At 42.7% G+C, this 72,089-nt stretch overlaps 1 protein-coding gene across 2 annotated transcripts; it reads right to left on the reverse strand.

The window, feature by feature from the left end:
* Nucleotides 1-7,019: 7,019 nt before the first annotated feature.
* Nucleotides 7,020-50,334, reverse strand: MACC1 (MET transcriptional regulator MACC1). 2 transcript variants are annotated; one of them, XM_072153813.1, is made up of 5 exons: nt 49,970-50,063; nt 24,287-24,396; nt 13,446-15,478; nt 13,044-13,232; nt 7,020-11,238 (listed from the first exon to the last, which is right to left on the reverse strand). In XM_072153813.1, the coding sequence occupies exons 1-5, from the start codon at nt 50,032-50,034 to the stop codon at nt 11,029-11,031; spliced, it is 2,607 nt and encodes an 868-aa protein (XP_072009914.1). In that variant the 5' UTR covers nt 50,035-50,063; the 3' UTR covers nt 7,020-11,028. The 2 variants fall into 2 exon arrangements, with proteins under 2 accessions (XP_072009914.1, XP_072009916.1); XM_072153815.1 differs by lacking the exon at nt 49,970-50,063 and adding an exon at nt 50,182-50,334 and having other exon boundaries at nt 7,021-11,238.
* Nucleotides 50,335-72,089: the final 21,755 nt, after the last annotated feature.

A 72,089-nucleotide genomic window follows, 5' to 3' on the forward strand; every position in this document is an offset into this window, starting at 1 on the left:
GGAGGAGGAGGTGGGGTGGGAGGATTTGGAGGTATAGTAGGCCTTTGAGACCTGGACCGAGGTAGGCCCCGCAATCCTCTGCGTCGGCAGTATATGACCAGCCCCAGGGTCAGACTCGGTCCCAGCCTGCACCAAGTTAAGTGTAGTAGCGTTCTTATAAGTTTGGGATATGGCGGGTGAGGGGAATGTAAACAGATGCGCAAGAAGCGCATGATGCGCATGGAGCTGGCGCTCCGCTGCCAGGCGAGCTTTCGCCAATCCAAGCCCCTGTCTCTAGGCTACTCCCCAAACAGCACTTCTAAGAACCTTTTGTATAAGATCAAGTGTAGTAGCGTTCTTATAAGTTTAGGATATGGCGGGTGAGGGGAATGTAAACAGATGCGCAAGAAGCGCTGAAATAATATCCGTAAATGGTAAAAGTTTGCCAGTGTATTTTGTGGATAACACAGCAGGGTGGCGACAAAGTTAACAACTTTGATGTGGAATCCATGAAAACAACCCAAATTTCGGCCTGACAAACCTCGTTTGATAAAGGGACGATGTATGGAGGCAGCTATATGGACGACTTTTGGAGGTAGCAATGGAGACAACGTGTGGAGGCTGCTATGGAGACAATTCAATTTGGATAGTGCCTGTATGTGGCAGTCCAAAAAATTTTTCAAACCAGAGGAGCAGGTAGGTGGCCCTCCAGAAAAATGGAATAGATTGAGTGCCTGTATGTGGCAGTCCAAAAAATTTTTCAAACCAGAGGAGCAGGTAGGTGGCCCTCCAGAAAAATGGAATAGATTGAGTGCCTGTATGTGGCAGTCCAAAAAATTTTTCAAACCAGAGGAGCAGGTAGGTGGCCCTCCAGAAAAATGGAATAGATTGAGTGCCTGTATGTGGCAGTCCAAAAAAGTTTTTAAACCAGAGGAGCAGGTAGGTGGCCCTCCAGAAAAATGGAATAGATTGAGTGCCTGTATGTGGCAGTCCAAAAAAGTTTTTAAACCAGAGGAGCAGGTAGGTGGCCCTCCAGAAAAATGGAATAGATTGAGTGCCTGTATGTGGCAGTCCCAAAAAATTGTTTAAAACAGAGGACCGGAAAGGTGGCCCTCCAGAAAAATTGAATAGATTGAGTGCCTGTATGTGGCACTCCCAAAAATGGTTTAAAACAGAGGACCGTGTCGGTGGCCCTCCAGAAAAATTAAATGCATAAAGTACTATACCTAGAGCCAGTGGGCCCTGTCAAAAAACAGCCAGTTTCCTCTGCTTTACTGTAGAAAGAGGAGGAGAAGGAGGAAAATGAGGAGGAGGAGGAGTGGATAAATTATTCAGGTTGAGCTTCCTTCACCTGCTGGAGATTTGAAATTAGGAGAAATCCATGCTTTATTCATCTTGATAAGCGTCAGCCTGTCAGCGCTGTCAGTCGACAGGCGTGTACGCTTATCGGTGATGATGCCACCAGCTGCACTGAAAACCCGCTCTGACAAGACGCTAGCGGCAGGGCAGGCAAGAACCTCCAAGGCGTAGAGCGCCAGTTCGTGCCACATGTCCAGCTTTGAAACCCAGTAGTTGTAGGGAGCTGTGTGATCATTTAGGACGATGGTATGGTCAGCTACGTACTCCCTCACCATCTTTCTGTAAAGATCAGCCCTACTCTGCCGAGACTGGGGACAGGTGACAGTGTCTTGCTGGGGTGACATAAAGCTGGCAAAAGCCTTGTAAAGCGTACCCTTGCCAGTGCTGGACAAGCTGCCTGCTCGCCTACTCTCCCTCGCTACTTGTCCCGCAGAACTACGCACTCTGCCGCTAGCGCTGTCAGAAGGGAAATACTGTTTCAGCTTGTGCACCAGGGCCTGCTGGTATTCATGCATTCTCACACTCCTTTCCTCTCCAGGGATGAGAGTGGAAAGATTTTGCTTGTACCGTGGGTCCAGGAGAGTGAACACCCAGTAATCGGTGCTGGAATAAATTCTTTGAACGCGAGGGTCACGGGATAGGCAGCCTAGCATGAAATCTGCCATATGCGCCAGAGTACCAACGCGTAAGAATTCACTCCCCTCACTGGCCTGACTGTCCATTTCCTCCTCCTCCAACTCCTCCAACTCCTCTTCTTCTGCCCATACACGCTCAACAGTGTAGGACTCAACAATGGTCCCCTCTTGTGTCTCGCCAACATTCTCCTCCTCTTCCTCCTCATCCTCCTCCACCTCCACCTCCTCCGATATGCGCTGAGAAACAGACCTAAGGGTGCTTTGGCTATCAACAAGGGAATCTTCTTCCCCTGTCTCTTGTGAGGAGCGCAAAGCTTCCGACTTCATGCTGACCAGAGAGTTTTTCAACAGGCCAAGCAGCGGGATGGTGAGGCTGATGATGGCGGCATCGCCACTGACCATCTGTGTTGACTCCTCAAAGTTACTCAGCACCTGACAGATATCAGACATCCACGTCCACTCCTCATTGTAGACTTGAGGAAGCTGACTGACCTGACTACCAGTTCTGGTGGAAGTTGACATCTGGCAGTCTACAATCGCTCGGCGCTGCTGGTAAACTCTGGATAACATGGTCAGTGTTGAATTCCACCTCGTGGGCACGTCACACAACAGTCGGTGAGCGGGCAGTTGGAGGCGGCGCTGCGCTGCCCTGAGAGTGGCAGCATCTGTGCTGGACTTCCTGAAATGCGCACAGATGCGGCGCACCTTCGTGAGCAAATCAGACAGATTGGGGTATGTCTTGAGGAAACGCTGAACTATCAGATTTAACACATGGGCCAGGCATGGCACATGTGTCAGTCTGCCGAGTTGCAGAGCCGCCACCAGGTTACGGCCGTTGTCACACACAACCATGCCTGGCTTCAGGTTCAGCGGTGCCAGCCACAGATCAGTCTGCGCCGTGATGCCCTGTAATAGTTCTTGGGCGGTGTGCCTTTTATCGCCTAGGCTCAGCAGTTTGAGCACCGCCTGCTGTCGCTTAGCGACGGCACTGCTGCTGTGCCTAGAGCTACCGACTGATGGCGCCATGCCCACGGATGGTCGTTCGGAGGAGGAGGTGGAGGAGGGGTGGGAGGAGGAGGAGGCATAGTAGGCCTCAAACACCTGGACCGAGGTAGGCCCCGCAATCCTCGGCGTCGGCAGTATATGACCAGCCGCAGGGTCACACTCGGTCCCAGCCTCCACCAAGTTAACCCAATGTGCCGTCAGAGATATATAGTGGCCCTGCCCGGCAGCACTCGTCCACGTGTCCGTGGTCAGGTGGACCTTGTCAGAAACGGCGTTGGTCAGGGCACGGATTATGTTGTCTGACACGTGCTGGTGCAGGGCTGGGACGGCACATCGGGAAAAGTAGTGGCGGCTGGGGACCGAATACCGAGGGGCGGCCGCCGCCATGAGGCTGCGAAAGGCCTCGGTCTCTACTAGCCTATAGGGCAGCATCTCCAGGCTTAGCAATCTGGAAATGTGCACATTAAGGGCTTGGGCGTGCGGGTGGGTTGCACTATATTTGCGTTTCCGCTCCAGCGTCTGGGGTATGGAGAGCTGAACGCTGGTGGATGCTGTGGAGGATCGTGGAGGTGACGATGGGGTTTTTGTGGCAGGGTCCTGGGCAGGGGGCTGACTATCAGCTGACACAGGGGAAGGAGCAGTGGTGTGCACGGCCGGAGGTGAACGCGCTTGTTGCCACTGAGTGGGGTGTTTAGCATTCATATGCCTGCGCATACTGGTGGTAGTTAAGCTAGTAGTGGTGGAACCCCTGCTGATCCTGGTTTGGCAAATGTGGCACACCACAGTCCGTCGGTCATCCGGTGTTTCCTTAAAGAACCTCCAGACTTCTGAAAATCTAGCCCTCGCCGCAGGAGCCCTCGCCACGGGAGCTTCACTAGTTGACACATTTGGCGCTGATGCACCAGCTCTGGCCCTGCCTCTCCGTCTGGCCCCACCACTGCCTCTTCCAACCTGTTCTGGTCGAGGACTCTCCTCCGTCTCAGAAGCACTGTGTTCACCCGGCCTCTCAACCCAGCTTGGGTCTGTCACCTCATCATCCTCCGATCCCTCAGTCTGCTCCCCCCTCGGACTTCCTGCCCTGACAACAACTTCCCCACTGTCTGACAACCGTGTCTCCTCATCGTCGGACACCTCTTTACACACTTCTTCCACTACGTCAACAAGGTCATCATCACCCACAGACTGCGACTGGTGGAAAACCTGGGCATCGGAAAATTGCTCATCAGCAACCGGACAAGTGGTTTGTGACTGTGGGAAGGGTCCAGAAAACAGTTCCTCAGAGTATGCCGGTTCAAATGGCAAATTTTGCTGGGAGGGGGCAGACTGGGGGGGAGGAGGCTGAGGTGCAGGAGCTGGAGGAGTGCCGATTTCGGTGACATGGGTGGACTGCGTGGAAGACTGACTGGTGGACAAATTGCTCGAAGCATTGTCGGCAATCCACGACATCACCTGTTCGCACTGTTCTGGCCTCAACAGTGCTCTACCACGAGTCCCAGTAACTTCAGACATGAACCTAGGGAGTGTAGCTCTGCGGCGTTCCCCTGCTCCCTCATAAGCAGGTGGTGTCTCACCCCGCCCAGGACCACGGCCTCTGACCCCTGCAGTAGTTGGACGCCCACGTCCCCGCCCTCGTCCTCTACCCCTAGCCCTCGGGTTAAACATTTTGAAAATGAGAGTTATAACTTGTATTTTTTTTTTAACTTTTTTTTTTTTTTTTTGTGTTTTTTAGTTTTTAAAACCAAACGATGCTATCCTATTGCTATGGCTATTTTCTAGCCAAGTATTACAGCACACTACTATGCCAGATGAGATGACGCTGAGTTATGAAAAAAATAAACGTAAAATAAAAAAGGAAATGGCAGACTCTGCCTAGTTGAAATACAACCCCGGGCCCTAATAAATTTTCCCACTTCGGTCTTTGCGATGGATATGTGCGTCACTAAAACACAGTGGTCGCAAGTCTGACTCCAAATTGCTCCCAATTTGATAGTAGATGCACTGCAGCAAGTACAGCCACCAGCAGATCAACCAGAAATCAAATATATATAACGCTACTGTAGGCGTAATTAAGACGTTTGTATTCTCCTATGGCTATTTTCTAGCCAAGTATAACAGCACACTACTATGCCAGATGAGATGACGCTGAGTTATGAAAAAAATAAACGTAAAATAAAAAGAAACTGGCAGACTGTGCCTAATTGAAATACAACCCCGGGCCCTAATAAATTTTCCCACTTCGGTCTTTGCGATGGATATGTGCGTCACTAAAACACAGTGGTCGCAAGTCTGACTCCAAATTGCTCCCAATTTGATAGTAGATGCACTGCAGCAAGTACAGCCACCAGCAGATCAACCAGAAATCAAATATATATAACGCTACTGTAGGCGTAATTAAGACGTTTGTATTCTCCTATGGCTATTTTCTAGCCAAGTATTACAGCACACTACTATGCCAGATGAGATGACGCTGAGTTATGAAAAAAATAAACGTAAAATAAAAAGAAACTGGCAGACTGTGCCTAATTGAAATACAACCCCGGGCCCTAATAAATTTTCCCACTTCGGTCTTTGCGATGGATATGTGCGTCACTAAAACACAGTGGTCGCAAGTCTGACTCCAAATTGCTCCCAATTTGATAGTAGATGCACTGCAGCAAGTACAGCCACCAGCAGATCAACCAGAAATCAAATATATATAACGCTACTGTAGGCGTAATTAAGACGTTTGTATTCTCCTATGGCTATTTTCTAGCCAAGTATTACAGCACACTACTATGCCAGATCAGATGACGCTGAGTTATGAAAAAAATAAACGTAAAATAAAAAGAAACTGGCAGACTGTGCCTAATTCTACTCAAACCCCTAATAAATTTTCCCACTTTGGTGTTTGAGGTGGATATGTGTGTCACTAAGAGCTAAACACAACGGTAGCAAGTCCCCCTGCTAATTCCTCACAATATGGTACTAGCTGCAAATAAAAAAAAAAAAAATTATAACGTTATTGTAGCCCTAAGAAGGGCTGTTGGGTTCTTTAAGAATCACTCCTGCCTAACAGTAAGCTAATAGAACACCCTAACGCTTTCCCTGAGCAGCAGCAGCTCTCTCCCTAGCGGCATCCAGACAGAGAATGATCCGAGCAGCGCGGGCAGCGGCTAGTCTATCCCAGGGTCACCTGATCTGGCCAGCCAACCACTGCTATCTACGTGTAAGGGTACCACGTCATGCTGGGTGGAGTGCAGAGTCTCCTGGCTTGTGATTGGCTCTGTTTCTGGCCGCCAAAAAGCAAAACGGCGGGAGCTGCCATTTTCTCGAGCGGGCGAAATACTCGTCCGAGCAACGAGCAGTTACGAGTACGCTAATGCTCGATCGAGCATCAAGCTCGGACGAGTATGTTCGCTCATCTCTAATTTCTTCCAAAGCTATCTAACAGATATTTTGTGATCTTTTGATCACATAAAATGTGTTATTCAGCTATTTTTAGATTCAAACATATTCACATAAAACAGATCAAAGAACAGATCTTGTTGTCAGGGACATGCTATCACAGGTCGGCCTCACCCCTAGGGATTTGCAAATGTACAACAAGCACTGGGTGTGTCTCTACCACCCATCTTTAGTATTTATGCTGCATATTAACCAAGCTGCACTTGTTCCTGAACTTGTAAGTTTATTAAGGATGAAGAGTTTTATAGTCACTAAACAAGAACTTATACATCTCCTCTAAATAACTTTATATAAATAAAAATCTGCAATAGCTCGGTCTATGACACACTGCATATAAGAGCACACAGGGGACTTATAGAACAGATTTGTCAATGTGTAAATGAGTAAAATGACAATTTATGGTGGAAGGAAGGTTCAGATCTATATAATATGAGATGATTCACCTTGAAGGGATAATAGGTCATATCCAAGAAGTCATGTTTTTTTCTACGTAAGAAATTAAAATTTATATTTGCAAAACTACAATAATTATTTTTAAGTGAAAAATAATTTTATTAACAATTAGTCCTGCAAAACATATTCTGCAATACAGGGTTAGTGGCCACACAATATAATAAATAACACATAAATATTCAGTAATGAAAGAGTACAATATATGCTGCAGGCAAATGTGCTACACCATGCACTACACTCCTGACTGCAACAGCATTCAAAGGGTTGGGGTAATAGAACGTGGGGAAGAGGGATGGGAGTGTAAAATGGAGAAGTGACGTCATCAACAGTCTCTGAGTAGGCTCTGGTCCAGTTTGTGGTTGTATTGGATATATCCTCAATAATGTGGATGCCAAGGTCATGTCCATGGAGCACTGAGGTCTACTCTTAGCTACTGCTGGGAACAAATTCTCAAGAGTTACAATAATTTATAACTGGATCTGGACAAACCCAACTACCAGAAGAGGATCAATAGTGTATTTTTTGAAGGTACCTCGTCTTCCTCTGAGAACTTTCATGCTTGTCGATAATCTCGCCTGCAGGACCGGCCCCAGCACTGGGCGTACCCGGACAAGTGCTGGGGCCCAAAGCTGCTGGGGAGGCCCACATAAGCCAACATAAGCATTCCATGGGGGTGAGGGGGTGTAAATAAAAAAACCATGAGAAGGCTGTACATAAAATAACCATGAGGGGGCTGTTTGGTATGATAAACTATGGAATATTTTAGGAAACATGAGACTGTTTTAGTTTCTGAATTTTTAATACTGCCATGTGAGTTCAACGCAAAGTGGTCTACTGAGACTTGGTCGTCCTGGGGCCTACTGAAACCTGGAGCTGGCCCTGTTTGCCTGTATGGCCATCCATTCAAGATCTTTTTGTTTGTTGGTTATCCTGCTAGAAGACACATTTTTCCACATTTCGAATCAGAAAGCTTTGAAATAGACTCTGGTAAGTCTGTGGTGTGGATGAGCTTATAAATTATGTCTTGGTTTCCACAAGGAAGGCTTTAGTCTCTCCAGGTGGTGTTCCTGCACAAACTCAAGAAAGGAGAACAGGAATGGACCTACATCTAGAGAGACACTCTATAGCAAAGTAGCGATGTTGGGAATCTTGTTTCCCACACTATTAGGGGAGAACTGTGAACTTTACTCTGTTCGTTGTAGAGATCCAAATTAAGCAAGAAAAAGTCTAGACTCCCAGGATCCTGATAAAGAGAAGTCTTTCTATCCTTCGAAGATCTAGACCTTGGCCCCTTAAGTAGGTTCGACTAAGTGCCCCCACAGGACATTGGTCTGTGCAGAAGACAGTCAGATTGTCTATGCAGAGTGAGAACTTTGTAAAGTTAATCTGGTTTTGGGAGGTCTTCTGGTTTATTCTTTGTTAATCCAGTTTTTCCACAGTTACCAGGCCATGACTGAAAGAATGTTTAGTGGAACTCTAATCTAAATGACTGCCCTCTTATTATTTTGTGAAGTCCTTGCAGCCTCTATCTATCATTATTATGTAACATTTAAAATGTTTAAAGGGGTATTCCCATGAAGACAAGATTTTTAAATATACTCAGGATAACAAAATAACACATTCTCTAATTCAATGTTATTAAAAAGAATACATTTTACATATATAATTTCAACCTGTCTTATATGGTGACAGCTTCCAAGGATTTACTCTAAAAGCTATAAATAAGATAAAATCTTTATCCAGGGGCGGCAATCTCTGTGTTATAGTTTAGATGTAGCAGTGCTGACAGTGTTCGTAATAGCTCAGAAGTAGCAGAGCAAAAGTGTGTCATTGTATAATATATGCATCTCATGGACCTCATCATCTCTCATCTCTGATCTGTCTCATCTCTATTTTTCTCTGTGTCAGATACTATTAAAATGTTTAGAAGCTAAATAAAAGTGTAGGTAAACCCTGTACCCTGATAATCTAACCACATTGTCAACACACAGCATCTCATAGCACTAGAGGAATCATGAAGTATCTGCTTAGTGAGTCCCTACCCAATCTGGAAACTTACTCTGACCATCACTGAGTGATAGGAGCTAGAACAGTAATAAAACTGAGTAAAATTGTGAGGTTAAAATGATCTTTATTGTGTAAACATCACTAGGGGATTCAAATTTGAGAACTTTCTTTCATCAGCAAACCCCTTTAACCATAACATCTTCACTTTTATAATGTTCATGTGTGTGAAGCAATGGATTGATTAACATAAAATTACACTGAAGTCATGGTAGTGGGAAATATTATTAAATGCGATTTGGAATATATCTTAAACTGTATATAATAGTAAAACTAAAAATATGTAATTTTCAAATGTTTATTCTGTAGATCATCGTTAATGTACATGTATAAATCATTCATCTACATACATACAATTTAGGTAGGCAGTAACAAGTAGAATAGGCAGCATCTACAACACATTTCTTCTAGTAGATATTCACAGAAAAGTTATATTTGGTTAGATAATACATCACATAATACAAACCACAGCACTAGACATCAATTGCTTATGAGGGGTGTAACCTATAGGAGTCCAGTGGGTGAGGTCAGACCTGTGGAATACATGATTCTTCATGGGGCATGGTTAATATTTAACATTGAGGTCCACCAGCTTTTGGGTATATCACTATATTCCTATATTCACAATTTTCTATACTGAGTTACAGACATAAAGAATTTTTTTTTTTTGTTTTTTATAATGTAACAATAACGGACATTAAAATCCTATTCATTTTTCATTATTGTATTACAATAGTGCATAGATCTCTACAGACATTTATCATCTCGCAATGTAAAAGGATTATCTCATAAAGAATATTGTAAGGTTACAGTGAACCAGGTTTTACCCCACTACACTAACAGCCCCCTCAGGTAGTGGGGGAAATGTGCTTTCTAGAATTCTTTCATTTATGTGAAAACTCAGCTGTTTACCCATAAAAGTCACCTTCAATGTGAAAATAATGAGAGAAGAGTAATATTTTGACTGAGATGAGTCACATTTAGGGGCTGCAGGAGAAGTGTAACTATCTTTGAATCTATGTAACCTAGAAACATGCTTTTGGTATCATTTTAAAGAATCTTATCTTTTAGATTGATCAAATTTGGATTTTTATTTGCAGCTTGCATTTCCAACATTTTTAACTCTCTGTATCTGTAAATCTCAGAACCACAAGCTGGATGGGAAAGGAAAGATTTGAAGAACGAGAGAGATGATTTTGAACCTTTTACCAATAAAATGGTAAAAATGTAAAAAAAAAAAAAGAAAAGGAAAGATTTTATTCTAATTTTTAATATGACACCTAAGTAAATGTTTTTTCTAGGTCCTGTAGAACTGAACATTGGGGCGTCTGAAGTGAAGTGCAGGGTCCCTGCAGCCTCTAAACTTGACTCACCGTAACTAAGTTTACTCTTCTATGCTCATTTTCACATGAAGGAGAATTTTTTCTAGGTAAATGGAAGAGTGTATAAAAGAGGGAACTCTAGAAAAGACATTTCATACCCTAATGGACGGGGCAAGTAGTTTAATGGGGTAAAATCTGGTGACAGAGTCCTTTTAAATACAACCCATAATGAATTAAAAAACACAGAAATAATATGCATCAATGGTTTAATATAGATGATACCATCATAATAACACCAACACAATAATTTACATATGATATAATCCAGAATAAATATTTACTATAAACAATATAATTTAAAGAATATTATCACAGCATGAGAAGGATCTGGATATTTTGAGATGAATACTTTCTGATAATATTCACAGACGTATTAATATATAGAAAATATATATATATAGTAAAAGGTATTACTGTACAAATGTGCTGGTAGGGAAAACTAAAATAAAAGTCAGATAGCTTGAGTACTATTGTATATGTTTGAGCACTTTATACAAACTGGCAATGTATGGCATACCAGCCATCCGGTCATTTTAGAACACTGTTTGGGTTGCTATGGCACCAATCCTCAGGAATTTTCGGAATTATACCAATATCATAAAAGCACCACAAATTTCCCTTTATAACGGCATCAGGATCTGACGTCCACAACATGAGGTGGACAGTTCAGGTCTATATCAACATGTTAGTCTCTAGACAAACTACAATTAATCCTCAGGTTTAGAAAAAGAAGTTGCCCGAAAGATTTCCATACAATTAACAAAGATAAGAGTCCCGGTTAGCTCCCTCCATTGCCTGGTTACCGGATATTTCATTCTATCCAATGAACAGTGTAAGTCTTGGAGCACATCTCGGTAGCTGTCTCCATAATGAGCTGCCCAGGTATACAGGAAGTCAAAAGCAGGTTTCCACATCATCTGTGAGAGAAAGAACATTAAGGGTTAATTAAAAAAAAAAAAGTCTCATAGAGTCCTTATTTTTCAGAATATTGGTAGGACACCACCCAAGCATCCTTTTTCAGGTTTGGCTTCTACAAACATAAATTCCATGGAAGTGGCATTAGAAATGAATGAGAACATCTGTGGTTAGATCCAGGCCAAAAGTTGACCAACTAGTATGACAATTTAAGACAGATGGTTGCAAACCTATGGCAAGGGTGCCAGAGGTAGCGCATATTCTATTGCCACAAAACAGAGTTCAGCAGACAGGAGTCAAAGCATCCCCCTGCCATCCCAAACAGCCCTGGGACTGTAGGAAGAGGAAGAAGGCGCAGAAAGGTCGCATTATTATCAGAGCTATTGGAGCTACTGCTCTGGCACCCATGATTCTTCCTTTTACTTGGAGAGAAGTGTCATTGACTATCCGAATACGACCAGGGGGGTAACTAGGAGAGCCTGGGCCTCATAGCAGTAAAATAGTATGAGTATATACTACACATTCATACACTCACGTGCACACATGCATACATTTATACATTATACACTTATACATACAGTATATACACATCAGATATACACACAAACCATATATAGTATTTATACATCATATTATTACACTTTCAGTATATACACCCTCAGTGTTGTGACTAGGAGAGCAAACTTCTGAATGGGGCCCCACTTACCCCTTAAAAATATACATACAGCATATACACACATAAAGTACCACATATACCCATGCATCATATACACATCACATATGCATATACATTTAGAGCATTTACACATCACAAATATACACATACAGCATATTCACATCCAAGACCCCAGATGCCGGGGCCTCCTGACATGCTATGGGGGTCCTATGACACGCTATGACATGCAATGGCTGCTACCTCTGTAGTTACGCCCCTGTGACTTCAACATAGCAGGAAGCAATAAGTTACTGCTTAAATTTGTACTTTGCAAAACAATGAGTAAGTTTTGGTTGCATTTGGGGCACTTGGTTCGCTATCAATGGTATAGACCAGTGGTGGCGAACCTATGGCATGGGTGCCAGAGGTGGCACTCAGAGCCCTTTCTGTGGGCACTCAGACCATTGACCCCAAGACAGAGTGCACGAAACAGGAGCAAATTAACCAAATCTTCCTGCAGTCCCAGGCAACTTAAGAGATGCTGCTCTCAATGCTATTTTAAAGCAACACTTCATTGGCTTTTTGGAACTGCAGGAAAAGTGAGAAGGTGTTGATAGAACTGCATTATATTTGTAGGTCATCCTGCTGGACCTTCCATTCTTCCTGTACAGAGAGATGCTGGTGAGAAGCTACAATGATAGTCTGAATGTGCCCTCCTTCTCTTAACTGTATTGGTGGCCCCAAGGGGCCGATACGATTGGAAGATGTTGAAGAACAGGTAGCAATAAGTTACTGTTTAAAATGCAATGTTGGCACTTTGCGGTAAACAAGTGGATTTTGGTTATAGTTTGGGCACTCAGTCTCTAAAAGGTTCACCATCACTGGTATAGAGAGTCTCTTGTAAAGTCACCTGAAATATTAACTTACTAAACATTGGTGATATAATGAATAATATACTACAACCAAAAAGACATCTCAAAATAATATTTTATTTTAAAATTATATAAAGACCTCATTACTGGTCTCTTCTACATCTGAAGTATGTAACAGTAGGTCCTTCTATCCATTCTATATTTTACAAAAACTTTTCATATTGGGGGGGTATATATGGAACTTTTGAGGTAGAGGAAAAAAAAAGGTTTTGGAAGATACCTGGAGGTTGACTTCTCCACTCTTTCCCTGGTGAGGAATCTCATAAGCCTCAATCTGTTGCTTGGTAAGTCTGGCAAGTTTCTCGGCAAGCTCTCTCCAGCGTATGCCGAGCTGTACAGCCGCAGTCAGGATAACCGTATCTTGTGTAAGACGAGCTACTATGCCTTGACAGTCCATCTTTAAAAGACCCTATGGACAGTCACAAACAAAGAAAACAAGGATTATCAAAGAGCAAACAGTGAAGCTTTTCAGATCTTCATCCAATAAAATTGAAAGTGTCCTCAATATTCTAGTCTTGAAAAATACCTTTTAGGGTGAACAGTTCTGTAGACTTTTAGGTCACAAACATATCTAACTGCATCCCCTACATTCCATATATATCGGCTCAGGCTGGATACTTACCATAATAAGCTCATAATGAAATTTCCTCTTTTTGGAGTCGGCGTGACAATCTTCTTTTAGCCTCTTCACAACACAGGACACTCTCTCAGACTCCTTCTCAGGAAGTGTGTGACTGAGATCATCGAGGGAAAGATGTGAGTAACCAAGGGCATCGGCTAAGGCTCTCCAGTCCTGGACCTTGTCGGAGACGTTTGATAGCACAGATGAGTATATGTAGGTCAATTTCTTAAACGGCAGTGCTATCTGATCCAATAACATCTTGGTTGTAAAATGCACATCTGAAAAATCAATGACTTGATCTTTGGAAATAATCTTAACATTTTTGCAGTGCACAAGGCCAACTTTTCCTCTCAAAACACCAACGTACCACTCTTTCACCTTGGTCTGACCTATGGCCTTAATTTTATCTTCTCCAAGGATCGCAATTGTGTCACCTTTAAAATATTCCAAAAAATAGTCAATTTTCTGTTGCCTCAGGACAGTTTTTAAAGTTACAGCAAAGTTAAGCAGCTTCATAGTTTTATCCTGGAACTTAGGATATTTCACAGTGTTCCTTATGGGCATGACAGGTGTAGACAAGACCTGCTTACGTTTCTGTAGGCGAGTTTGATTTTTTGGAGTGCAGTGTATTTTTGGTGCAGGGTTTGGGGTAGTGACTGGAAATTCCGATATTAATGATGAACCTTGGCTGTCTTTGATCTGAACGGTAAAAACGGAAGAGCTGATATCTTTTCCACCTTTCAACGAGAAAGGGAACTGGGTCCGAATGATGTTACCCGCCTTGAGCTGTTGTAGTTTGATCTCATTACTGTTATCTATGGTTTTCACAGTATAACACGAGTCAATTGTAGCAAAATGAATCAAGAAGTCTTGCATCTGGTGAAACACAAACTGATGCTTCCCCCACAGCTGAAACACAAGCGGTGGCAAATTTTTCCCACGTCTTTTTATATCATCCACCGTGATTTTATCTGGAGTATAGGTATGTCCCATAATGGCCAGAACCGTGGTGAACGCTGGGTGTATATGCTTAGGTCCATACACAGCCACTGTTAAGGATTTCTGAATGTAGTCATATACACTGCTGGTTTGGTTTTTGGTTTGTGCTGCACTCACAATGTATGTGATACGGCTGAGGATTGGTAACTTAATTTGTAACATGTTATTGTAAATGTAGCCATCTGGGATTTTTTCAAATGGACCTTCTTTGTTGTAGCTGTAAAAGGTTGCAATATCAGTCATGACTTGACTGTATGGATCGTTCTTTACCTCAGCTGCAATTTTCATTTCCAGTAAAAGATCTTCTACCGTATTGATGTTGCTTAATGTTATTTCTAGAAGAGGACTAACAGTAGTTGACAGGTTGTTGTTAAGTATGGCTGGGGGATCAAGAAAAGCTTTTAAAGAGATGTCCTGGAATTCCCCTGGTCTTACGTGACCTTCAGGAACATGGACAGTTATATCTGAGTTTGGAAGTTGTACAGAACCTCCTTTATCATCAATTCGGCAAAATGTATGATTGTCTGATGCTTGTGTCTGTCCCCATCCGGGACTCTGGCTCACAACATCCAGGTCAAGACAGGATCGAGTCAATTGTCTATGGCTTAACCAAGCCATTTTGTAGGCTTCTCTGTCATTCTGAAGCCACTCTAAATCTGGTGCCAGAATCTGGCCATCAATCTCTGGAGCATTAGACTGTGTGCTGCCTATATCATCCAGATATGAAACGCTCTTCGACCGTCCAGACTTTATTGTAGCTGTTTTCTCCAAGACATGGTCAATATCAAGTTCATCTCCTGAACTGGATATTGAATGTCTGGTTTCTGAATCCCTAAAGAGGAAGAACGGGTCTTCCTTTAAAATAGAAACTCTTCCATTTGCTGATGTGTTGGCTTGAAGGACATCATCTAGAAAAGGGTTGGATTCGGAGAGTCCATTCCAAAATGGGTTTGTCCGCTTGGGGAAATTCTGTGAATGGTCTTGGAATACATCTGACCAGTTAATGAGTAGATCCAATTTGTTTCCCAAATTTTCTGTGGAAAAAAATAAATAATATATACTGTAAATACAAATGATGACAATGTCAGATTCTAACTTGCTGCATACTGTTCATTATTAATAAGTACAGTTCACAGATTGCATTGACTGCTACAACTCCACTTACATAAGAGTAATTGCTCATAGAGATCTGGTGCCTAAGTTGTCATACATGTTAGTTGTATGTCTGCTAATCACATGCAGTTCTTTAGTACCAGCCGACCATCTACTGTGCATGAGGTCCTACACATAATTTTTGTCTTGTAAAGATAAAACACAGACAGAGGTATCTGCTTGTGGTTTCTATGCCTTTCAGAACATGCCAATATTTGGAGATAAAGATCTGGACTGCACATCCACACATTGTACAACGATCTATTGCTGCTACATTAACAAAAAGAACTCGAGGTTCTTGGTTACATTTTAATCAAATTGTATAAGACCATTTATCTTTACACAGTGACCTTGTTTTAGTGGGTCCCTACTCTAGTGGGTGCCGCATCACATGGTGGCCACTGCAGCCACAATATAGCCCCAATAGAGACCAAGACTGAGGAGCACCCATACTGGTAGGCTAAGCCCCCATGTCTCTTAACCACGGTCCCCATCAGCACTGCACCACAGAAAATTATGCAGTACCCACAGTTTACCACACTTAGTATACATGAAAGGGGTGTTCTCATGTAAGACAGCTATCTATCTATCTGTCTATCTATCTGTCTGTCTATCTAGCTGTCTATCTATCTGTCTATCCATCTATCTTTCTATTGGGTAAAGCCTGCTTTAAAGGCTATATCATACGCTTCATGTTTAATTCTGTGCCTCCTACACTACTGCAATATGTGATCCACCTGAGATCCCAGAGACATTGCTGCTATTTTCTGTAACGCCAGATAAACAGGATGAAATCTGTGGTACAGGCAATGTTATGATCAAAGCTTCATTGTTATATCCAGAGAAAGTTTCCAGTGTGCTCCACAGCTTCCCAGTACAGCAAGTATTGAAGAAGCTTTCCGATAAAAAACACCTACACAGAACATATATAACATAGAGATCACATCATCATTCCTTATTCCTCCACAAGGAACCACCGGCACTTCTCTGGACAAAGAGGTGGTCTCAGTGATCAATGTTCAGCAGATTTGGAAAACACTTAAAGGGGACCTGTTGGCCGAAATTGACCTAATAAACCACTACCAGTATGTTGTCAATCAGCCGAACACCTTCCAGATGATGTTTATTTCATGATCCAGTAAGGTGGATTCATCAATAAAATCTACTTTGAAGTGAGATGTAAATTGGTTGCATAAAGTCACAAAGGCAGAAATTTTAACACTAAAGTAAAGCTCTCTCTTCCTCAGAAAGCTCCTTTCACAGTAATTCATGGTCTTGCATCAAGACTAACTAACCAGATCTCCTGAAGTCTGATGCATGATGTCAATGACAAAGGAGGAGGTGTTCAGAGCTCCCCATCTTGACTTCAACTTCCCTCCTCCTTGACTTTAAACAACCAATTTACCGCTGACTTCAAGGTTTATTTTCTGGATGATGCCACCCCACTGGGACATGAAAGAAACAAAAACAAGCTTGACAATATTCTGGTAGTGGTGTATTAGGTCAATTGCTGAAAAAAGGTTCCCTTTAAATATCTTCAGTACAGTGTATGACGGTATGGTGATGGGCAACCTTTTGAGCTAGGTGTGTCATAATTTGCCAAAAAAACTAGCAAAACTCGGGTGCTGTGTCACCTTTAGAAAAAAAACTAATTAAGTAATAACATGTCCAGCAGCGGCCTCCCCTTATTAATAACATGTCCAGCAGCGGCCTCCCCTTATTAATAACATGTCCAGCAGCGCCCTCCCCTTATTAATAACATGTCAAGCAGTGGCTTCCCCTTATTAATAACATGTCCAGCAGCGGCTTCCCCTTATTAATAACATGTCCAGCAGCGGCCTCCCCTTATTAATAACATGTCCAGCAGTGGCTTCCCCTTATTAATAACATGTCCAGCAGCGGCTTCCCCTTATTAATAACATGTCCAGCAGCGGCCTACCCTTATTAATAACATGTCCAGCAGCGGCGACCCTTATTAATAACATGTCCTGCAGCGGCCTCCCCTTATTAATAACATGTCCTGCAGCGGCCTCCCTTCCCTAATAAAATACCCCAGCGGCCTCCCTTTACTATTACAATGCCCCTATCGGCCTTCCTTCCCTAATAAAATGCCCCAGCGGCCTCCCTTTACTATTAAAATGCCCCTAGTGGCCTCCCTTTACTACTAAAATACCCCTAGCCACCTCCTTGTACTACTAAAATACCCCTAGCCACCTCCTTTTACTACTAAAATACCCCTAGCTGCCTCCCTTTACTACAAAAAATACCCCTAGCTGCCTCCCTTTACTACAAAAAATACCCCTAGCCGCCTCCCTTTAAATATAATATAATAATAAACTTATATACTTACCCAGTGATGTCTTCTTCCCTGTAGCTTTACTGCAGGCGGCTCGGCTCCTCCAGGTTGCACCACGCGCCTCGGCTCACGTGACTGAAGTGACCTGACGTCAGGTCGCCTCAGTCACGTGACGAGCAGCGTGCATTGCAGCCTGGAGGAGCCGGAGGAGTTGCAGACGGTGGGCGGACCAACGCGGCGCTGGACAGATAAGCAGGGGGCAGGAGATTTACACAGGGACAGCACATTACACAGGGGGGTGGGGAGGGGGCGGTCCGCGGGCGCTGGGCGGCCGCGTGTCACCAAAAATGGCTACGCGTGTCAGTGCTGACACGCGTGTCATAGGTTCGCCATCACTGGTGTATGAAGTTCAATACTTTCTGTGTTTGACAGTCCTACCTAGTGGCTGGTCCAACTCAGTGATTTTATGTATATGTGCACCAAGAAATGGCTTATCAATATATGGAGTTTTTTTCACAAAGATATTTATCAACAATCTTAACTTCTCTTGTTATAATATTATGCATATGTTATTTGGGTGGCAGATTTAACAAAATCCTAAATATGTTAGAATTTCTATAATTTGACAGGTCTGTTTTAGACAAGCAAAATGGGAAGGTTTTTTTTAGTTAAAGGCTTCCTTCAAGCTGAGAATCGAATACAGTTAAAATCAGTCTAGTCAATTATATATGACCTAAATATATCAATAACTCAATTCCCCCCTGTCCTAATAGTATGTGGCAATGTACAAGCATGATTCAACCTGGAGAAGACCAGCTTGATACCAGGTATCAGGTGGAGACTGCCAGAAGTATAACGTCTATCAGGATTTTTTAAGGAAAAGGAGAGGAGATATACAATGGCCTCTCTCCTAGTGAAACCAGTTGTGCTATGCTCTAAAGAGGAGAAAACTGGGAAACAGGAGTGGTTTGGCTCAGTCCCAACCCACATCTTCAAAATAGTACATAATTAAATCACAAAGTATATTAGTAACTCTACATTTTATAGTTATGACAATTTACTTACATAAAACCTAACAGTTCTAGACTACTCGTTGTCTAGTCAGTTATGTTAGGCATTTTTTATTTTCAATCAAGAAACATGCATTAAGTGAATCCATTTCTAAAAGGTTTCCTAAAACTTGTCAGTCCGGATAACTTTATTATTTAAAGCAATAAGATCCTATTATATGACTGTGACAAAGATGTCAGGATCGTCTTCTGTTTGTGGAAGGCGGCTTCTGCAGTTTTGGGATTGATTAAACTACAACCAGTTCTTCTGCTGCCCAGCCCTGTCCAGCAAGGGTTACTAGATCCAGTCAGCTGCTGGGGGCATCATCCAGAAACTCCTTTATATACCTATGCAGTACCATGACGCATTTCTTGCTTTTCAGGAGCTTCACTGCTTGCAGAGTGAGACCTGATCCCACACTCTCTTAATACCTAACACTGGCTGGCTGAACTGGTTTCCTGGCCAAGTCCTAGCCAATCAGTGTTACATTTACTTATTCGGCCTGATCTGTGAGAGGAAGAGAGAACTCTTGGGGTGGCAGTGGCATGTGGGACTGGTGTAGTGACTAGGACTGGTAGTTAGCACTACTGCAACTGAAAGTTAATATTAATTAATGATTATTTAGAAAAGTAATGTGTATCACTATCTGGGCTACATGCAATGGGGTCCCCACCAGGAAACTCAACCTACCCATCCGCTTCACCGTACAACAGCTGCCAGACAAACTAAGTTCTCCCTATCCACTTGGGTTTGCCCTTATCAGAGCTGTATAGGCAGCTGTAGCCTACAGGGACAACGAAAGGTTGAGTTTGCCATCACTTACACAGTCTGACAGTTTGTGCCAAATCTGGTTGTGGTTGCGCGGTTTTCTGGACAGATACCTGACAGGCAGGGGTAGCAGCGGTAGCAGCCAAAGCAGCTTCTATGGGGCCTGAAGGGTCAGGCCCCCGGCATCTTGCCACACTAAAGAATGGAGCACATGCATCATTATATATTATATTTGCTATATGGTGTACGGTAAGTATATACTGTATGTGTGTGTATATGCTGTATGCCTGTATATGGTATTGTAAGTATGTGTGTATTTGATGTGTGCATATGTCATGTGTATAAACTGTATGTATGTTTATGATGTATGCGTATATGTATATGGTGTGTATATATCTATATATGATTCTGTATGTATGTGTGTATATATGGTGTGTGTATATGCTGTATGTGTATATGTGATGTCTATATACTGTGAGTGTGTAAAAGAAGTATATATACTGTATGTAAGAGTTATAAATGTGTGTGAGTGTAACTTACATATATGTGTGAATGTACAAATATGTACATTTTCTTAAGGAGAAAGGGGGCCCCATTCAGAAGTCAGCTATGGGGCCATGCCTCTTCTAGTTACACCTCTACTGACAGAGATGTGTTTCTTACTATATGAGTAATATTCAGTAGCACAAGCCCAAAACCCTGAGTAAAGTGTGACTGTTACTTTATAAAACTTTTTATTGATGTTTTGATAGATGGATCTGAGTAACAAAATTTCCTCCAATCACTATCAAAAGGCATAAAAGCTGGAGACCTAGGGCTCTATAAAAACAGTCACTAAATCGAGATCTTTCTAACCCTTTTTGTACAAAATTTAGCTGGATATCATTTTAAACTTTTTAGAGTTTTCAATCAGATACATAGAATTGTTACTACAACATACTCCTTAGAGCAGCGAGTGGACACGGCCAGGTTGGACCAAATTAGATGAAGAACGGTTGCCAGAAATCCTGAATCTGGCGCCCCCTACACAGGCAACTGCACATAGTACAGACTGCACTGTATTTAGTAAATGTGCCCCATTCTGTGTGTAAATAAGTATATAAATGTGTAAACATATATTTTTTTTAAAAGGGGGGGGGGGTTCAAACAGAAGTCTGCTATGGGGCCCGGCCTCTCCTACTTAGCCACTACTTGCTACAAAACCATTTAAAAAAAAACAAGCAAAGGCAGATCAGGGCTGTAATATAGATTTTGGGAGCAAATTTTCAGAACATTTGGCTAATTGTTACATGTAAACATTTGAATTTTTTTACCTGTGTAATTGATCTATCAAAGACTAGAAGAGGACTATGAAAATCCATAAAAAACTGATTCCACAAGTCATGAATCATGAATCCTTGAGATAACAGGGGCATGTGAAGGTAGCCTAAAATTAGGCACTTCATAAACATGCATGTGTATGATGGAGTCAGGAGACATAGGTGATGGCCGAGCAGTTATCTACTTTGTATGACAACCCTCAGACTACATGACCGATAGATACACCAGATTTACTATTTGCTGTACATTTCTGCATTTTAATTTACACAGAGATTTATCTTTAGCCAAGCTTCTTATATGTGTTCAAGAGCTGAATGCCCTAAGACAGTGATGGCGAACCTTTTAGAGACCGAGTGCCCAAACTACAACCAAGTCCCACTTATTTATGACAAAGTGCCAACGCAGAAATTTAATTTGTGATTTATACTCCCTTCTCTGTCACAGCTTTCATTCATATCAGCACCCTGAGGACAACAATTAAGCAAAAGCTAGAAGAAATTTGGTGGATCATTGTAGCTTCCCTCCAGGGTCCCATAAACAGGAAGAATTATCAGGGCCGGAGCAGGAGCTACATAATGGTAATCCAGATCTGTCCACACCATCCAACTCCTCAAGTAGTCCCAGGTAGCTCTGTGCACAGCAAGCCCTGAGCTGTTTGGGACTGTAGGAAGATTCCTGGAGTCCTCTCTGGTGATGGCCTGGGTGCCCACAGAAAGGGCTCCGAGTGCCACCTCTGGCACTCGTGCCATAGGTTCGCCACCACTGCCCTAAGATGTATCAGGCTTTAGTGACTACCAAGCAGTTGCCAATGCCTGGAGACTGGAGTGTTTTTGTGCTTTTTTGCAACTTTTAAGGTGCAACAACATATAGAAGTTGGCAAAACTGGATGTTGGAAAAAGCACAAACCAGACTAACTAGTGCACAGGCAACTGCAGAGTCATCCTGTAAAAGTCACGAAAAATGTGCTTAGGGGAGTAGTAAAGCATCATTATGGGGGGGATCTGTGTAATGGGGTTCTAAAATCCCTATACATGCCACTGTTTTATTGAGTTTTAAAGTTTTCAAAAGTTGTAGAGATAGATGAGACCAAGAACCCAAACACAGGTAAAGAAAATAAAATAATGAACATGGGTATAGAATGGAATGGAATAGTTGAAGAGCTTCAGGCGCTATCTATGGTGGTCCTGGCAGTCATGAAAGTGTTCTGGTTATAGTTGCATCTGGCTATAGGAAGAGATAGTGAAGGCCCATTAAACAAGGCCATCGCTGCATCTCACGGGGAAGAAGCATCCATATAAGAGTGAAGACCCACACCTCAGATTAACGGCTAACCAGTACCGGAATTCCTACCAAATATGAGGAAAAGAACCCTCCTACCCACATTGTCTATAGCAGAGGTAGGGAACCTATGGCTCGGGAGCCAGATGTGGCTCTTTTGTTGGCTGGTCTGGCTCTCAGACAGATCTTTAATAAATACAGTAGTGATGGCTGTGTGTCTCAGACTGATCACTGGACACAGGTAGCAATGTTACTGCTGCCTACGTCCTTTGTGCAACCCGATGTGACCAGTCTGAATGGAACAATATACCTTTTATCCAGTCTCAACTTCTCATTGGCTGGCAACCCTGAGGATGGAAAACTTCTCATTTGATGGTAGCATACAGTTTCTGAGGCAGGTCACAATCCCTTGACATTCTGTTTTAAGTTATGAAAGCCAAGAGAAGACCTAACCAAGTTGGACATATTTTAGTCTGAAGGGCCATTTAAGAGCAGTAGTTACATTGCTTTATGTATACACTTAAACACTTTCTAACTTATTTCTCATTTCTCAAAAATTGGATGAATTTTACGTGATTGGATCCCATTCAGCAAATCTTGCAATTTTTATATAATTACTAATCAGTCATGAAGTGATGCCAGATACAACATAATGCATTAGCACTGATAAATGATATAAAGATGTTGAAGGAATTCCATTATTTGTCTCTATACACCAAAATTAGGATCAGCCTTTATGGAAGTTGGCTGGGAAAAAGCTGATAAATCCTTCTCAATGTTAGTAAATCATTAATGGTAGAGTGTTCTTATGTTAGAGAGCAAACATTGTCGAAAATATAAAAGTTAATCATTTATGTACAAGAATTATAACGTAATATGTACAAATCAAAGTGGTCTCCTTTCTTACTCCACAAACTCCAAGTCTTTGCACCCCATAGAAGGGCATTGATCCACCGATTCTGGTTCAATTGGAATTTTATCTCTATCCATCACTATTCCTAAATAATCAATGTCACTCTTCTCAAATCTCTACTGTCAGATAGGCGGAGAAAGCGTTCTTCTCCATCCCGAGAATAGAAGACATGATTCCAATAATGAATATTGAAAATATCCTGAAATTATGCTAAATAAACTCTCTACTGGCAATCAGTGTCTATATTTTCTGCTCTTAATTTTCAAATGGGCTGAGGCAAGCTGCATGCTCCAGCCAAGGACCACCCATCTGACAATTTAGAACAGAAAATATAGACACTGATTGCTTCGGATTGTTTGTGGATATAGAGAAAATTCCAAGTGTGCCAGAACTGATGAAATAATGCCGTAATAGGATGCTAAACGCTAGGTTTGGGGACAGCAATACACTATCCAGATTCACCAGTCAGACACCCAGCCTTAATAAAAATGGGCTCCTGACTTCCCTCAATGAATGGAGTAGTCATGTACATGCATGACTACTGCTCCGTACACTTGTGTAGGACTGATGGAGCACTGTATACAACTATCTCTCTCAGTCCTAAAGGAAATTGAGTGGTTTTCCTATGGATATGGAAAACTCCTTTAAAGAGGACCTGTCACCCATAAATTCGATACTAGGAGCTGCTTACTAAACTAAGCAACTCCTAGTGCTTAAACAAACGCCGCAGTGTTAGAATGATAGCGTTATCGAAAACCTACAATAACGCTATCTAACATCGCTCTGCGAGCGGTACGACGTATTCATGAGGGGCCGGTCCGAGGCGCTGCCTCTTCCCTGGACCGCTCTGCTCGCTCCATAGGCTGGCGGTGACTGCCGTGCGTCATGCAGCAGTCACGGCCCCTAAACCTGCCCACAATCCTGCCCCACTTTAGTAAGCAGCTGTTAGTGCCGAATTTATGGGTGACAGGTCCTCTTTAAGGTTTATTAGATAATATGGTGTAGATGTTCAATTTCATGAAGGCAGCACAGTGAATAGAGGCAAGATCCAGATGCTGATGTTACCTGGGTTCTTTGTAGGTGCACTGTCCCCATCCAAATCAATCAGTGTTCCTTCAGATTTGCTTCTTGAAATTCCAGTGGAGCGAAACGATGGTTGTCGCCTTGACATTGTCCTGCCAAGTAAGATATATTAAAATTTCTTTAGTGCTTGTCAAATATAATAAAAACACTTGATTGCACCACTTTCATCTTAGGTGCAGTTACTGTGGGCTATGTTACTATCAGCATAGTTCTGCGGTCATCTTCTGACTTCTGTGACATCAGGGAGATACCTGACGACTACCATCATTAGTCATGTTGGTTCTTTTAGCTGTCACCTAGAATACAATGGGGGTAAGTATTAGGCCTTGTACACCAGTTTTCTGGCATATAAAGCATGAAAAAGTGGCACCTATCTCTCCAATATCATGGCCTTTTTTAAAGTGTCAGGAACGGGCCCAGGACCAGGAAACAATCTCACTAACCTGAAGTGAATATACTATCATATACTGGGTAGTTTGTGGAAAAATATACCCACTTCATTATGTGGATGCTTAGGCTGGTTAGGCTTAGATGCTGTATGATGCGTAAAGGGTTATTCCCATGTGGGCAATGAAATTGAATAGAATTCATCTGCCATTTACATACATTTCTTCATTTGGATGTTATTAAAAAAAAATATACCTCTGTAAAGATAACTCCCCATAAATGCAGCCACGTTGTCCCTTGAAATGAGATAGTTCTCCTTGGATACGACCACCTCTGCTGGAGTGATTGCACAAAGAAACAAATTGGGGCAGATTTATCAAGCTGTCTGAAAGTCAGAATATTTCTAGTTGCCCATGGCAACCAATCACAGCTCAGCTTTCATTTTACCAGTGCTCATGAATATTTTAAAGGGGAGTTGCCATGGGCAACTAGAAATATTCTGACTTTCAGACAGTTTGATAAATCTGCCCCACTGTTTTTGTACATAAAATATCCGGAAGTTACTGCATGTCCCACAGCCATCCAGTGGTAATGAACACAGAATCCAGGCGGTCAGGCAGGGCTCAATATTGTATGTGTGGAATCTGCTGCCCGTGTGCAGGGGTGGTCATATCCAAGGACAGCCATCTTGTTTCTAAGGGACTATATTTATGAGAAATTATCTTTGCAAGGGTAAATTATTGTATATATATGGCAGATGAATTAAATGAAATGTCAATGCCCACATAGGAACACCCCTTGTTGCAGTACAGTGGGCATACTATGCAATGAATTGCTCCTGCAGGGTGTATGTAGCCTACTACATCTCATGAGGACACCAGGGAATTACTAAGGGTTGCAGATTGCACTTTCGTTGAAAAGTTGTTGTTTTTTTTTTCGGGGATTGCACAGTTTGGACAGGTATTTACCAGGTGTCTGCGCTGGGATTGTGTCACACGCGATTGTTTTTTGGCGCAGCTGCGCTGGCTTCCGTGCGACAGAAATCGGGGGCGTCCCGTTGGGATTCGGACTGAGTGCAGGTTTTAACTTTCAAATTGTGTGGCAAGCCCAAGCACTTACATGCACCAGGAAGAAGAAGATGAACTGAGCGGGGAAGCGACACATGCAGGGAAGCGACACATGCATGATATCGGGCACACAATCTTAGTAAATCGCATCACAGTGCATTATCGTCGCACAATGCACTTTTGGTGAACTCCAGCGGACAGGTAAGTAAATGTGCCCCATTATCTTCTCCTCTGTAGGCCAGTCCAGGCTTGCAACCGGAGTGACTATATAATGGTAAACAGTTTGCCTACAGCTCTACCGTATGGACCACAGGGGATATCGGTCGCCCCAATACTGGCGCTGTAGACATGGCGTTGTGGTATGCATGAGACATAACAGCTAGATATGTCAATGGCTTAAACTAGATCATACTGGTAACTCATCCGAGAGCAGGATAAAACAATACAAATCCACCAGCAATTTCCCGGGGATAATTATTAGTTTGTACTACACAACTGACACCAAACACAAGATGTGAGCGGTCACGTGGAGGCACAGCTAAGCACAGACCTGCCCGCTCTCTAGTACACACCCGGCAGCCGTCATCTCACAAGACAGGAGGCAGATAATCATGAAATTCCAGTTTTGGAGGAACAATTTTACCTTCTTTTTTAGACCCATCTTACTTGTCCCTTGTGTCCCTATTGTTAATGATTTGATTATCTATGTAGATGCCACTGGTTCTACAACTTATTCTACACCAACAGAGACATGACAATTTATCTCTGTACTTCATATTGTCATCATGTATGAGAACCTAGACATACAATATCCTGTGAAGGGCAAATACATCAAAGCCAACGCGTTCATCATTGGTATTGGGCTTCCCCATGTAAGAAAAGTGTTAATTCTCTGCATTGCATTTGCCTTAAAGCTGATGTTTTGATTAAAACCCCAAAATAATGGGTTGATCACCTACAATGACAATATAATCAGATTTTGCCGCAATCACGTCGGCTTTCATGCAAAACAAATCGGGGGATGTGCTGTCGGACAATCCGACTGATTCGGACTGAGCGCGGAATTTAACATCAAAATTGTGTCGCAAGCACTTACATGCACCGGGAAGAAGGTGAACCTGAGAGGGGAAGCGACACATGCAGGATATCGGGCGCACGATCTTAGTGAATCGCGGCAGCGGTGCATTCTCGTCGGAGAACGCACCTCGGGAAACGTGCATGGATAGGTAAGTAAATGTGCCCCATTGTGCATTGTGTAGAGTAACTAGAGCATTGCAATCTTTGGTGCAGCATCAAGTCGGCCAAATAGTATCACATCACAGTCATAGAGGAGATGCAATTGTGTCATCAAGTTCAAAGCAAACTCTCATATAGCTACATAGCAGAAAAGGTAAAAACGAAGGTAGGGTTCTCTTTTCATTCTTTAAGGCTGCATTCACACACATGTATGGGGGACGTATATACGGCCGATATACGTCCCCCATACACTTCTATGGGCTCACGGCACCGTACGGGAGCGGAACGGTGCAGCACACGCGCCGCACCGTGTAACACTGCTGCTTCTGTTTAGCACTAGGAGCTATTTAATTTAGTAAGCAGCTCCTAGTGCCGTTTTTGAGGATGACAGGTCCTCTTTTTAAAGGGAGTCTACCAGCAGCTTTGGTGATAAAAAACTGAAGATTTTGTAGAATCAGGAATGGGAAAAGTGCATTTATATTCAAAGTTTGTAGTTGGACTTGGAGCATTGGGGGAATGTCTTTCCACAACTGTGTTCTCTGCTAAATACAGTATAGCCCCTCTCCTTTGGTATAATATCTACCCAGAAGTCTGCTACTGCTGTTACTCAGAGCAAGGAGATAAGCTATGATGAGAGATCTCACTCTAGAGTGCACCCCAGTGCTTCAATTCCAGCTACAATCCTGGAATGTAGGTGCATTTTTTTGCAGTTCGACTGCTACTAACAACACATAAAAAGGTAAAGTTAAACAATATTTCTAGGGCTACTACCTAACACTGTCTGTAGCTTGAACACAACTGCCGGTAGACCCCTTTAAAAGTGTTATGTCTAACTGTTTGTAGAGATACACAAAAAATTTTTTAGAACGAAGGATCATGAATTTGGGCCACAGGCATATGAAATCATGATGGTGATCATACAGCATACAGCTTGCTCTGCTTCTGCTATGGAGATTGTTGATCTATTGTTCTCTAGAATAATGGCTGTTATAATATATACATGAGCCATTATCCCAACACCCAAGGTGAAAAGATGTAGAGGAAACAAGTTCTTCCTCCATACATGGTATGTAATGCATTATGCAGGACGGATTTCTTAAAGACAAACACTTTGTGTGAATGTCAGTTTGGCCCGAGGCAAGTGACGTCCATCAAAGCATTTAGTAAAGTAGAATGACTCTTTCCATCTCAGCTGCATAATTCATGAACATTACTTAGAAGTTTATTGAGTCCTTAGAGATATGTACAGTTTAGGACTCCTTGTAAATGTGCTATTAACACAATTTACATGATCAGTCAGAAGTCTGTCCCTAGATGATGTTTTTTCATAAAAGTACACATAAAAAAACAAGGAATGCTATATAATGCTACATTCTATATTCACAGACTATACATACATATCACCTGCTAGCTGCTGTGTCTATAGTTCAGATATGGACATACTAAAACTTTCTGTATAAAGAATACAAATCAGGAAGAGGTTGGACTTTATGGACCCACAACTCATTTCCTATTTCTAAAAAATTCAAGTTCATAATTTTGCAATTTATTCTAATATTGCTGAATGGGGGAGGACAAAGACGGAAAGGTAGGGCAGTGAGCCCTAAATCTAGACCCCCCAGCTGTCCCTACCTAATTGCAATCCTACTCTAAGCTGTAGGTGAGAACTAATTGGGGCACATTTACTAAGGGTCCCACAGTCGCTTTTCCATCGGGTTTTGCGATTTTTCCGGTTTGCACTGAATTGCCCCAGGTTTTTGGCGCACGAGACTGGATTGTGGCGCGTGAGCGCTGGCTTGCATGCAACACAAATCGGGGGACGTGGACGTCGGAAACCCGACTGATTCAGACAAACTGCAGAATTTAACTTTCAAAATTGTGTCGCAAGACACGCACTAACATACACCAGGAAGAAGAAGGTGAACTCCGGCGGACCTGAGCGGGGAAGCGACACATGGAGGAAATTGGACGCATGATCTTAGTGAATTGCGGCATCTCCGAATCCTCATCGGACATTCCGGATCGGCGGCGTCATAGGGATGGGTAAGTAAATGTGCCTTATTGACTTTTTGACAAATACAGAACAAAACAAACACATTAGAGTAGTCATAATAACATAACCAAAAGGACAATGAAGTAGAGAACCATGAGACAAATGGATAATCATAAAAAAAGCAAGGGTCGAAGGTTTCAAAATATGGTAGTCCAGAAAATGCTAGCAGGAAGAGGGCAGGGAATCCTCTTATGAGACCGGGTTCTAGAGAGTGGTTGGAGAAGGCATTATTCCATGTCAGCTAGTTAGTCTGATCAGTCCTGAGAATAAACATATTGATGTCTTAAGTGAGGGGAACCTATCATAACTAGAAACCAGGTCAAAGATTAGAAGAATACAAGAGAGTCCTCCAGTGGGCCCAAGCTGTAACATTTTATAATGGGACCCAAAGATCCAGCAGAAGACAAACCCAATTTGAAATTAAAGGAGCAATCGTTTGGTCTCTGTATTAAAATATCATGGATTATTAAATATTATTCATGATACATGGGGATGGAGGTCGGTCCCCAAGTTCACCACTTCTTGTGGCCACATTATACCATAGTCCAACACTGACTAAACATAAGCCAAACAATTCTCTTTTTTTGCTAACTTTGCTAGTTCATACATCACAATTAAATAATTGGATAGACCGATTAGTCTCAAAACTTCACCACTAGGACATGACATTTTATGGAGTGGGAGACAGTGAAAAATTAGTGTAAAGCTCTCTTCCCCCAACATTCTGACCTTTTCAATGGCCTATCCGCAATTAGGCAATGTTTTAAAATTTAAAGGAACTTTGTGTTCAGCTTTAAATTTTCCCCAGCCTATCCAGTCCCATTATGTTTTTTCCCAGTGTCAAGTGTGAGTAAAAGTTCTTAGCCTTGTATAGTCATTATATATGTTGTACCCTGCCTGCTCTGCCATTCTATGTGCTTGAGCCTTGGCTTGTTTCCTTGACTATGTCTCTGATCTGACTTCATCTGTCTATGACTCCTTGTGTATGAAGTTAAAGGGGTATTCTCGTCTGGGCACTTACATTCAGTTTCATTAATCTGCCATATGGAAACATTTCTTCAATTAGATGTTATTAAAAAAAATGTTCCTGTGTGAAGATAATTTCTCATAAATGTAGTCATATGGTCCCTTAGAAACGAGATGGCTTCCTTGGATACGGCCACCTCTGCTGGAGGGATTGCACAAAGAAACAAAAGGTTATTGTATATAAAATGTCCGGGAGCTACTGTATGTCCCACAGCCGTTTCCGTGGTAATGATTGATGAATCCTGGTGGTCCGGCAGGACTCTATAGCGCATGTCTGGCCAATGCTGCCAGAGTATGGGGTGGTTGTATCCGAGGAAGCTATCTGGTTTCTAAGGGACAACATGACTACATTTATGAGAAATTATCTTCACACAGGAACATTTTTTTTATTAACATCCAATTGAAGAAATGTTTACATAAGGCAAATGAATTTAATTAAATGTAAATGCCCAGATGGGAATACCCCTTTAATGTGGTATAATGCTATAAGGCCATATCAGTGGCCTTCGGTTTGTGTTTGCGTAGATGATGTTCACTTTAAAGGAGGGATCCAACAGAGGTAAACACTGAGTAAAGGTCTGTGGAAGTGACTGCCTTGTAGTATGTCCACAGTTATCTATGGCCTGTGCTACAATCCTCCTTTTGTTATTCATAAGTTGTAGGAGTTACAAGAAACTATGTACAGTAAAAGAGCAAAATCATTCCCATATGTGCAAAAACATATAAAGAGGTAATAGTTCTTTTAAGTTTCTCTTTTAATTGTGCAGTAAATAAAGTCCCTCCCATGTCTGCAGAACAGCAACATATGGAGTCCATTTGTTATATTTCTCAATTCAATAAAACGTACGGTAAAAGTCCAACTCCATGGAGCAATCGTTGGCTTTAGTTTTTATGCAGCTCTCTCTGACACATGTTCTTGTAAAATAGCAGGTGCAGGGTACACACCACGGAGCAGCGCGAGTCCTCATTGTAACTAGAAACAACATGAAGCTCAAAAGGAAAACACCTGCAGCTGAACAATGGAAACTTATAAGGGCCACAGTCAGGAGAAGAACAAGAGAAATCGCCTTTTACAAAGATGACATTTACGCTTTTCAGTATTATGTCTATCACAAGCTTTCTAATAATTCCTAACAGAGCAAGAATAGATCCAGTATGGCTATACGCTGTGTGTTTGGATAGTGAATAATGAGGAACAATGGGGAAATATATATATATATCTTCTAATGATGTAACAGTAACAATACACGTAACATTTTGATTTCTCAACAAAAACATTTTTCCCATCGAAGTAGATAAATATAAAATGTTTTAATCTAATGGTTTACACTCCGTGTTTTAAATAAAAATGAGATGATTGATAGTTAGGCATTGGAGGTCTATTTAACCACACCTTTACATGTGCTGTTAGCACAACAGGCCTGTGAAAGATGCATCTTTAATACTGGATTGTAGCTAGACTTGGAGCACTCTACTACAATGGAATTAGATGTTATCTTTTATATTCCAGGATTGTAGCTGGACTTGGAGCGCTCTACTACACTGGAATAAGATGTCATCATCTATTTTCCAGGATTGCAGCTGGATTTGGAGCACTCTAGTACACTGGAATAAGATGTCATCAACTATATTCCAGGATTGTAGCAGGACTTTGAGCACTCTAGAACACTGGTAGGCTACTGGGGGCTTGGCACCGGCAGACAAATAGGAGACACGTCAGCAAGCTCAAATCATGCTGGTGACATGCTTGATGCCGGAGACAACAAGGTAGAAGCGGGTCAGTAGTGGCTACTGGGGGGGTGGAGTAGCCTTCGAAACCCACACAAATACGGAGAGAACATATAAACTCTTTGCAGATGTTTACCTGGATGGGGGTTGAATACAGGACCCCAGCGCTGCAAGGCTGTAGTGCTGACCACTGAGCCACCGTGTTGCCCAAAATCAAGCCGCACAGCTTTTCACCTACTTAACATGACTGTTATTAGCCCATCTATCTTCAACATAAGACAACTGATTTATGGGTATTTTCATTGGCTGATTGGTCCCATGTATGTTCTGAAAAGCTATGGCCGAACACAATTAATATCTAGCTGGAGTAAACCAAAGATTCAAGCAGAATCTTAGCTTTCCACACATCAAGACCATCTTCATTCCTCTACACTAACAGAATACAGGAATACAAGCTCCATAAACAGTATAAAAAGACTGTTGATGGAGCTGGAGGGAAAAAAATCACGAGGAATTAATTTCTTTATAGTATTGGAGCAATTCAGCAAAAAGATTAATATTAATGAGCAATTGCTATAAGTACACAGTTTTGTGCACAGGTAGTAGTGTTCTTAGTAGCCTTTATTCACATTCTAAATATTATTTGTTTCATGCAGTTAGATGTATTAAACAATAGCTTGGACTATACATCAGGTATACAGAAGACATTCTCTGAGGCTCTTGGAAATATGCAGAAGCTTCCTGTTGGGGGACATATTTTTGTGAGTCACACATACTGTATGTACACACAGGTGCGGCCTGTACACCGGATAGTGGTAAAAACAACAAACACAATGACAGCACACAAGGAGTGACCCTGGAGAACATCTATGTGCTCTCACATGTAACCTCAAATATTTAAATAAAGTGCCCAGCTTAACCCTTGTACTAGAACACTGTGGTCAGTAAGGGTACATTCACACGCGGCTGCTGTGGATCAGTACGAAATTCTCTCTATGATCACACTAGGATTAGGTTCATGGTTTAAATGAAAAAGTGAATCATAAAAACTGGACCAAAATTGGAAGAAAGAATAAAAGCCTTTTTGAGATCTCCCTTAGTAATAAGCAGACCCAAACCACAAAGTCCCCAATCCCCAACCTGGACTTCATCAAAGGTTTGGGTTTGGCTCACCGTCATCTGGTAACACCAACGATTGGTGCCATCTAAATGTTGGTGGGCATCTCTATGTCCATCGCTCCCCGATAATGGTACCTGGACTGAACTTTCAGGGACATAAACAGGTCCACTCTCATCCCTAATCTCCTGCTAAAATTATATTTAAAAGTCTTACCAAATATCTTTATAACTTATGTTTAGGCTTTCTTTGTTCTCCACAGTATTTTTTAGCCTACATAGTGTCTACACAAGTGATGGAGTCATCTGCTCCTGGCTCCATTGTAGACACTGCCCATAGGCCTGTAGAATGCTAATAGAGGCTGTACAACGTATCCAACACCCACTGGTCTTACTCTTGTTAATTCCGCTGGCCCACGTTTATTAAAGCATTTGCGCCAGTTTTCTGTCTGACTTAGTACTAGAAAGAACATGCAAACTGTTTGTACATGGATTTATAAAGTGTCTGCGCCAGTTTTGTGTAGCGGCTGCACTGTGTCCGACAAGACAGAAAGATGAGCGACTAAAGGGGTGAGTTACTTCTTAGCTGGATTTGCGCCACAATTTTGTCCAATGTGCACCATAATTCTGCAGCATTAACAAAGTGCACCAAAAAAATGGTGCATTCTGCCGGATTCGAGAAGAAAGTGCACCACAATTCGTGCATCTGGCGCCTCTGCACACTGCACCTTGATTTTGATAAATGTGGGCCATGTTTTTCCTAGTAAATCACTTGTAAGAAAACTTTAGCCTATTGGTGATCATCATTTAAAGGGAACGTGCTGCAGATTTTGATTTTGACTCATTAAAAACAAATAACTCAATACATCACTTTTCCAATCTTGTTTAGATTTGTCTGTAATTACAGGGACTGTTGTCTTCTCTGAGCTCTGATAATATTTAGTTGTATACCACGCAGAGTTTTCTATGTAAACTGTGTAAAGACAGAGGGGGAAAGGAAGACATGACATCTCATTGGTAATGGGGACAATGCGGCACATTTACTAACAACAGTGTAAACTGCACTAAATGCAGTTTGCCTGTGTATAATGCAGGGGGCACCAGATTCAGGATTTCTGGCGCACATTCTTCATGAATTTGGAGCACCCTACATTGCTCAGACAGAGTGCACCAATTTTTTTTAACATGGGCCATGCAAGACTTTGCATGTTAAATCTGTGCACCGGAACACTCCCTCATTTGTTTCACATGATGCCTAGTGCAGCCGCACTGAAAAAGGGGCGTACGCGACACAAACGGGGCACGGGCACTTCTTAAATACCTGTGCCAGCAGTTTGCACTAAAAAGGACATGCAAATTCCAACAGAAAACTGGCACACGACCCTTAGTAAATGTGACCCAATGATGGGATCTTTGGTAGGCCTCCCTGTGATGTTAAAGATGTGACTACTGCATAGGAAACCCCTACAGAGTTAGCCATTATCATTAAGCCTAGTTACCAGAGTAAACATTATAGAAAATTAAGAATAAAAAAATTCAAAAACACAATGGGGCTTATGTACCAAGGGTTGTGGAATCGCACTTTCGCCGATTTGTTTGGTGTTTTGGGGATTTGCGCAGCTTTGACAGGTATTTAACAGGGGTCTGCACTGGGATGTGTTGCACACGATCAGATAGTGGCGCAGCTGCGCTGGCTTTCATGGGGCAGAAATCGGGGGGGGGGCCTAATATTTAACATAAAAACATGGGTGAAAATAGGTCATTTTCTGCTGACACCGGCCCTTTAAAGGGAGAAGTTTCTGAGCACATTCCTAGCATTACTGCCCCTTGAGATTGGGACAAATATAGAGAAGAATGCTATTGTGCTAATAAAAGGAAACCTATAATGACAGGTTAGTCTCGGGTTCTTTATGCTTCTTGTTTACAGTTTCCAATTGGTAACAGGTTTCTCTTTACACCGTACAGAACAGACAAGCACATACTGTAAGTGCTAATTAGAGATGAGCGAACACTAAAATGCTCGGGTACTCGTTATTCGAGACGAACTTTTCCCGATGCTCGAGTGCTCGTCTCGAATAACGAACCCCATTGAAGTCAATGGGAGACTCGAGCATTTTTCAAGGGGACCAAGGCTCTGCACAGGGAAGCTTGGCCAAACACCTGGGAACCTCAGAAAAGGATGGAAACACCACGGAAATGGACAGGAAACAGCAGGGGCAGCATGCATGGATGCCTCTGAGGCTGCTTAAACGCACCATTATGCCAAAATTATGGGCAACAGCATGGCCATGACAGAGTGACAGAATGAAGCTAGATAGCATCTAAAACATGCAATAATTGACCCTGACACTATAGGGGACGGCATGCAGAGGCAGCGGCAGCAGGCTAGAGAGTGTCATGGCGACATACCCTAAATGGACTCAGGCTTCAAACCAATGGGTGGCAGAGAGGAACCAAAGGAGGTGAGCAAGAAGTGCTCAAATAATATCGGTACATGATAAAAGTTTGCCAGTATATTTTGTGGATTACACAGCAGGGTGGCGACAAAGTTAACATGGAAGCCATGAAAACAACCCAAAATTCTGCCTGACACAGCTCGTTTGATAAGGGGACCATGTATGGAGGCAGTGAACTAGTAGTAGATTAAAGGTGCTGCAGTTAAAACTATGTTAGTTGGATCTTGGCATGGAGCTGGCGCTCCGCTGCCAGGCGAGCTTTCGCCAATCCAAGCCCCTGTCTCTAGGCTACTCCCCAAACAGCACTTCTAAGAACCTTTTGTATAAGATCAAGTGTAGTAGCGTTCTTATAAGTTTAGGATATGCCGGGTGAGGGGAATGTAAACAGATGCGCAAGAAGCGCATGATGCGCATGGAGCTGGCGCTCCGCTGCCAGGCGAGCTTTCGCAAATCCAAGCCCCTGTCTCTAGGCTACTCCCCAAACAGCACTTTTGTATAAGATCAAGTGTAGTAGCGTTCTTATAAGTTTAGGATATGGCGGGTGAGGGGAATGTAAACAGATGCGCAAGAAGCGCTGAAATAATATCCCTAAATGGTAAAAGTTTGCAAGTATATTTTGTGGATTACACAGCAGGGTGGCGACAAAGTTAACAACTTTGATGTGGAATCCATGAAAACAACCCAAATTTCTGCCTGACACACCTCGTTTGATAAAGGGACGATGTATGGAGGCAGCTATATGGACGACTTTTGGAGGTAGGAATGGAGACAACGTGTGGAGGCTGCTATGGAGACAATTTAATTTGGATAGTGCCTGTATGTGGCAGTCCCAAACATTTTTCAAACCAGAGGAGCAGGTAGGTGGCCCTCCAGTAAAATGGGATAGATTGAGTGCCTGTATGTGGCAGTCCCAAAAATTGTTCAAACCAGAGGAGCAGGTAGGTGGCCCTCCAGTAAAATGGAATAGATTGAGTGCCTGTATGTGGCAGTCCCAAAAATTGTTCAAACCAGAGGAGCAGGTAGGTGGCCCTGCAGTAAAATGGAATAGATTGAGTGCCTGTATGTGGCAGTCCCAAAAATGTTTCAAACCAGAGGAGCAGGTAGGTGGCCCTCCAGTAAAATGGGATAGATTGAGTGCCTGTATGTGGCAGTCCCAAAAATGTTTCAAACCAGAGGAGCAGGTAGGTGGCCCTCCAGTAAAATGGGATAGATTGAGTGCCTGTATGTGGCAGTCCCAAAAATGTTTCAAACCAGAGGAGCAGGTAGGTGGCCCTCCAGTAAAATGGAATAGATTGAGTGCCTGTATGTGGCAGTCCCAAAAATTGTTCAAACCAGAGGAGCAGGTAGGTGGCCCTCCAGTAAAATGGGATAGATTGAGTGCCTGTATGTGGCAGTCCCAAAAATGTTTCAAACCAGAGGAGCAGGTAGGTGGCCCTCCAGTAAAATGGAATAGATTGAGTGCCTGTATGTGGCAGTCCCAAAAATTCTTCAAACCAGAGGAGCAGGTAGGTGGCCCTCCAGTAAAATGGAATAGATTGAGTGCCTGTATGTGGCAGTCCCAAAAATTGTTCAAACCAGAGGACCGGGTAGGTGGCCCTCCAGAAAAATGGAATAGATTGAGTGCCTGTATGTGGCACTCACAAAAATTGTTTCAAACAGAGGACCGGGTAGGTGGCCCTCCAGAAAAATTAAATGCATGAAGTATAGCAAGAGCCAGTGGGCCCTGTCAAAAAATAGCCATTTTCCTCTGCTTTACTGTACAAAGAGGAGGAGAAGGAGGAAAATGAGGAGGAGGAGGAGGAGTGGATCAATTATTCAGGTTGAGCTTCCTTCACCTGGTGGAGATTGGAAATTCTGAGAAATCCAGCCTTTATTCATTTTAATAAGCGTCAGCCTGTCAGCGCTGTCAGTCGACAGGCGTGTACGCTTATCGGTGATGATGCCACCAGCTGCACTGAAAACCCGCTCGGACAAGACGCTAGCGGCAGGGCAGGCAAGAACCTCCAAGGCGTACAGCGCCAGTTCGTGCCACATGTCCAGCTTTGAAACCCAGTAGTTGTAGGGAGCTGTGTGATCATTTAGGACGATGGTATGGTCAGCTACGTACTCCCTCACCATCTTTCTGTAAAGATCAGCCCTACTCTGCCGAGACTGGGGACAGGTGACAGTGTCTTGCTGGGGTGACATAAAGCTGGCAAAAGCCTTGTAAAGCGTACCCTTGCCAGTGCTGGACAAGCTGCCTGCTCGCCTACTCTCCCTCGCTACTTGTCCCGCAGAACTACGCACTCTGCCGCTAGCGCTGTCAGAAGGGAAATACTGTTTCAGCTTGTGCACCAGGGCCTGCTGGTATTCATGCATTCTCACACTCCTTTCCTCTGCAGGGATGAGAGTGGCAAGATTTTGCTTGTACCGTGGGTCCAGGAGAGTGAACACCCAGTAATCGGTGCTGGAATAAATTCTTTGAACGCGAGGGTCACGGGATAGGCAGCCTAGCATGAAATCTGCCATATGCGCCAGAGTACCAACGCGTAAGAATTCACTCCCCTCACTGGCCTGACTGTCCATTTCCTCCTCCTCCAACTCCTCCAACTCCTCTTCTTCTGCCCATACACGCTGAACAGTGAAGGACTCAACAATGGTCCCCTCTTGTGTCTCGCCAACATTCTCCTCCTCTTCCTCCTCATCCTCCTCCACCTCCACCTCCTCCGATATGCGCTGAGAAACAGACCTCAGGGTGCTTTGGCTATCAACAAGGGAATATTCTTCCCCCGTCTCTTGTGACGAGCGCAAAGCTTCCGACTTCATGCTGACCAGAGAGTTTTTCAACAGGCCAAGCAGCGGGATGGTGAGGCTGATGATGGCGGCATCGCCACTGACCATCTGTGTTGACTCCTCAAAGTTACTCAGCACCTGACAGATATCAGACATCCACGTCCACTCCTCATTGTAGACTTGAGGAAGCTGACTGACCTGACTACCAGTTCTGGTGGAAGTTGACATCTGGCAGTCTACAATCGCTCTGCGCTGCTGGTAAACTCTGGATAACATGGTCAGTGTTGAATTCCACCTCGTGGGCACGTCGCACAACAGTCGGTGAGCGGGCAGTTGGAGGCGGCGCTGCGCTGCCCTGAGAGTGGCAGCATCTGGGCTGGACTTCCTGAAATGCGCACAGATGCGGCGCACCTTCGTGAGCAAATCAGACAGATTGGGGTATGTCTTGAGGAAACGCTGCACTATCAGATTTAACACATGGGCCAGGCATGGCACATGTGTCAGTCTGCCGAGTTGCAGAGCCGCCACCAGGTTACGGCCGTTGTCACACACAACCATTCCCGGCTTGAGGTTCAGCGGTGCCAGCCACAGATCAGTCTGCGCCGTGATGCCCTGTAATAGCTCTTGGGCGGTGTGCCTTTTGTCGCCTAGGCTCAGCAGTTTGAGCACCGCCTGCTGTCGCTTAGCGACGGCACTGCTGCTGTGCCTAGAGCTACCGACTGATGGCGCCGTGCCCACGGATGGTAGTTCGGAGGAGGAGGTGGAGGAGGGGTGGGAGGAGGAGGAGGCATAGTAGGCCTGAAACACCTGGACCGAGGTAGGCCCCGCAATCCTCGGCGTCGGCAGTATATGAGCAGCCCCAGGGTCAGTCTCGGTCCCAGCCTCCACCAAGTTAACCCAATGTGCCGTCAGCGATATATAGTGGCCCTGCCCGGCAGCACTCGTCCACGTGTCCGTGGTCAGGTGGACCTTGTCAGAAACGGCGTTGGTCAGGGCACGGATGATGTTGTCTGACACGTGCTGGTGCAGGGCTGGGACGGCACATCGGGAAAAGTAGTGGCGGCTGGGGACCGAATACCGAGGGGCGGCCGCCGCCATGAGGTTGCGAAAGGCCTCGGTCTCTACTAGCCTATAGGGCAGCATCTCCAGGCTAAGCAATCTGGAGATGTGCACATTAAGGGCTTGGGCGTGCGGGTGGGTTGCACTATATTTGCGTTTCCGCTCCAGCGTCTGGGGTATGGAGAGCTGAACGCTGGTGGATGCTGTGGAGGATCGTGGAGGCGACGATGGGGTTTTTGGGCCAGGGTCCTGGGCAGGGGGCTGACTAGCAGCTGACACAGGGGAAGGAGCAGTGGTGTGCACGGCCGGAGGTGAACGGGCTTGTTGCCACTGAGTGGGGTGCTTAGCATTCATATGCCTGCGCATACTGGTGGTAGTTAAGCTAGTAGTGGTGGAACCCCTGCTGAGCCTGGTTTGGCAAATGTTGCACACCACAGTCCGTCGGTCATCCGGTGTTTCCTTAAAGAACCTCCACACTTCTGAAGATCTAGCCCTCGCCGCAAGAGCCCTCACCACGGGAGCTTCACTAGTTGACAGTGGCGCTGATGCACCAGCTCTGGCCCTGCCTCTCCGTCTGGCCCCACCACTGCCTCTTCCAACCTGTTCAGGTCGAGGACTCTCCTCCGTCTCAGAAGCACTGTGTTCACCCGGCCTCTCAACCCAGCTTGGGTCTGTCACCTCATCATCCTCCGATCCCTCAGTCTGCTCCCCCCTCGGACTTCCTGCCCTGACAACAACTTCCCCACTGTCTGACAACCGTGTCTCCTCATCGTCGGACACCTCTTTACACACTTCCACTACGTCAAGAAGGTCATCATCACCCACAGACTGTGACTGGTGGAAAACCTGGGCATCGGAAAATTGCTCAGCAGCAACCGGACAAGTGGTTTGTGACTGTGGGAAGGGTCCAGAAAACAGTTCCTCAGAGTATGCCGGTTCAAATGGCAAATTTTCCTGGGAGGGGGCAGACTGGGGGGGCGGAGGCTGAGGTGCAGGAGCTGGAGGAGTGGGGATTTCGGTGACATGGGTGGACTGCGTGGAAGACTGACTGGTGGTGGACAAATTGCTCGAAGCATTGTCAGCAATCCACGACATCACCTGTTCGCACTGTTCTGGCCTCAACAGTGCTCTACCACGAGTCCCAGTAACTTCAGACATGAACCTAGGGAGTGTAGCTCTGCGGCGTTCCCCTGCTCCCTCATCAGCAGGTGGTGTCTCACCCCGCCCAGGACCACGGCCTCTGACCCCTGCAGTAGTTGGACGCCCACGTCCCCGCCCTCGTCCTCTACCCCTAGCCCTGGGGTTAAACATTTTTAAAATGAGAGTTATAACTTTTTTTTTTTTTTTACTTTTTTTTTTTTTTTTTGTGTGTTTTTTTTGTGTTTTTTGTTTTTTTTTGTGTTTTTTGTTTTTTTTTGAGTTTTTAGAACCAAACAATCCTATCCTATTGCTATGGCTATTTTCTAGCCAAGTATCAAAGGAAGCACACTACTATGCCAGATGAGATGACACTGAGTTATTGCCTAATAGAAATCCAACCCCTACTGAATTTTGCCACTTCAGCCTTTGCTATGGATATGTGCGCCACTAAGCGCAGAACACAGCGGTCGCAAGTCTCACTACAAATTGCTCAGAATTGCCAAGTACATGCACTGCAGAAACTACAGCCACCAGCAGATCAACCAGAAATCAAATATATAGAACGCTACTGTAGGCTTCAAGAAGCTATTTGTATTCTCCTATGGCTATTTTCTAGCCAAGTATCAAAGGAAGCACACTACTATGCCAGATGAGATGACACTGAGTTATTGCCTAATAGAAATCCAACCCCTACTGAATTTTGCCACTTCAGCCTTTGCTATGGATATGTGCGCCACTAAGCGCAGAACACAGCGGTCGCAAGTCTCACTACAAATTGCTCAGAATTGGCAAGTACATGCACTGCAGAAACTACAGCCACCAGCAGATCAACCAGAAATCAAATATATAGAACGCTACTGTAGGCTTCAAGAAGCTATTTGTATTCTCCTATGGCTATTTTCTAGCCAAGTATCAAAGGAAGCACACTACTATGCCAGATGAGATGACACTGAGTTATTGCCTAATAGAAATCCAACCCCTACTGAATTTTGCCACTTCAGCCTTTGCTATGGATATGTGCGCCACTAAGCGCAGAACACAGCGGTCGCAAGTCTCACTACAAATTGCTCAGAATTGGCAAGTACATGCACTGCAGAAACTACAGCCACCAGCAGATCAACCAGAAATCAAATATATAGAACGCTACTGTAGGCTTCAAGAAGCTATTTGTATTCTCCTATGGCTATTTTCTAGCCAAGTATCAAAGGAAGCACACTACTATGCCAGATGAGATGACACTGAGTTATTGCCTAATAGAAATCCAACCCCTACTGAATTTTCCCACTTCAGCCTTTGCTATGGATATGTGCGCCACTAAGCGCAGAACACAGCGGTCGCAAGTCTCACTACAAATTGCTCAGAATTGGCAAGTACATGCACTGCAGAAACTACAGCCACCAGCAGATCAACCAGAAATCAAATATATAGAATGCTACTGTAGGCTTCAAGAAGCTATTTGTATTCTCCTATGGCTATTTTCTAGCCAAGTATCAAAGGAAGCACACTACTATGCCAGATGAGATGACACTGAGTTATTGCCTAATAGAAATCCAACCCCTACTGAATTTTGCCACTTCAGCCTTTGCTATGGATATGTGCGCCACTAAGCGCAGAACACAGCGGTCGCAAGTCTCACTACAAATTGCTCAGAATTGGCAAGTACATGCACTGCAGAAACTACAGCCACCAGCAGATCAACCAGAAATCAAATATATAGAACGCTACTGTAGGCTTCAAGAAGCTATTTGTATTCTCCTATGGCTATTTTCTAGCCAAGTATCAAAGGAAGCACACTACTATGCCAGATGAGATGACACTGAGTTATTGCCTAATAGAAATCCAACCCCTACTGAATTTTCCCACTTCAGCCTTTGCTATGGATATGTGCGCCACTAAGCGCAGAACACAGCGGTCGCAAGTCTCACTACAAATTGCTCAGAATTGGCAAGTACATGCACTGCAGAAACTACAGCCACCAGCAGATCAACCAGAAATCAAATATATAGAACGCTACTGTAGGCTTCAAGAAGCTATTTGTATTCTCCTATGGCTATTTTCTAGCCAAGTATCAAAGGAAGCACACTACTATGCCAGATGAGATGACACTGAGTTATTGCCTAATAGAAATCCAACCCCTACTGAATTTTCCCACTTCGGTCTTTGCTATGGATATGTGTGCCACTAAGAGCTAAACACAACGGTAGCAAGTCCCCCTGCTAATTCCTCACAAAATGGTAAAAGATGCAAATTAAAATAAAAAAAGTAGAACGTTATTGTAGCCCTAAGAAGGGCTGTTGGGTTCTTTGAGAATCACTCCTGCCTAACAGTAAGCTAATAGAACACCCTAACGCTTTCCCTGACCAGCAGCAGCTCTCTCCCTAGCGGCATCCAGAGACAGAATGATCCGAGCAGCGCGGCCAGCGGCTAGTCTATCCCAGGGTCACCTGATCTGGCCAGCCAACCACTGCTATCGACGTGTAAGGGTACCACGTCATGCTGGGTGGAGTGCAGAGTCTCCTGGCTTGTGATTGGCTCTGTTTCTGGCCGCCAAAAAGCAAAACGGCGGGAGCTGCCATTTTCTCGAGCGGGCGAAGTATTCGTCCGAGCAACGAGCAGTTTCGAGTACCCTAATGCTCGACCGAGCATCAAGCTCGGACGAGCATGTTCGCTCATCTCTAGTGCTAATCCTTCCACCACTCTGGTTTTAGAAAGAGTTTTGCAGAATTTTGTAGAAAAAAATTCACTTTGAAGAAATATGCTAATGAGCAAGTTGGTGTTCTTTCTGCTTCTGGACCACCATATACCCCTCCTCGATCTCTTGCCCCACTTACTGCCGTGACCACATATTTGAAATCAATGTATTTCTTAGCCAAGCGGTTGAGCCAAGACTCAGACTTAATCTATGATGTCTGGGAAGGATATATATTACAAAAATGGTAACCATAGAACCACGTCCTTAAAAGGGTTTTCCGTCCACATCAAGTTCTCACCTATATACAGGATATGGGATATCTTGCTGAATGGTGGGACTCTCACTAATAATGAGAATGGGGGACCTATGTAAATCGGACATGCATATTGCCACTTCAGTCAGTGACAGAAGTGGCCTGTTCCTGTGCTCGGGTATCTCCGTAAGTGCTATGAAGGTGAATTGAGCACCAGGGACATCCAACTGTTCTGCTCATTTTGGGGTGCAGTGGACCTCCATTCTCATAATATGTTGGGGTCCCACCACCAATCAGCAAGTTATCGCATATCTTGGAAAACTTAATGTGGCTGGACAATCCCTTTTAACATGGAGTGTCACTTATTATTATTCCAATATTAAGAAAAAAAGATCTGGAGCACACATTATACAATGATCTATTGCCACTAGGCTGCATTAAACATTCTGAATTTGAGTTGCCTAGTTTTTATCTTATTGCATGAGCCCACTAACCTCTTCGGGGTGATCTTGTTTTAGTGGTGTCCAATGCTACTGCAGCACTTAACCAGCCGGGGCCAAACTCAGCACCCAGCACCCAGGCAGTAGCAATACTGGCAGACTTAGCCCCCATGGCTCTGGGCCACACAATCACTGGACAACTAAAACAGCCATGCAGTACCGCACCATGTACAAGACTTGGGGCCTAGCCTGTCAGTAGGGATACAGCTGGGTTATTGATACTGCTGCTTCCGCTGTGTTGTGGGTGACATGTAATGCTACCCCCCACTATTGTAGGAAAACCCACTAAAATGAGAAGTTAATGGGCTCATGCATTTGATCAAAGTTTACCTGTATCCTAGCAGCATTAGATCATTGTATAATGTGAAGGTATGGTCCAGATTTTCTTTCTTAATAATTACTTTTTTATTCCTTTTCATCATGTTGGTTAATAAATTACCAATAAATAGATTTTGGATAGGATCTTATTATAATGACTAGATTCAGTTTTTGGACACATAGCCATACAAGTGTAAGTACTTCTTAATAAAAAGACAAAAATTAGTATAACCCATAGATGTTCCAACAGGCTTCATGCATACACCCTAGTTACACTTAAAGGGGTATTCCCATTTCAACAAACTAATATCATTGTTTTGATGATAAAAATTATACAATTTTCCAATTTACTTTCTGTATCAATTCCTCACAGTATTCTAGATCTCTGCTTGCTGTCCTGTTATAGAAAGCTTCTACGTCTACATCCAGTGGATAGAGATCTGACCATGGTCACACAGGTGCACGGCTCCATAGTATCACAGAGAGTACAGGCAGTCCCCGGGTTACATACAAGATAGGGTCTGTAGGTTTGTTCTTAAGTTGAATTTGTATGTAAGTCTGAACTGTATATTTTATCATTGTAATCCCAGCCAGAACTTTTTTGGTCTCTGGGACAACTGGATTTTAAATATGTTGGGTTGTCATAAGAATCAGGATGAACAATAAAGCTTCATTACAGAGACATTTGATAACTGTTACAGCTGATCATTGTAGGCTAGGGCTAAAGTACAATAAATTACCAATATCCAGTGGTCCATTTGTAACTAGGGGTCGTATGTAAGTGGAGTGTTCTTAAAGGAAACCTACCACTTGAAGTGGCAGGTTTAAGAAGAAAACACCGAGCACCAGCTCAGGGTGAGCTAGTGCCGGAGCTTATTTTTGTTAGTGTTTTAAACCGCTGTATCACGGTTTAAAACACTTTTTAAACTTTATAGCCGGCGCAGGGAGGTACACGCTCGGCGCTTACCATGCGCGCGGCTCTCCTTCACTTCCTATGTAGCCGCGTGCATGGTCGCGCGCATGCTAAGCGCCGAGCGCCTACCTCCCTGCGCCGGCTATAAAGTTTAAAAAGTGTTTTAAACCGTGATACAGCGGTTTAAAACACTAACAAAAATAAGCTCCGGCACCAGCTCACCCTGAGCTGGTGCTCGGTGTTTTCTTCTTGAACCTGCCACTTGAAGTGGTAGGTTTCCTTTAAGTAGGGGACCGCCTGTAATCAGAGCTGTGGGTTATAACGAGCCGTGCACCTGTGTGACCATGGTCAGATTTCTGTCCACTGGATATAGACGTAGAAGCTTTCTATAGCAGGACAACAAGCAGAGATCTACTACAACCAATAACATTAATTTGCTGTAATGGGAATACCCCTTTAATGTCGATCTGCTTCCCTTTAAATGTGACTATTAAGGAATAAGCCAATAAATAAAAAGATGCTTCCTTGAATGGAGAACACGTGAGTTTGGGCATATAACATTGTGACTGCAAGGTCCAAGCACAGAGATAACAATAGGGAAACTAGTTCCTTGACAATATTTATTTTACTTTTTCACATTAATCTTGAAATACTTGGAAGACAAACCTGGGCTTGCCTTGCTCCATATTTGGGCGTCACATTTATGTTTGATTTGTAAGTCCCAATTTTATGCATCATAGTTATACAGTTTTTTAGGTAAAAGTTTACCAAATATTAGTTTAAAAGGGATATTCTGGGATGTATTTAGCGTTTAGTGTTGGATAAATATCCGTAGAAATGTGATTAACCTTGCCGATCATTTGATTGAAGCACTTGTAGCACACGAGTGACTGCTGCTTCCACCTTCCTTGCCTGTGTCTTCACTTCTAATGCTCACATGGCCTATTTGCACCTCAGTTTTATTTAAAGGGGTTGGTCAGTTTACCTTACTTTTTTGTAATGTGTGTGTAAGTGTGGGGGGCAGGATATTAGGTAATACACATCAATTAAAAGTTATGCATCACCCTGCCAGGATGTTGATCTAATATTCATGAATACTATCATAAGATCCTGGCAGGGTGATTGTTCATGGACACATGACCCTCAATCTGCAGCCATTTTATAGACCGGTATGTCTGGCTGATGAGGTAAAAGGCATGAGGCTTCACTTTACATATCAATAAAATGGAGCAGCACTTTTAATAGATGTATATTGGTTAATTACCTAACATCACGCACATTGCAAAAAAAAAATTAGCTAAAGTGGCCAACCCCTTTAAGTGAATGGTGCAGTGCTGTGATAAAGAGCACAGCTGCTATACAATATACAGCACAGGACACGATAGACTGAAGAGTCTTCTGTGCTTGGCCTAACATTACGGTCACTTCTAACAGCTGGGTGGGGGGTGGGCAGGTTTAGGATCTTCACTAAATTGATACTAATAATAATTCTTTCTTTCTTTCTTTCTCACCTACATATTACACAGTGCTGCACAAAGCATGTCAAATTGCTCCCTGTCCCCATGTGGCTCACAATCTAAACAACCTACCAGTATGTTTTGGAGTGTGGGAGGAAACTGGAGGACCAGGAGGAAACCCACGCAAACACGGAGAGAACATACAAACTCTTTGCAGATGTTGACCTGGGTGGGATTCGAACCCAGGACCGCAAGGCAGAAGTGTTACCCACTCAGCCACCGCTCACCTACCCTGGTGCCACGCGACCATGCTCAGTGAATGTCCAGATCTGAGACTGATCACAGTGCAGAGGATGGGACTCTGCATCACAGTGATATTATACAAGGAGTCCCTTCTTTCCCTTTCTAATCATGATTATGATTTGTCTGGGACTGGTTACATGAAATATCACTGTGATGCATGGACATCGGTTGTGTTCCAACAGCCTGAGGATTGGAGAACAATTGATAAATCCTGTTATACCCCTATATACTGCTTTTTAAAAGTTCCTTAGGAAATGGATTATATATTAATAATATAGTTGGGAAATGGATCATATATAGATGATTAAAGTTGTAAATTAGAATTTAACAACATATTATAATCATGAAGTATCTTGAAAGTCCCAGCATAGTATGTACTTCTTCTTTATGCACACAACAGTAACAATGACCAGGAATAATGCTCAATCCTGGTGGCGCTGCAAAGTGTTTGATTTACATATATGCAAATGACATGAAACAGGTCCATTTAAATTAGTTTTTTGCTTTTACCTATACAAAGCTATCCTGGTCTGTATATAATGTAATATAATAACTTAATATAAATTCTTCATTATAATTACCTAATTAAATATACAAAATGTATGCCACACCTCCTTGCCCATTCTCTTATTCTGTACAATGACTAGGCAAGTTAGAGAGTTGCGGCATAAAAATAATTCTAAGAAGTTATTAACTCCTTAGTGACCGAGCGCATTTATGTCTTCATGACTAAGCCCTATTTTTCAAAACGTGGGGTGCTGATAGGATGCTGGTGGGACGAGGGAAGGAGCCCCCTCCCTTACCAGGTATGTAGATCCCGCGGTCACAGCTTGACTGCACAGTCTAACGGGTTAGCAGTCTGGATCAGATGTCATTCTGGTTGTCATAAGGGGCCGGTTGTCATAAGACAGCTGGGTAACTCCTCTCTCATGCTTGAGGGACCTGTGCAGAACTTAGGCTGGGCCGACAGAGATACCCGTCAGACTGCCCTAAGGCCCCTTAGTGACCGATGTAAATACCATTATGGGTGCTCACCAAGGGGTTAAAGTGTATACCCTGGATGACTAGATATGGATATGACTAGAGCTTAGGGTTCTAATTTTGATGCTAATTTCTTTATAAACTTTTTTGTTATTTTTGCTTCAGCAGATAAATGTTATTGATATGTTAAAAAGTTATACTGTTTTACAATCTACTTTCTGTATCAGTTCCTAGTGGTTTTCCAGCTTGTTGTCATTCTTCTATAGAAAGATTCAATGTTCACTTCCAGTAGACAGAATTCTGTCCATGGTCATGTGACGTCACACAGGTGCATGAGCCGTCATATCATCAGGGCCGTGTGATATAACGAGCCGTGCACCTGTGTGACCATGGTCAGATTTCTCTCCACTGGAGGTAAACATGGAAGCTTTCTATAGAATGATATCAAGCAGAGATCTAAAAAACTGTGAGGAGTTGATACAGAAAGTATATTGGAAAATTGTAGAACTTTTCATTACCCAAACATTTATTTCCTGAAATAGGGACACCCCATTAAATGTATTGATGGGAAATGGGTGGATATAAAATTTGAACTGCACCAAAATCAGTGGAACAATTAAAAGATGTAAAGAGCTGGTGCTGGAGAAGCACTTTATTTGGTCTTTATTGGGTCTACTAATGGAACTATCGGGTTTATTAGTGTGTCAGAGTCTGGATCCTTTAATGATCCTGTGATACTCTGTTGGGCCTCTTTGACCACGAGGGTATCCTATACAAAAGCTTAATCTTGTTGCCCACACCTTATGTACTGAAATGTCCCCTTTTTTAAAATCAAAGATAAAGTTAGACAGATCAATCTTGTTTTCATCAATTACTGCTGATCAATATCCCTGAGGAGGAGAGAAGTAGTGTATCAGGTCTCTATACAGATTGTACTGAGTCATAATATCAGATTCTTTCTCTATGCCGCTTATATTACAATCTGAAACCATCTCTGACCTCTCCCGCAGAGATCCTTTTTTTTCAAACAACTTGTATTTGAGACGACACCATGAATCACCCGAGCAGTGACGACAGTGGGATTTTCTTCCTGCCATCAATAGCCTTTATCAACTTGGGTCAATGTGTGTAGCTTTGACTTCAACAACCTTTCTCCATGTTTCTGCTAGGCACTAGGATTATCTGGATCTCCCTGGTTGGTCTGTCTGCAGACCTATGATTCTACCAATATGCTAGAAAATAGTAGTAGTAGTAATAATAATAAGACAACATGCACTAAACGCATAATACATACATAGGTAATAACAAACAGTTGTATGTGATGTTGTTTAAATAAGGATAAACGTGACAACTAACAATACAGAGTTATATTTTATGTACAGGCTGCCCACGGGTTACATACAAGATAGGTTCCATAGGTTTGTTCTTAAGTTGAATTTGCATGTAAGTCGAAACTGTATATTTAGATCCAGAAAAAAAAAAATTATAGGATTATAAATAAAGCTTTATTACAGACACCTTACAGCTGATCATTGCAATCTGGGACTATGCTAAAGTATCCAGAGAGCTTCACCAGATGTCACAGTGGGCAGAGGGGTCCGTCTTTAACTAGTGGTCATCTGTAAGTCGGGTGTCCTTAAGTAGGGGACCGCTTGTATATACAAATAATATACTGGGGAATATCTGCTCATGCTTGTGGACTAATAAATGGCATTTCTATTTCAAATTAGTGAAACCCTTTAGTAAATAAAGTTACACTTCCCTAAAAGTCCACCTCTTTGAGAATACCACCTCTTTATCTAAGTCACATTTCACCAGTTCCATATATTCTATATTCCGCCCACCTTCTTTGAGAAGACCACCCCACTAAAGGGATGATCTTTCAATGCAATTTTGGTAGAAGCTTCAAAACCAATTCACTAGATGCTAGAAATTTTTTCTTTAGTATTATGAACGTCATTCTATTCATAACCAAAACCTGTATTACTTTTCTATATCTTCTCCTAATGTCCTAGTTAGCAGGTGATCCTATCACTATAGCAGTATATCTTAACGTATAGTATAAGGTAATATAAAAAGTCATTCAATATTAACAACAATACACTTTGGGACGCATTTCTATACGCCTTATGAAGCATAATAACAAAACACATGATAAACATAAAAAAAGTCTCACTGACGATACATTGTATCCGATATTTGAATCACCTTGAGCCTCTGCTGAGACAGACGTTAGTTTCTATTGTACGGCTGCAGCCTGATGGTCTTCTCATTCACAGTCCACATGTAGCTACCATCTACTCCAACTTAGCTCAAACTAAAGATCATGTGCACAAGGAATATAGACTCTAGAGTCTATAGAACTTTGGGAATTTTTTTTATAAATTTTCGATATTTCTAGTAGTAAGAAAGACTCTCACCTGTTAGAGAAGTCCAGCTCAGATGAGGAGGTTCATGGTGTTCCTCTCATGCTCAATTACTCCTGTTTGTTTACCTAGTCAAGCAGTTAACTTCAGAGTAATGATTACCTTGTTGAGCAAGACTAGGCAAACTCAGACACACCTTACCCTATCCCTGCCGGCTGACATACCTGAGCGCACGGCCTGCTGGGACTTGAAGTCTTTCTTTGTACAGTTCTGGGTTCTATGATAGAGATAGAAACTAACTACCCATAATCCTCTGCTGTCTACCTGTATGAATACCTGAAACCAGGGAAGGAGTTTCGGTTGAAGGAGGCACCAGGGGAAAAAAAAGTGAAAACTTAAACTTGTAATGTGTCACGTTTATCTGGCAGGAAAGGAGATATCACATTTCGTAATATTCTGCACCGCAGAATGGACATGGAGATATATTGCACTTTTTTGTGTCTTTTGTTACATTTTTGTTTTTAATATAATAGAAAGAATTCCTAGGAGCGGAATATTAGAGTAACATTTTGATCACCTGCAGATCTTTCTCTGAAGACAGTTTCACATATTTGTAATAAAGCCCCAAGGACTCTGAATAAAGAAGGTCAGCTACAAAGGATAGCACCAAAATATTATATATTACAATATTCTAACGCTAACAGGATAATATGACAGGTGAAAATGTAAATGATCATTTCAGGCATGTAGCTCCCTTAATCATAGTAACACGTGGAGACTAAATTTCTTTTCATTTCTAGGGAACTGGTTTTGGCTGCAAAGTGGCTGCAACAGGAGAGATTAATCAATAAAATGACTTCAGTTTTGTGGCGTTACCCAACCTAACAGCATTGGGATGGGTAGAGGAGAGGTGGCTCTCATATAGACAGGGGGCGTCCTCTACACCTAGAGGAGAGGCAATTATATCATCACCATAGACAGGGGTCACTTCTACGCCTAGAAAAGGTTCTGTCATCACCATGGACAAGAGGCATCCTCTACACCTAGAGGAGAAGTGGTTCTACCATCACCATAGACAGGAGGCATCCTCTACACCTAGAGAAGAGACAGTTCTACCATCACCATAGACAGGAGACATCCTCTATACCTAGAGGAGAGGTGATTCTATCATCACCATAGACAGGGGACATCCTCTACACCTAGAGGAGAGGCGATTCTATCATCACCATAGACAGGGGATATCCTCTACACCTAGAGGAGAGGTGGTTCTACCATTACCATAGACACGGGCTGTCCTCTACACCTAGAGGAGAGGCGATTCTACCATCACCATAGACAGGAGGCATCCTCTACACTTAGAGGAGAGGCGGTTCTACCATCACCATAGACAGAGGGCATCCTCCACACCTAGAGGAGAGGCGGTTCTACCATCACCATAGATAGGGGGCGTCCTCTACACCTAGAGGAGAGGAGATTCTACCATCACCATAGACTGGGCATCCTCCACACCTAGAGGAGAGACGGTTCTACCATCACCATAGACAGGGGGCATCCTCTACACCTAGAGGAGAGGCGGTTCTACCATCACCATAGACAGGGTACATCCTCTACACTTAGAGGAGAGGCGATTCTACCATCACCATTTACAGAAGGCATCCTCTATGCCTAGAGGAGAGGAGGTTCTACTATCACCATAGACAGGGGGTATCCGCTACACCTAGAGGAGAGGCGATTCTACCATCACCATATACAGGGGGCATCCTCTACTCCTAGAGGAGAGGAGGTTCTACCATCACCATAGACAGGGAGCATCCTCTATGCCTAGAGGAGAGGCGGTTCTACCATCACCATAGACAGGGGGCATCCTCTTCACCTAGAGGAGAGGAGGTTCTACCATCACCATAGACAGGGGGTATCCTCTATACCTAGAGGAGAGGAGGTTCTACCATCACCATAGACAGGGGGCATCCTCTACACCTAGAGGAGGTTCTGTAATCAGCATAGACAAGAGGCATCCTCTACACCTAGAGGAGAGGAGGTTCTACCATCACCATAGACAGGGGCATCCTCTACACCTAGAGGAGAGGAGTTTCTACCATCACCATAGACAGGGGGTATCCTCTATGCCTAGAGGAGAGATGGTTCTACCATAGCCATCGTTGTTATGGTGGACTCTATGTACATGTTCAGGCCTGGATGCCTTTCTGGAGAGCAAAAATATCACGGGTTTTGCAGAAAAAAAACATTTGTTCAATTCTTAAAGGTTGGACTTTATGGACTTACATCTTTTTCCAGCCTTATATACTATGATACTATGATAATGTTACCGGGTGCATCATATCTTTCAACTGGTATTGGCCATGGTAATATAGGTACTTAAACGACATCTAACACCAGGTTGAAGGATTGTAAAGCAAGCACACTGACATACTGGTGTGTGCCCCCTCTGACAGGATACACTTTTCTTTAAGCTTCTAATGCTCTTGTTTTTTAAGAATAAAATGGTTTAAAAATTATTGAAATGAGCCTGAGGGGCCTTAGGCTCCATTAAAACCTATAGAGCCTGGAGCCCCTCAGGATCATTAGCATAATTTAAACAACCTTCTTTTGTAAACAAACAGGGAATAAGAAGCTAAAAGAAGAGCAGATGCTGGCAGAGGGGGCTCACACCAGTATGTCAGTGTACTTGGTTTACAATCCTTCATCCTGGTGGTAGATGTCCTGTAAAGGAGATGTCCAGTTTTGGCAAATGAATGTTATTTTTTGTAAAATGATAAGTAATATGATTGTCCCATACACTTTCTGTGTCAATCCCTCACTGTCTTCTAGATCACTTCATTGACCACTGCCAGATAGCTCTGATTACTGTATGTGAAACAAGGAGCCGTGCACCTGAATGACATCACATGACCAGGGACCGGTTTCTATCCACTGGAAGTAAACAATGAAGCTTTCTATAGAATGACAGCAAGCGTAGATCTAGAGTGTGGGTCTGTTTTCATATGTTCTGATGGAATTTTATCTTGTATGCAAACAATGCAGTTGCTGAAACCCCCAGTTGCCGCCCAGCTAAAAGACCAGAGTGGATGGTTATATGTTTAACCTCTGAGACTTGCAACAATCAATATAATTGGGGCCACAAGAAGATCTCTGTCTGAGATCAGCTTTGCTCTCTTTTCTATGTGACAATTGCAATTTATTTATGGCGGTAGGAAGAGCTCAGCCTTTGCATTGTATAAAGCATCGACAGCAATAATAAAAATATCATTAAAGGGGTTGTCCGAGAGTACCGAAAAAAAAAACTATAGGTGGCCGGGAGCGGGCTGCTTAAAACAAAAAAAAGGTGTACTTACCTTCCGGTGCCCTCCGGTATCCAGCACTGCTGTCGCTCCGGTCCGGGCGCCATGTAAACAAACATGGCCGCCGGAGCAGCGCTGCATTCAGCTTCCGGTACGCCTATCCGTCCCTATACACAGCATTGTGTATGTGGGCCGGAAGGTTGTCGGGTCCGGCCGGAAGCTGATTGCAGCCAGCGGCTGCGCATACTCGGCTCTGAAGCCGGAGTTACAGGCCACTCAAGGGCTCCCATGTCATTCATTAGAGTATATCTGGCGGGCACAGTCCCAATGCTACCGCTGACAGATCAATACGCAACTCGGGATGAGGTACAAGGGCAAGTGTGATAGCGGTAGAACCTTCCAGCGGTGCTCTGTCAGTGTGTGCGAGAGAGTATCCATATGCAGTAACAGAGAAAGATGGCGGCAATCACCGGTTCCAAAGGTAGGAAAAACGTCCTTTATTGGTGGATGAGCATGCAGGGGGGTAAACAGACAGACTCCGGCAAACATTTATTAGATGAACCTGCCACCGGATCTACCTTAATAGGTAGATCGAGATGGTAGGTTTCCTTTAATCCCACTGAAAACCTTATCGGATCAGATGGGCCACAGTGAAATGCCTCATGATGACTCTGAAACCTAGAACTTCTATGACCTCGGGGCTACTTTTCAAGAAGAGTGGGAAGCCATGCCACAGCAGAGAATAAGACAACTTGTGAATGGCATGAGGCACAGAGCCACATGACAAGTTATGTTAAGTTACGTTGACATTTATGTGGTGTTATACCCAGCGCTCATATTGGATTTTGTTTCAAGTAATCACCACACGCAAGCTCCCTACTTTCATGGTATAATCTCTCTGTTGCATGAATTTTTACGCTTTCCGTAAATTTCACCCAAAGTTAATTATAATATATTATTCAACAGTGTTTGTGCAATTCTTGCAATTTTAGTTTTGACTCATTAAAACCAAATAACAAAACTTACAATCTATTTTTATTATCCTAAAGTGGATTTTTTTTTTATTCTATTTTTTGTCCAGTATTATGGTGGTTTCCATCTTGGTTGAGCTTTAGTAACAGCATTTAGTGACATGTCTTACAGTAGCCTCCAGGCCATAGGCAGCAATGGTCAGGAGCTAATTTATTGAGTTCTTCTACCTTAATGCTATCACTAGTTATGTGAAGGCTGCTACATAGAAATCCCCTGCAGAATTAGTGCCAGTCAATTACTGAGCTTACTGCCAGGTTTTTACAGTATAGTCAATTTTATTAAATATAGATAAAAAGAAGGATTTTTTAAAATTATAAATAATATGCCTTTTTTATTGACACCGTCTCTTTAACGACCTGCTGAGGCACAATTATATAAACTTGTGTATGCAGCTCATTAAAGGAGATTAGGAGTAGAGAGGTTTTCCTTGTGGTGACATCTTGTGGTCGTTACTTAATTGTTGCAAAGCATGTGTGACATATGTCCTCCACAAATCTGTGGGCTATGCAACACATATAGTACATACCGTTATTCTACTGTCACATGTCCAGTGCAGACTGCACCATTTTCAATTTACATAGGATAATTTTGTGGTAGGGGTGTGTCCTCATTTATCCAAATATATTATCCAAATACATTTTCCAGGATGGGATAAGAAAAAAATAGCTGTTTGGCTACCTTATAGCACAGCCCCCTCAATATAAACATCAAACATCACTTTTTCAGAAAGTCTAAGGTAACCAAGAGGCAAGAGTGTGGACACATAAAATGGCTGTAAGTCTCCATACATCTTGTCACAACTGGGAGTCTGTGGACCCTCTGGACCACCACGGGAGGTGGTACTAGCCGACCTGGGACCAGAGTCTAAGTGGAACCCGGTGTTTACCAGAGCCCGCCGCAAAGCGGGATGGACTTGCTGTGGCGGGTAACCACCAGGTCGTTCCACAGGTGCGACTAGCCCGCGGTGGCTGCCAAGGTAGTAATACAGGAAACAGCAGGACTCACGTCAGGAAGTGCAGGAGCTGGCACACAGGAACGCAGGACCACAGGAACGGACTGGCACACAGGAACGCAGGACCACAGAGACGGACTAGCACACAGGAACGCAGGACCACAAGAACGGACTGGCACACAGGAACGCAGGACCACAGGAACGGACTGGCACACAGAAATGCAGGACCACAGGGACGGACTGGCACACAGGAACGCAGGACCACAAGAACGGACTGGCACACAGGAACGCAGGACCACAGGAACGGACTGGCACACAGGAACGCAGGACCACAGGAACGGACTGGCACACAGGAACGCAGGATTAACAGGAACGCTGGAATAACAGGAGAGCTTTCTCTTCATGAGAAACACTTGAAGATCCAGCAAGGGTCACAGGAAGAGGCAGAAACTTATAACAGGCCAGTGAGCTGGCGCGTGCCCTAGGAGACAGGGATGCGCGCACCGAGCCACGGGAGCAGGAGAGGACATCGCTGGAGAGGACATCGCTGGAGCCAGGGGAGGTGATCGGATCGGAGGTCCGGGGGAACGCTGAGGGGCACGGGTGCGCCCGCGATCGGAGACAGAGATCGCGGGAGAACCCGTGACACATCTGCAAGGCAGACATAAATGGCAAAGTTTCCTCAACCCCTTAACCACGCCTATTGTATTAATACGTTACACGTTGGCTGCAAGTGTTTGGAGAGGGCTCAAACAGGACACAATCCCAGCGCAGACACCTGTTGTATACCTAACAAACCATGCAAAACCTGAAAACGGCACAAAGTCCAACGATAATGCAGCGTGCGAACCTTAGTAAATAAGCCCCAATATGTGTCTAATGGTGCACATCCTCAATTCTTAAGTAGGCCAGTTTAGATACCAGGCCGCCTGGTATTGTGGGCCCCATAGCAGCTGCTATGGCTGCTACTGCTGTAGTTACGCCCCTGTCTTTGCGCCTACTTTTTTCTTCCTGCTAATTTATCCTATAAGTCACTGGTCAATTGGCACAAGTCCTCTACAGGACCCTTTAGGTGTTGACACAGGGGTGGGATTGTTACCCTTAGTAGGGTAAGGGGCTTTTTAAAGGGGTTTTCGAACAAATCAAAGTTAGGCTCTATCCATAGGATATGGGCTAACTTGCTGAACGGTGGGGGTCTCAGTGATGACACAAAAACAAGGGGTCCAATGGGGTCCTAGTTACCTCAGTCAGACCCCTCAGACTCCCCGAAAGTAATGAAGCAAACGGCCGCGCATGGCCATTCTGCTCCATATATATCTCAATGGAGCTGATGGAAATTGCTGACTGAAAATATGAAGGGTAACTCTTCCATGACTGCGTTTGAGGTGGAACGCTTTGGCGTGTTAACCACGGGGGGGAGAGGGGGGCGTTAAGCCATGTCTGTCGTCGGTCCCATATTTTTAATGAAGTTTGGGATCGGGTCTAGGGACCTTTGCAGTTCAGGTCCACTCAACACTCAGAGCCATTGCTCTGCACTGTATTGGTATCCTGAGGACAGTTTTGTTCCCCCCTTGATATTTGAGGTTCCACATTCCTTGGGTTGTTTAATACATAACGCCAACACTGGGTGTGGAAATTGGAGTGGTCAAGTGTCTTTTGTCATTATCTTCCCTGCTGTGTGTCAAATGCTTTAGAAAGCAGCAAATATTACCATACACAAGATCTCTAAGACTCTGGTTTTCTAATCATTTGTGCATAATCTTTATTGTCTCTGTATAAGGAATATTAAAATGTTGACATCTATGGCATATGCACATAATATACTACAGAAGTTTATTAGATGGAGAGCTAGAGTCGAGGTTTGCTGACTATAGCACCCTGCTTGCTGATTCCGATGCTATGCATGGAAAGGTGGCTACACATGGGGGACTATCCATTCACTTCCATGGGATTTGAACACAGCTGACTGGATAGAATATAGTAGCTATACTGTATCTCTCTCTATATACAGTGGTGTAGCTAAAAGCTGATGGGCCCCAGTGCAAAGTCTGTGCCAGGTACCCAACTATAATCTATGGTTTCTATAGTCTTAATGAGTCTATGAGAGTAAGTCTTCTCATATGGGAAAGTGACACCATAAGGGCCCCCTAAACCTCTTGGGCCCGGGTGTGATCGCAACCTCTGCACCCCCTCAAGTTATGCCCCTGTCTATATATAAACCAGTTCATACATTGGGATCTTGGAATTTCTGAGCAATTTTGAGTCCAGTGCTGTCAAAATTCATAGTATAAATGAGACAACTGAAAAGTAAGTGCTGTAGACACCGACTGTGCGAAGCAATGATAACCAGTGTGGCCTGTCAGTCTTCCCCGCATAATTATGTGCAGTATAACTGCAGTGTTAGCAGTTCTGAATTACCAGGATCAGATATAACAGTCAGGTGTCCAATAAAAATAAATATTCAGAAATTCCTCCCATCATGTCCGTCTCCCGCTGATTATTGTCGCTACGATACATAATTGCTTGTGTCGGAGGCAATGTGGTTAGCTTCTTGCACTGAGTTTGGGATTGCAGGCAATCACCTTTCTGTTTCTAAAAGCGCTAACAAAGTACAAACTCCTCGAAGGCAAATTCTAAATAAGTGATTCCGGAAATAATTGTTCAGTTTAAAATAGGAGAAGTACGGTAAATAATTTATAGACTGAGTGGAAAGTGAGATGTGCCCGGGTGGAGCGATTCAAAGAGGAATTAAAATTTAGACACGATAAGTGTAAATCAGGTCTTTACACTGTAGAAACATGTATGAGATTTATGAAATATTTCACTAATTTTATATTTAAATTGTCGTTGTAGTCTTGGTCTGAGTTACATCCCACCTATGTCTGCTGTCACAAATTTTTATATCACTGATTTTTTTCAGATTTCAATGTGGCCACCAAACACATCCACTAAACATAGTCACCTTCTCAGATACTGCCTTATACATTTGAAAAAGAATAATTCATCTTATTATCATCATCAGAGGGCTAGAGAACCATGAAAGGCAAACTTCTGTTCTAAAATCTTACTGTTCTGTCTAGGACAGGAGTAAACCTAGACTATCTGCTGCCAGAGGCAACTATAGAATGTCGCCCCATACAACAGTAATGTAGCGGTTTATTTTTCTTTAGTAAGGGAGATCTCCATGCTGTGCCTCACAACCATGCTGACATCGGGTGTGAAGAGACTCTGTTTTTAAGAGTCAGGTCTTGTTTTGTAGCAGGTGACTGCATCCCTGATGCTGCAGGTGGTGCTGCCTGAGGCAAGAAGTTCAACTTGTCCCATGGATGATCTGGGATATATTACCACATCTTTGCCAGTGATGTCTCTTCTGGTCAAGAAGCTCAGGCATGGCTCCCATACTGTGCCAGAAAATGACACAGACAAAGAAGTTTATGTAAAGATCCCTCCTACATCTAAAAGTTCCCTGGATAAAAAAATACATATTTTTTGTAGGTCCTGTTATTGTTAAGATACTTTAGCGTTCTGTTCTTGTTGCCGACCTACACTTATCACAGTATCATAGTAAAAATATACATTGTGTTGCATAGATCCAGAAGAAGGCAAAAACCCTGTAAGGCTGATGCCAATTGGCCCAAAGCAGTAAAAAAAATCACTCTCCTAGTATGGCAGTCAGAATAACTCCCTGGATCAACAGAAACTACTAACAAAAATTTTTATTCCCATAAAATGTGATATTTTTTCTATCCAAAAAGGCACCTAAGCCCTCTTGAACATGTTCAGAGAGTCCATTAAAACAACCTCCTGGGCAAAGAGAGTCTCACTGCTCGCACGGTAAAGAACGGTTAAAACCTGTCATTGTATTCCAGTCCGCCCATTCCCCTAACAAACCGGGATGCTCTCCTCTGCACCCGTTCCAGCTCTACTATGTCCTTTTTATACACTGGTGCCCAAAACTGTCCACAATATTCCATGTGTGGCCTGACCACTGATTTGTATAAGGGCAATGTCCTAATAATGAGAACCTATTCCTCTCTTGATACATCCCATAATTTTATTTTCTTTAGGTGCAGACGCCTGGCACTGATTGAGCTTACCATCAATCAATACCCCCAAGTCTTTTTCTCCATCAGATATACCAAGACATTTATTATTTAACACATAATAAATTTCCTCAATTCATTTTCTCTCCTATATGATATTTATCTGTAGGATCTATTCCCGGTTTTGACTTAAAATACTGATGAGAATACTACCATGTGTAAGCTACATTTGCCTTGTCTCTAATGTCCTTTGAGGCTTGGTTATTGAGGAGCTAAGTGGCATAAACCAACACACAATTACTATCTGGAGTCTGATCTATCAGGTCCAATTTCCAATCCATGTTAATGTCCTTTGGTTCCACCAGTCAACTAATTATTAAATACCATATATAATTTTCTAAATAAAATAAATATTGGTAGAAAAGCAATACTTTTTCATTACCAATCTAAAGGTCTCGTTTCCATAGGGGGCAGTAAATGCAAACAAAACTGGTTACACATGGGTGACTGCAGCACCTGCGCTAACAATAGACTCCTTGTAGTATATGAAATGTTCCAGAAAGGGTTTGTTACATAAAATAATATAGGCTGTGTTTTCTCTAAGTGCCATTATATAGAATATTAGTTGTGCTTTATGACCCACAAGTCTGGAAATAATGAGTTATTCTCTCCAGTAAAAGTTTTCTTGGAAGAAAAAAAAAAGTCTGTATCTGGCATTTTCCTGGTGTTCAGGACTGTTAATTCTTTACATGATCTCCCTCTACATGTCTTATTTTTATCTTGTTTCAAGGCCAATGTAACCAACAGGAAAATGTATATTAATAGCAAGTGGCATCAGCAGAAATAATGATGAATCAGTGGCACAGGCTCCTTGAGAAATTATCTCTGCCAACAAAAATGAAGCACTCGGTTATCAGGTTCCCGTATTCAGGAAACAGAAAGGTAACACCTTATGGCACAAGATCCTCTGCAGCCTCTTTCATCTCACATGTCCAGGGAGTCTCAAGATGTTACTGCCTTTTTATGATACAATAAAGCGGAATATGAATTTAAAATAGTATCTTTTTTTTATTTTAAAGAAGTAAATTACTGAGATTCACTTCGTAGAAGCTTTGAGGTTTGAAAAGATTTGGAATCTCTGAAGAGACTTGAAAATGTCTTCCACCAATGTTCTCCATCCAACCTGAGGGAACAGGAGAGGATCTGTAAGGAGGGTCCCCAAATCCTCCCCAAGGATGAAAAACTTGTTGAATCATTCCCAAGAAGACTCATGGCTGTACTAGCTCAAAAGCTGCTTCTACTCAATACTGAGCTAAAGGTGTGAATACTTTATGACCATGTGATATTTAAGTTTTTCTTGTTTAATAAATTAGCAAAAATATCTACATTTCTGTTCTTTTTCTGTCAAGATGGAGTACAGAGTGTACATTAAAGGAAATCTGCTATTTCCTTCTATGCAATATGAACCAACCTTGAGAATGCTGTAGCTGCACTGATGCAGAAACACATCTAAATTCAGTGGTTGTGCTGAAAAAGCAATGATGATAATGAGGCTCTGTCACTCCTGTAACTGGCTCAGCACTTGTCCTCTAACCGTAATTATGCACTGCTCCAGATTTACTTACCTGGTCCAGTTGCGATCCAGCGGCGGGTTCTCCGATTCGGGATTCACTAAGGTCCGTGCGCCCTATGTCCACCAGGTGTTGCTGCTGCGCCGAGGTCCGCTGGAGTTCACCTTCTATTTCTTGGTGCAGGTAAGTGCGTGTCAAGCGAAACTTTTTTCTTAAAATACTGCGGTTTTTCCGAATCCGTCGGGTTTTTCGACGGCCACGCCCCCCGATTTCCGGTGCATGCAACCTGACGCCGATTGCAGCGAAATCCGATCGCGTGTGCCAAAATCCTGGCGGAATTCGCCGCAAATCGGAAATCGACGATTTGTTTTTTTGAGCAAAATCACTTGGATCAGGCATGAAACAAGATATGTTTCTGCATTAGTGTCGCTACAGCATTCTCAAGGTATGTTTGGTTCGCAATGCAGAAAAACAAATGGTAGATTTCCTTTAATGAGCAAAAAGAAAGAACTTTTTTGATCTTACCATTGGGCTTCAGGGAAACATAGAGTGAATAATTTAAAGTCTGAATACTTTCCGTAACCACTATATCTGCAACAAACTCCAATTCTGACTCAAATTATTGCAATTCTATAACTTCATTTTAGGCTGCAGTTGAAATCTGTTTCCTATTCTATAATATTCTAAAATGGGGCTCATTTACTAAGGATCCGTTAGACACATTTTCATCAGGTTTCCCTGTCGATTTCTGTTTTGCGCCGAATTGCCTCGGGATATTGGCACATGCGAACGGATGTTGGCGTATCGGTGCTGGCTTGCACGCGACAGAAATGGGAGGGGGGGGGCTGTCGGACAACCCGACGGATTCGGATAACGCGCAGGATTTAACACTTCGAATTGTGCACCAGAAAGAAGAAGGTGAACTCCTGCAGACCTCGGCGCAGAAGCGATGGATGCAGGAACTCGGGCGCATTAGCTTAGTGAATCGCGCAGACCTGTATCTACCTCGGACAACGCACCGCGGGAATGCAACAGGACCGGGTAAGTAAATCTGCCCCAATGTGTCTTGATGGGTGCCCAATGTGGGAGCATCATAAGCTAAAGTGGAAAGTGGCTACAAAAAGCTCTCTCTGGATTACCTAGAATGCTAATGTATCACACAGTAATGCTCCATTCCTCCTGCGGGGGCACTACAGAGGAACTGAACACTTGTAGCCATGGCCATCCATTGGTGATTACTTTATGGTTAAGAGGAGACTATCCTTTAGGAAAGCAGTGATACTGTTCTGCTATAACGATAATTTAGGAAATTCCATAACTGGTAATTTTATATGTTTTCAGAGTTTAATTGTATTATTTTTTTTTATTGTTTATTAAAATGATTGCCTCTTATACGCTCCAGTAATAGAACTGAAACCAATGTGCTCTGCCTGTACTTTACAAAGCAAATTACTTACCCGCTCAATTTACTGAGAACACTGCTGTGCCAGCCATTTTATAGATATTGTAAGTATTTTGAAATACAATAACAGGTGCAGACAAGAGGTCACCTTCCCTATACCCTTCAGAAGGTTTATTCAGCAAGGAGCGGAGGCATAAGGATGTAACCCCTTATAGACCACATTAAGTTTATAAATTGGTTTATAACTGGAAATCTAGTATAGCTGAAGAGGACAAGAGGTCATGTACACAAAGTAACTTTCACTATATACTCATACAGAAATATGTGTTATATATTCAGAAATAAGACTTTGTTAAAAATTGATATTTTTATATAAAATTACATTTTAGCCTACAATGTTGAAAATGTAATTTTGCATTCGTATTTGTGAATTTGGCCATTTTGTAACATGGGCTGACAGTCGAGGATAAAAACATAAACATATTTTTACAAAGTGGAAACCTATGAACTCTGAAATACAGGCAGTCCCTGGTTTATGTACAGGATAGGTTCTGTAGGTTTGTTCTTAAGTCGAATTTGTATGTAACTCGGAACTGTATATTTTATCATTGTAACCCCAGCCACAATTTTTTGGTCTCTGTGACAATTGGATTTTAAAAATTAATAATTAACAATAATTAAGCTTAATTGCAGACACCTGTGATAACTGTTACAGACGTTTATTGTAGCCTAAGCATAAAGTACAGTAAATTACCAACATCCGGAGGTCCGTTTGTAACTAGGGGTCGTCTGTAAGTCGGGTGTTTTTAAGTAGGACACTGCCTGTATTGGAATTTTCAAGAAACCTTCAAAGTACTTTGATACTTTTTTCTGAAATGTCTCCCATGTTCCCTTCAAAACAAAATCCATGTGATATCACACCAAGAGAAGTGCCAGCAGAGAACTGAACTTGATGGACATATGTTTCTTTTTTAAGTTGAGACCAATGTGCCAAAAAAGAGCCAGCCAGAGATAGGGGGTTACATCAAGAGGCTCCAGCCTATTGATGTATCTGCCCAGGTCCTGCGCAGCGTTTATCTCTACGCCAGGCACGGTTGTACTATTCTTCATGCAACACAAATTTCTGCACTGATGGGGGCGCACCGGTGTTCAGTCGGACTGTGCGCCACATTGATCATGCAAAGTCCAACAGAAGTGTGTCACATTCCCTATGTTAAAGATTCAGCAAAAAAAGTGTTGCACTCTGTCGGGGCAGTGCAGGGGGTGCCAAGTTCATGAAGAACGTGTGCCAGAAATCCCTACGCCCCAATCCGCCTCTGCGGATATTTGATGGTGAGCTTTTGAGAATACTACTCTCATCTGTCAGGTGATTAGCAGCTCATTACTCAGTGGGGGAGATGTGCCATTGTTTTTTTCTGTCTATATTTAGGGTTAGTTTGGCGCAGTTGTGGTGCAAATGTTGCTTTGTGACTTTCGATTGCGCCAAATGAAAATCATCAAGTGAAAAGTCACTTTCACATAGATGCCAAATGACCAAATTATTTGCATAGTTTCCAGACAAATCCTGAATTCATGAATTGTAACTTTCCCTTTAGGTGCAAGTTTTGGCACAAATTGACGCCAGTCCCCACACTGATCTATTTGCTTTGACTTTTGATAGTATTTTTCAACTTTTTATGCAATTGTCACAAACAACCCCCATTGTATAAGAATACTGCAAATAGATTTATCAAGGTTCAAAGCCACTTTAAAGGGGTTATCTGACAATTTGAAAAATTTAGCAGCCGGGGAGGGGAGGGCTTTTTTTTAAAAAAAAAAAAAAACTATACTCTTCTACTTCGACATTACTGGTGTCCCGCGTTGTGGACCATCGGAGCCATTCCGCTGTTTGTTTAAAAGGGGCACAGCACCTCTCATCTTGCCCAGCACTGTATCAATGTAAAAAAATACCTTCAGAATTGTTTTAGTATGAAAGAAAATAAAAAACAGTAAGAAAATACAGAAAAAAACCCCCTGAACTTGCTCTATTTTAGAAATAGAAATAAAGCAAGGCCATCAGATACATAGAAGCTATGGGTGATTGGAGAGGGCTCACGAGCTGAGCCCTCTCCATAGCCAGTGAGTGTTTGCTGCAATTTGCAGCGAACACCCAACAGTAACACCTGTAATCGGTGCTAGCATTAAAAAGGCAGTGCCGTGTGGGCACCGCCATCTTTACTCAGGTCTTCACTCCCCGTGACTTCATCGGGGAGTCTCTTTTTACTCAATGCATTACAATGTGCGATTTGCACACTGTAATTCATGAGGTGTACAATCCCCATGTACTGCCATACTTTAGTATGGCAGTATATGGTAGGATCGATTAGACAACCTTTTTTTTTAATTAAATTAAAAAAACAACCCCCCCTTTACCTAGAACTAATATAAATATAAATAAACAGTAAATCATACACATTTAGGAATATTTAGGAATAAAAATATTTTATCTATCAAAATATAACAGTGGTTATTTCCAGCAACTCCACAACAGAAAATAGCGCCCAAAGTCGAAAATGCCACTTGTTTGCCATTTTGCTAAATATAAAAAAAATCTATAAAAATGATCAAAAGCCCTATAACTAGTAGCATTGAAAACGTCATCAAAAGTCACAAAAAATTACACTATCCACAGCTCAGTAAACTGAAGTATGAAATAGTTCTAAGTGCCAGAATATGGCGAAATGAAGAATTTTTTTTTACAGGAGGTTTTATTTTTTGTAAATGTATGAAAACATTGTAAAACCTATATAAATTTGGTATCCCTGTGATTGCACTGACCCAAAGAATAAAGTAGACATTTGGGGCACTCAACGAAAGCTGTAAAATCCGAGCCCACAAGAACACGCCGCAAATGCATTTTTTCACCTATTTCACTGGAATTTTTTGCTTCCCAGTGCAGGGCATGGAATATTAAATACCGTCACTATGAAGTGCAATTTCTTACGCAGAAAACAAGCCCTCATACAGCTCCTTATATGGAAAAATATAAAAAGGTCTGGATTTTTGAAGGTGGGGAGTGAAAAATGAAAATGGAAAAAACAAAAAGGGCCTGGTCGTTAAGGGGTTAAAGAGGTTTGCCATTTATAACAACAGACATGTGTAATATCTTTATGCTAATATCAAACAAGTACTGTAGCTGTACTAACCCAAAAAGCCCAAATGAGATGAATATTTTAGATTGTATTTTATACTCTATATGAAACCCATGACTACGACACAGAAATTGTTTTAGTCATTTACGTAGCTTCATCCATGATAACAGGGATTCCCCACAGGAGGTTGCATATAAATATTACTAAAACGTCAGAAATACCGTGTAAACCGTCTTTGCTGTTTTGATTAAAATGGACAGGATTATCGGATATCACCCCCTCCCCCCTTCCTCAGAATCATTGCCGTATCCCTGACACTGAGAAACAGCTCTGATATAAAGAAGTGCACAGCCTCCCAGTCTCCAGAGCTGCTGGTTACGTGATTCACTTTATGAGGAATCTTGTCTTTCATCTCGCTTTATTCCACTTCTGAATTGATGGGATTCCCTGCTGTTTTATTTGTTTTGCGCTCCCATCGATAAGAGAGGGAGATGCCTTGTGACTGCTATAAAATGAAATAAATTTGTATAGCAAAATCTATCTGTCATATCATTAAGAAAAACAATCCTCCAATAATTTGTTTTATTAAAAATATATAATACTACCAATAAAACAGTAATAACTTTTTTCAGAAAATCACATTTCTCATAAAAATTTGTATAGAATGCACTTCTATGATATTCTTTGATTGCATTAACCCCTTAACGCTGAAGCCACTTTTCACCTTCCTGACAGGCCCATTTTTTAAAATCTGACATGTGTCTATTTAAGTGGTTATAACTTTGGAACGCTTTAACATATCCAGTTGATTTTGAGAATGTTTTTTCGTGACACATTGTACTTCATGTTGGTCGAGAAATTTAATCAATATGTTTAGTATTTATTTATGAAATAAATGGAAATTTGCCAAAAATTTTGAAAAAAACAATGTTTTCAAAATTCAAAATTTTCTACTTTTTGGAAAGTTATGTCTGCTTTAACTTGGCATCATTTTTCAAACATCTTTTCCTTTTTTTAGGATGCTAGGAGGCTTATAACTTTAGGTGCAATTTTTCAGATTTTCACGAAAATCATCAAAACCTACTTTTGGAGGGTCAGTTTAGTTAGAAGTGACTTTATAAGGCCTACATGATAGAAAACCCCCACAAATGACACCATTTTAGAAACTACACCCCTCAAAATATTCATAACAACCTTTGGGAATTATTGTTAACCCTTTGAGCGTTTCATGAGGGTGAAAGATAAATGAAAGTGAAATTACAGAAATGTAATTTTATCTTACAATAGATTCATTGAACACTAAAATTTGCACCTTCACAATGGGTTAAAAAGGAAAATGCATTTTACCATGTTTAGGGCAATTCCTCCTGAGCATGCCAATGCCCATTTTGTCACTGTACCCTGCTGTACGGGCACAGGGGGGCACTTGGAATGGAAAGAGCGTTGTTTCGTTTTTGCAGGGCAAATATGGCTGAAAAAGTTTTCATGTGTCAGGATGAATTTGGAGAGCCCTAATGGTACCAAAACAGAGGAAAGCCCCAACATGAGACACCATTCTGGAAAGTACACCCCATGGAGAGTTTAGCAACGTGTAATTTGTGTATTTGCCCAAACAGGTGTTTGATTCAATTAGGCCCCAAAAGGGAAAAAAGGTGAAAATATTCTCAAAAAAGTCACTTTTACCCCAAATTTTTGTAAGCCACAAGGGATAAAAGATGAAACAACTCCCATAAATGTGTAAAACTATTTCTCCTAAGCACAGAACTGCACCACTTTTTCATATAAAGTGTTGTATGGGTGCACAGTAGGGCTCAGAAGGGAAGGAGGGGCTTTGGCCTTTTAGAAGCCAGATTTGACAATCATCCATTACATGTGTCAGGATGCATTTGGAGAGCCCTAGTGGTACCAAAAATGAGGGGAACCCCAACAAATGTCACCATTTTGGAAAGTGCACCCTTTGGAGAATTTAGCAAGGTGTAATATGTGTATTTTCCCCCACAGGTGTTTGCTTCAATTAGGTCCCTAAAAGGAAAAAGATGAACATTTTCCCAAAAAAGTCACTTTTACGGCTAATTTTTGTATCCCATAAGGCATTAAAGATAAAATAACCCCAAAAAATGTGTACTAGCATTTCTCCCGAGTATAAAATTGCCCCACACATGCAAATAAAATGTTGTATGGGTACGCAGTGAAGCTCAGAAGGGAAAGAGGGGCGTTGGCCTTTTAGAAGCCAAATTTGACAAACATCCTTTACATGTGTCAAGATGCATTTAGAGAGCCGTAGTGGTACCAAAACAGAGGGGAACCCCAACAAGTGTCACCATTTTGGAAAGCACACCCCTTAGAGAATTTAGTAAGGTGTAATATGAGTATTTGTCCATATATGTGTTTGATTTAATTAGGGCTTAAATAGGACAAAGGTGAACATTTTCTTATAAAGGTCATTGTACCCCTAATTTTTTATAGCCACAAGGGATAAAAAAAATGTAATAACCCCTTAAAATGTGTAAACCTATTTCTCTCGAGTGTAGAAGTACCCCACATGTGTATATAAAATGTTGTATGGGCGCACAGTAAAAGGGAAGGGGAATGTTTGCTTTTTAGAAGCCAAATTTGACAGAAATGTTTGACATGCATTTGGAGAACCCTAGTGGTATAAAACAGATAAGAATCCGAAAAGTGACCCTAATTTTTGAACACACACCCCTTAGAGAATTTTGCAATGTGTAATATATGTATTTGCCCCTACAGGTGAATGATCCAATTAGGCCCTAAACATTAAAAAGGTGAAAATTTTCCTATAAATGTCACTTTACTCCTAATTTTTGTAAGCCACAAGGGATAATATATTAAATAACCCCGAAAAAGGTGTAAAACTATTTCTCCCGAGTGTAGAAGTACCCCACATGTGCATATAAAATGCTTTATGGGCGCACAGTAGAGGAAAAGAGGGATGTTTGTCTTTTAGAGGCCAAATTTGCAAGAAATCCTTCACATGTGTCAGGATACATTTGGAGAGCCGTAGTGGTACCAAAACAGAGGAAAACCCGAAAAGTGACCCTAATTGTTGAATGTACACCCCTTGGGGAATTTAGCAAGGTGTAATATGTGGTGTAGTGTAATACACGTCGTGAAATGAGCATTTGAACATACAGGTGGTTTCCAAATACGATGTGCGATGGAGTCCAAGTTGGAAATTGCAATTATTTCTGGAACGTTCAGTGCCAGTTATGTGGCGCCCCTTATGAAATAATGGAGGGGTATAGGGAGCATTGTGACCTACCAGTTGTTAAATTATTCATTTTACTGAATTCACAACAGGTTGGGCGTGAATTGTGAATGTGTTGCGTATAAGGAGGTAGAATAGACCAGGGGACCATCTAAACTTTTGTCACACTTGGAGTTGTCGCAGGTCTCTTAGTAGTATATAGTGTCCATCCTTAGTATATAGTGTCCATCCTTAGTATATAGTGTCCATCCTAACTCCTCTTTTGGAACAAACTCTTTTCTGAGTCCTTCCTTTAGAAGCAGCAGAATTTACCGTGCAAATGCTGCCCTGACAAAATACAGGAACATCTAAACCAGAGGTACAGGGGCCCCGTCCTTCTTGTCCCAATATTAGTTTCCTAATATCTTCCTCTTGAAAACGGAGAAATGATACGGCAGGACATGCACATTGGAACAGCTCGTAAGAGTTGTACAGCGTAATCTGTACAATGTGCACGGCCAGCGCTTTTGTACCATATCTTCGTTTTTCGTAGGGAAATTATCGCCAAGTGTTGCTCTTATTCACCCTAGCAATGCCCATTGTGACGAATACTGCTGCTTTTAGCTGGACCAAATCGACCAGCCAATAGCGGCAAACATGGACAGAGGGGGGCAACAAAACCCCTCTGAACCACAAGGTAAAATCGGTGGCTGTCAGGAACAGCCACCACCCTGCCCCGATCACCGTGTCTACAGACATGGTGATCGGTATTACTGACGTCATAAGTAAATTCGCTGCTATTGGCTCGTCTGAATTGATGAGCCAATAGCAGCGATAATAAACTGGGGGTGTGTGGGGGGGACGTAACCCTTCTGGTCCATGGGGCAGGATGGATGGCTGTCAGGAACAGCCGCAGTCTTACCCCGATCACTGTGTCTGACCGGTGTTGGCAAGTCACTACCCGCCGCACCGTTCTATTACAACGGGCGTTGGGAATAGGCTATACAATCTTTATTTTTTAAGCAATTTAGACAAATAAGGGCTTATTTTTTGCGAGACGCGATGCACTGTAAAAAAAAACTTTATTTTAGAGGGTGTTTAGCTTATCAAAGCAATTTTATTAACTTTTTTCGTGTGGAGGAAAATAAAATCATCAATTCTTATTTTGGATTTTTAGCATTTTTTGGGGGGGTGTTCGCTGTAGCATAACAATAATATATTATCTTTATTCTACGGATCACTACGATTACGGTGATACCTCATTTATATAGTTTTATTTTTATTTGTCCAATTTTATTGAAGGAAAACTAGAATAGAAAAAATTGCATTTGTTTTAGTATTGCCATCTTTATAGTGGCATAACTATAGTATTTTTTGGTTGACGGAGCTGGTTGTGAGCTTATTTTTTGCGAGACAAGTTGTTCTTTTCAGTGGTATCATTTTGGCGCTTGTAACTTTTTCGGATCACTTTTTAGAACATTTTTTGTAAAGCAATTTGATAAAAAGTTTTAATTTTTGGCAAGTTTTTGGGTTTTTTTTTTTTACCACGTTCACCTAGAGGGTCCAATTATGATTAGGATTTATTGTACAGGTTGTTACGGACGCGGCGATACCAAATAAGTGGGTTTTTTTTGTGATTTAGTGTTTTTTATACTTTATTACTTGTGTAAAGGGAAATGTGGTGTTTGGGGGGACTTTCACTTTCTTTTATTATTTATTTTTATTTTAAAAAACCTTTATTTATTGTTTTAACTTTTTTTTACAGTTAATGACATCTAAGCTTGAACAAGTGATCTTCTGATCACTTGTTCAAGCTATTTTACAGGTTACACAGTGCAATACAGATGTATTGCACTGTGTAATGTAAGACACTGAGCATGCTGCGCATGCCCAGTGTCTTACAGCCGGGTCCTGCCAGAAGGCACGGACCCGGCTTCCGGATGAAGATCTCGCAGCCCCGGGCACCGGCAGTCCCGGGGCTGCGATCGGAGCAGCGGACCCCCCCGGTAAGCGCCGCGGGGGGGGGTCCGATTCCCCTCACATTACATTTAAATGCCTCTGACACGCCGCGGTCATCGCGACCGCGGCGTGTTAGGGGTTAACACCCGCGATCGGAGAAATCTCCGATCGCGGGTGTTAGAGGCAGGTGTCGGCTATAATATATAGCCGACACCCGCAGCTTCTGGCGCCGGCTCCGTTCAGGAGCCGGCGCCAGAAGCTTGACGTAATAATACTGCATTTTGCGGGAACGCACCTCCCGCCATGCAGTACTATTACGTCAAATGTCGGGAAGGGGTTAAATGAAATGGAATTATGAACTGGTGGTTTTACTGCTGATTGGGGTCTTGGGATATTATAAAATAAAAAATATATATACCGTATATACTCGAGTATAAGCCGACCCGAGTATAAGCTGAGACCCCTAATTTTACCACCAAAACTGGGAAAAACTACTGACTCGAGTATAAGCCGAGGGTGTAGTATACAGCCTGCCCTGCCCCAAGTAGTATACAGCCTGCCCTGCCCCAAGTAGTATACAGCCTGCCCTGCCCAAAGTAGTATACAGCCTGCCCTGCCCCAAGTGGTATACAGCCTGCCCTGCCCCTGGGAGGACTGGGAGCCGCTGCCGAGGATTCAGGTGCCGGAGGGTGAGTATTAATTTTTTTTTTGTTATTGACTCGTGTATAAACCGAGGTAAGATTTTTCAGCACATTTTTTGTGCTGAAAATCTCTGCTTATACACGAGTATATACGGTATCTATATTCCTGGGAATATGAATGTCTGGGACAAAAACCCATAATGCTATAAATAATTGAATTTAACAAAATGTCATTAGTCACAAATAATAGTTTGATTTTATGATTCCCAAAGTTTTATGGCCTCTCTAAAGTAGGTGGAGTTATCACTAATATGGCCACCACTGGAATCTACAAGTCTCATGATCCTTTAGTTCTCTGTAACTCCTCCTCCCTCTTATGCTCTGCTCCCAGAGATAATGTAACAGACTGTGCTGCCCTGTTACCATAGTAATGATGTGTAACGGCATCACTGCACATTACCTCACTGAGATGACGTCTCACCACAACACTGGCCATACTGGATGCACTGCAACCAACCGACTACAGCCAAACATAGTAGTGATCACATGACCTTCAGGCAGGTGCAGGACATGTGATGCGGACGTGTGGCCACCATCTTATGTCCTTTGTCTGCTCCACGCAAAGAAAATCAATGGGCAGATTAAAGGGCCAGTAGCATTTTGCTACTAAGGTGAGAAAATTTTTTAATAATAACTAATAACTAGAGATGAGCGAGCACTAAAA

This window comes from Engystomops pustulosus, chromosome 5 (genome assembly GCF_040894005.1).
Source record: "Engystomops pustulosus chromosome 5, aEngPut4.maternal, whole genome shotgun sequence".
In the NCBI taxonomy this organism is placed as follows: Eukaryota; Metazoa; Chordata; class Amphibia; order Anura; family Leptodactylidae; genus Engystomops; species Engystomops pustulosus.

Excerpts from the sequence above, each read along its gene's own strand:
- MACC1 (XM_072153813.1), bottom strand. The coding sequence starts at position 50,034 with ATGAGAAGACCATCAGGCTGCAGCCGTACAATAGAAACTAACGTCTGT. Across the intron at positions 15,479-24,286 it reads TGCACCTACAAAGAACCCAG|AAAATTTGGGAAACAAATTG; the intron begins GTAACATCAGCA and ends TTTTTTCCACAG. Across the intron at positions 13,233-13,445 it reads TTCATTATGAGCTTATTATG|GGTCTTTTAAAGATGGACTG; the intron begins GTAAGTATCCAG and ends GACTGTCCATAG.